At 38.6% G+C, this 72,089-nt stretch overlaps 1 protein-coding gene across 2 annotated transcripts; it reads left to right on the top strand.

The window, feature by feature from the left end:
• Positions 1-14,735: 14,735 nt before the first annotated feature.
• On the top strand, positions 14,736-63,607 carry LOC149780384 (nose resistant to fluoxetine protein 6-like). 2 transcript variants are annotated; one of them, XM_089937289.1, is made up of 14 exons: positions 14,736-15,353; positions 33,166-33,320; positions 38,428-38,570; positions 39,560-39,801; positions 41,163-41,330; positions 42,362-42,458; positions 46,148-46,246; positions 47,389-47,557; positions 54,021-54,100; positions 55,415-55,528; positions 56,930-57,059; positions 58,950-59,136; positions 60,221-60,363; positions 63,107-63,607. In XM_089937289.1, exons 1-14 carry the CDS (start codon positions 14,843-14,845, stop codon positions 63,224-63,226), a joined length of 2,358 nt encoding a protein of 785 aa, XP_089793415.1. In that variant the 5' UTR covers positions 14,736-14,842; the 3' UTR covers positions 63,227-63,607. The 2 variants fall into 2 exon arrangements, 1 of the variants encoding a protein (XP_089793415.1); XR_016415072.1 differs by lacking the exon at positions 58,950-59,136 and having other exon boundaries at positions 63,107-63,244.
• The last annotated feature ends 8,482 nt before the right edge of the window (positions 63,608-72,089 follow it).

Below are 72,089 nucleotides of genomic sequence, written 5' to 3'. Positions count from 1 at the left end.
GCAGGATGACGGCCATGCACTCGTCCAGTGACGCGAAACAATTCGGTCGTCCAGTTAGGTAAGTAACCTTTGTCGAAAGTGCGTTTGGTTTTGCCAATGCACACCCCATCTCCTACGGCCAACTCTCCACTTTTCTTGGGGACAGCCCTCGTCGGGGACGTACCAAACAGGCGCTCAAACACCAACACTTCGTTGTCGGGAGTCACGTCTTGCGGGGCACGTCCGATGCTTCGATGGTAAGATTGGTTGTACGCTTGCACCAGGTGCGATAAGATGTCGATGTACTTCAGAGTGTGGTGATGCGTAAAATATTTCCACATGCGTTCTTTCAAAGTGCGTTGAAAACGTTCCACGATGCTGGCTTTGGTTTCGGGATTCTCGGTGATAAAAAAATGAATGTCACGTTTCTTTAATTCTTTTTGGAAAGCTTGGTTCAGAAATTCGGTGCCTTTGTCCGTTTGCCATCGAAGAGGGTGACGACCGCTTTGTTTCAACACCCGTTGCAGGGCTCGCACTAACTCGCTGCTCGATTTGGAAGTCAAGGGCACGACCCAGGCAAATTTGGAAAAGACGTCGATGACACAAAACAAATATTTGTAGCCACGATTGTAGCTGGCCAAATGAGAGACATCAGCTAAATCGGCTTGCCATTGATGATCGATGCCTTCCACTCGGGTGCGACTTCTGGCAAACTTGCGTCGAATGGGTTTGTGTAAAGTGTAGGTAGCTTGTTCTTGTAACCATCGTTGCACTTGAGGTAAACGGAGACTTTTCAGTCGCGTTTTGGCAGCACGATACAATTTTTGAACTCCTGCGTAACCTGCAGGATGGGAGGGATCGTAGTAAATGCTGGCTAAGACTTTTTCCATTTTTTTGTGTTGGTTGGTGTGTTAATAAGACACCCACTCTTGGAGGAGGCTACTCTTTTTCTCTTGGGGTATTTTCTTGGATTGCAATGCTTTGCGTGTGCGGCCAGCAATAGGTGTCAAAGAGGAGAAGGATGTCTGAGCGGGGGATATCGGTTCTTGTTTCACTTCTGTCTTCACTTCTGTCTTCACTTTCTTTTTCTCTTGTGAGGAAGAAGGGGTGGTCATCATCTTTTTAATCCATCCAATTCTGGAGGTAGGTGGTGTTGTTAACTTGCGTACTTTTTCTGGTGGAGTTTGAAACGCTTCCTCTTCTTCTCCTTTTTCTGTCTTGGTTACGGGTACTGGTGGTACTGGTACTGGTACTGGTACTGGTGATGGTGCTGGACTTTTCATCAAGGTCTTAAAATCTTTCAGAGTGGGTAGAGCTGTTTCGTCTAAAGCTTTCTGGTGAAAGAGTTGCAGTCGTTGCAAGAGTTGACCGTACTTTTGCGATTTTTCTGTTTCGGACAAATCTTGGCGATCCATCAAGGACTGCAATTCGTGTTGTAACTGGAACATCTCGCTCAAATGGGGATTGGGAGGTAAATGCGGGGTGTGTTGTTCTTGCCACCGATGGTATTCCATCCATCGTTTGTAAGGCACTAAAGCTAGTTTTCGTCCTTCCATGGGGTTGTCAGGGGTCGATTCTGAGATCTTGGAACTTCCGAGGCCTTTTTATCTTGCTCCCACCAGTCCTCCCAACATGGTTCCCAAGACTCCTTTCAGTATGGGGCCTAACAAGAGAGGTAAAATACCTCCACGTTGCACTAACATCTTCTTTTTTTGACGAATGGGAATTTTCTTTTGAACCATTTGGCGAAGAACGTGACGATGTTTGCCTAAGAATTGTTTCTGGTGTTTGGACAAAGGGATCGTGCCTTTCAAAACGTTCAAACAACATTCGCACACGGTATCGATGACCTCTTTGGAGGCTGTTTGAATGAGTTTTTGTCGTAGGGGTGGAGAAGCTTTGGACAGGACAGATAACATGTCCCCATGTTTGGCTAAACGTGGTGGCAGTCCTTTCCTTTTCTTTCCTTGGGGTTTTCTGGAAGGTGACATCTTTGAGTCTTCAGGAGCACCAAAAAACACTGATACCCGACTTGGTCACAGGCCTTTTTTATACTGGAACGCGTCGCCACTGATTGTCTTTACGTCGTATCAGTTTGAGGACAGGCATGACACGTCGTGCAGGGGTACGTAACGGACTAAATCGAGCCAGTTCTTGCTTGGACAAATCCAGTAAACTTTGTAACATGCCCGATCTTTCTTGGACTTTGATTTTGGGAGAAGGTACTTTGTGAGCTGCAGCCACTGCCACTAAATTCGAGGGTCCTGCCACTGGGGAAGTTCTTCTTGGGGTCATCAACGGAGATGTTCTTGGTGTGATCAACGTCTCCAAGTACTCTTCAGTTCTGGGTGTCATTAACGGAGAAGTGGACAAACGTGAAGCTGCCGGAGACGCAGTCACCGCCGTGGCAGGTCGTGGTTTGCGAGTGTAAGGTTGCGTCCTGGCCGAAGTGCCTCTCTTGCGACTAGTTTTCTGTGGACTTTTCTTTTTCTGGGGGCTTCTTTTCTTTTTCCGGGGTGGTGGTAGTGTCTGGTCAGAGGAGGGTCCTGCCACTGGAGAAGTTCTCCTTGGGGACCTGGTCTTTTTCTTCTTGGGGCTTCGTTGGACTTTTGTCTTGGGTATAACTTTGGGGGCATTAGGATCCCATTTTAAGAGTGAGCGAATGATGACCCCTCCTAGAGTACCGCTCCCTCCAGGTTTCAAAATGATTTGTTTTTTGGTTTGAGTGTCGATGCGGGGATCGGCCAGTTGGACCAAAGCGACTTTGTTTCGATCAAAAAAGCGTTTGGTTTGATGAGGAATCTGAATGATTCCTTGGAGTAATTGACGTGCCGTCACCGTGAACCATCGTAAGACTTCTTTGAGACTAGCTTCTAAGACACGAGCTCGTGTTTGTGGATTTTTTTCTCGACTGATGCCATACAAGGCACGAATCAATTTGACGGGAAGATGCGACTGAAGGGACGTCATGTTCGCACTGTGTGAGACAGACGAAAAGGGTCTGAGGTTTTTATAGAATTTTTTATGGGGAGTGAAATGAAGTCGAGGACGGAGACGTGTACAGGACAGGCCCTCCGTCTTGGCACCAGTGGTGAAACAAGTGGGTACGAAATCGCAAATCCTCGGGAGTCGTAGGTTTCAAATCGACGAGTAAATAGGCGTGTGGCGTTTGAGTGGCATCGTCGTACGCCTGAGTCAGCCAAGGCGTTCCTAACTGTTTGGCTAAGACTTGCACTTGCGATTTATCTCGAGGGCTTTTAAACAAGACCACGTAATGCGCATTGAGACTGATGGTGCGATGGGCTTTACTTTGTTGAAACAAATTTTGGGTGATGTAAACGACACTGGCATTACGGTGATGCCCTTTGCGCGTGAACCACAGTTTAATTTCTTCTTCGTCTTCTCCTAACATGTCGTCGAAAATGACCAAATGGGTTTGACGGGAGTCAGAGACGATGCCGTCGTCTTCTTTAGGAATGCCTTCCACAAACACGATGGAATCGCCTTGACTTTCTCGCAAGAGGCTGTACGCCGATTGCCACTCTTTGTAACACCACACGATCCGTTGAGGGGGCCGATCGATCAAATGATGTTTATGTTCGATCAAACGTTTGACGAATTCAGTTTTGCCAGAACCGCTAGGTCCAGCAATGAGCATGTTAAAGGGATGGCGAAGATACAAAGCCTCCCAACTGGCACGATCTAAGTGTTCGTCGATGACTTTGACAGTGGAGGAAGAGGGAGCAGAGACAGTAGAGGTAGCCATGGTGTGAGGAATGTCACTTGTGACACGAAAAAACAAACAAGACAAGAGTTTATATACTTTTTCAGAACACGTTTATTGAATGTTTTTTTCAAACATGAATACGAAAGACAAAAATACATAAAAGCCAAAGGCTTGAGTACAAGAATAAAAGGCACATGAACGTGGAATAAAAAACAAGTGTCTGTACAACAACCACATGTTTTGGGTAAAGTTCTAACCAGTTCTATAGTAGGGGGTAAGGTCACACAAGTGTCCTCCCGAAAGGGTCTTTCAGGCCTGTCCACGACAGTCCTGTCCTGGGTGACGGGTTCTTCTGGCACCGTCACTAACACAGGTTGAAAAGTAACTTTTTTCCTTGAATAACTCTCGTGCATACTGGGCCACCTCTTGTGTCCAAGCCTCAAAACCCTGGTCTCGGTGATGTCCAACATTTGACTAATAACCAATCTGGTTTCTTCTTCGTCAACGACATGGTAAGTTACTTCAATGAACAATGAACTATTCGTCTTGGACGTTGTCCCTTTTTATATGCTGACCAATATCGATGTGACCGTACGGCAACGTAAAGTGATTGGGAAGTCTCACTCGCTTCTGGTACACGATTTGATAGATTTTTTCCAGGGGCCGACTGACGATGTGGTGAGTGGGTAAACGTACAATCTTGTTCGGTTGACAAGTGGTCACTTTAAAGTTTCCATCCTCTCCCGATTGCAAGACTTCTTTCAATACCACAAAGTTGACCACTCGACTGGTACGATGATTCAGAGTCAGTCCTTTCACTTTGCACGTCGTTTGCACTTCTCCTTGTTTGTCCCGGTATTCGTAGCCGTAATTATTGGGACCACCACTGACGAAACTTAGAATCTTGTCGTCGGGATGCTCGTCTGTCCAGGCTCCTAAACGGTCTCCTTCGATGTCAGGGTGCTGTTGAATCGGGTGATGGATGTAAATGCAACTGTCCGTGTCAAAGTACAGGACGCGTTCTTCTAACAGTTCTAAAGCTTCGTACAATTTTAAGCGAGCATGAGCTGTCACGTAAGCCGCAATGATGACATTTCCAAAAGGGTCGTCTTGTACAAAGTCCAGATCTTCTTCGTAATTGACCAAGATCAAATCCTCTCGAACGACGTCCACGTGTTTCATGTATTTGGTTTTGTCGTGAATCATCTGGAAGTAGCGAGAAGGTTCTGTCAAATATTCCGTCTTGGGTAAACACGGTCGTTGTGCCATTTTACCCCACAAGCAATTTAACATCACTTTGGCAAACGATCGCCTGCCTTCGTTTTTTTCGATGTGGTCTAAAGAGATGCCTTCTTGTGCGTAGTATTTCTCTTTGAATTGTATTTGGTCTTCGGGAGTGTGACACCAGGAAGGATAGCCGCTATCTTCTTGTTTCAGTTTCAAAAAGGCACCCACGTAGTCGGCGAAAATGCCTTTCTGAGTAGGGTCAATTTCGTACACTTCTAACAGTTGGTATCGCCATGTCCAGAGCTTTGAACAAGTACCACAAGGGCTGACCCAGGTTTCAGCAAGGCACTTTCGCTACGTGGGTGCTTTTTTGAAACTGAAACAAGAAGATAGCGGCTTCCTGGTGTCACATTTCCGGAAGACCAAATCACAAGTACGGCACAAGGGAAACATCAGTTTGCCTTGACAATGGTGAGGTAAGACGGGATGGTATAGGTTCGTGGGAGGCAAAACTTTACACTTGATCAAGCCTTCGTATTGTCGAATGTTTTTCAGGTCGATGTGTTCCGTGAACAATTGCGGGTGCCCTACAGGAAAGCGACAATATTTGCACACGTAGGGATACAGCGAACACACGTCCAAGTATTTGATTTCTTCTCCTTTCTCTTCATCGGCTTGGTACAGCAAACAGGTGGCATTGGTCCTTCCTCCGTACAAACTATCCCTCGGGTTCAGCGGGTCCATGAACTGGTAACTTTCCACGAGGCGTTTAAAGTCGGGATCGGTTTTCAAACGGTGATCGTACTCGTGTTCCCACATTTCCACCACTTGGTATCCTAGCTGTTCTAACTTTAGGCGTCGCTGACAAGTGTCCTGGTACATGTCTTCCATGGTTCGTTGCAAAAACTGATTTTTAGTGTCATGGTCAGGGTAACAGATGGGACATCCGTGAAATAAGCAGCCGTTAAACTCGTACACGATCTTCGGGTTTTCTAAGTCCCAGCCATCTACCGAATACGTTCCGATGGTCTTTTCGCCTCCTCCGTTGCGGGCATGCTGAATCCATTTGTCTTCCTTGTCGCACAAGTAATGTAACCAACGTAGGGCTTTGACCGAGTATTGACGCTTGACATAGTGGGTCGTTTGAGGACTGATGACAGCCACGGTGTTTTCAGGCATGAATCGTTGGCGGTACACTAAGGAACACGCTTTGGCAATGGTGCAAGCTTCTTTCAAAGGATCGACCCCTCCGTGTTCCATGAACAGTTCTCGAAATTTTCCACAGCAACGTCGTAAAATGTCCACGTCGGAACGACAATACTTTAACATTTCTTCCTGAAAGTCGAAAGGGTCCGAGGCGTGAATCTGGTACCAAGCGTAGAAAGCTTCTCGTTGTTCGGTACGCATGTTGTCGGGGTCGTAATAGTGAGCCTCAGGTAAATGGGGTAGAACGGCATGTTGATTGGCTTCCGTATTGAAAAAGTGTGGAAAGTACCCTTTAGCCATTTCTGTCATTCCAAACGTTTTAGGCATTCGACTCAAAGGCATGGCCAAGTAACTCATGGAATCTTTAAACTGTACTTGTCCCACTTGCATGAAAATGATTTTGGCTCCGTTCAAAGTGACTTTAGGACGTTCGGTGCCTTGTTCCGTATAGTATCTGAGAAGAAACTGTCCATCGTATCCGGAGAAATTGTGAGCCATCACCGTGGCATGACGATGACAATCTCCGTAACGTTCGATGTCCTCTTTGCTCCATGTCTTGTCGATGGGGTCTAAGACCCATTGGGCAAAATCGGCTAACGTGTTTGGTCCTCGAAAGATTTTTTCACGTCCTCCAGGAATCTTGCTGCAGTGAGGGCAATGACTGAAGATAGGTTCTTGAATGCACTTCTCGCACGCTCGATGAGCCACGCAGAAATTAGGAATGTGAATGCCGGTCTCTTGCATGCATTCGAAATCGAAAAAGATGAAATTGCCTTTCTTCTTGTGACCGTCCTCTTCCTCTGGTGGGGGTTGGTATTTTTGCACGTAACATTCGTGTTCCAAGTCCACGATGTGGTGACAAATGTGACATTTTTTCTTTCCTCGACATACGTGTGCCTTGGTACTATTGGTACGTATGCCTTGTCCACACGTAGGGCACAATCTCAGGAGTTGACAAGCACATTTCTTCTGTGAACCTTGTGTTTTCAAATGTTGCTGGTAACAGGTAGGGCTGACAAACGTGCACAGACAAGTTGAACAAGGCACTGGTTCTTCGCTCAGACAGGGTGGAGAGGCCAAACATCCTGGGCATTTCCATCCACAAGACTTGTGTTGCTCTCGATTGTTATAACCATAATCACATTTCTCACAATAATAACTGTATCCCAGGAATCCAGTGATACTGGTAATGGTATCGAAATGTTCATCGTGATAATAGACATGAATGTATTTTCCGTCCTTAAAATCTTGGCCTCGAAACAACAGAGTTCCACGCATTTCTTGAGGGTGCACTTTCAAGGTGTAGCGTGGAGCTAGGGCATCTTGCAATTTTTGCATCTCAGGAATGCCACAAGGTGTGTCTTTGGACAGTCCGGCTTGTTGTAACAGGAGTTCTGCTTCATTTCGTTGTTTGGCTCGATCGGATTGTTGAATAGTTTTCCAGGTTCTTTTCCATTCTACCGTGTCGTTCTTGTTGGCATAGGTTCGTCCCACTACGATGGCACGGGCTAAACACATCTGGTCTTGAGGGTTGTGAATTCGGACGAGACTTGTTTTGGCGTTGCGAAGTTTGTCCACCAATAACATCTTTTTGCGTCCTGTCCCTTGAGGAAGAGAGACGTGGGCCATTTTCAGTGTGGCTTTACCATCGGTGATGTCAAACTGGTCATTAGATTGTTGTACGTGTTGAATCTTGTCCATGATTTTGGAAGGGGTTAGTTCTGCGGGTCTGCTAAACTCGATCCAAACAGGGGATTTCAAACCGTCGTGATCTATGGATAGTGTCAAACGATCGTCTTCTTTGGGTTGACATTGTCGCTTGAGTGCGGTGAGCAAAGAATCCCACATCTCGGTGATAAACCCTTCTGCTTTCTCCAAGGGTACGTCGGCCTTGAAATCTTTAAACTTCACCGTGTAGGTGTAAGCCGTGGTTCTAAATTTTCTAGAGGAGCGCTTTTCCGTCTCTCGAATGGAATAGTACTTTTCAGGGTTGACTAAGGGTGGTGAACTTGGTTTAGAGGGTTCGGATTCTGGTTCACTCATGTCCTCTTCAAAATCACTGGCATGAATTTGTGCCAAGATTTCAGCCCTGGTACGAGGCGATAGATCACGTTTCTGCCTCTTACTTTCTTCTTCTTCTTTCTTCTCGAATGAATAGGATCGTTTCATCTTGAGTGCAAAACGTCAAATGACTCAAATTCAAACACCATAGACTAATTTATAGTCATGGCAAACCAGCGTATATAAAAAGGGTGTGTCTTGTCCTTTCACTATTCATTTCACTCTCAAACCGAGGAGAACGATGGAAGAGACTAGCCAAATCGAACGTTTCGTCAGAGCTTTGCGAGGGGTCATTAGAAAATTCTCTTCAGACCAGCCGACAGACTACTCTCCTTCCTTTCGAGATAAGAGTCAGGATACTTGCTATATCTGTCAGAAGAAAAAGCATTGGTCTTCAGAGTGTCCAGACCGTCAAAAAAGAAAAAAAAACAGAGGCTAAAAAAGACAAAAGTCAAGATACCTGTTATTATTGTAAAGAAAAAGGACATTGGTCTCCAGATTGCCCAAAAAAGAAACAAGAGGAGTCAGAAGAAAAGAAGGATTCTTCAGAAGAAGAGAGGGATTCTTCGGAAGAAGAGAGGGATTCTTCGAAAGAAAAGAGGGATTCTTCAGAGGAAGAAAGAAGACAATTCTATTTAAAAGAAGCAAAGAAACAGGAGAAGAAAAGAAGAAGGGAAGAAAATGAGGAAAAAACGGTGAAGAAATTCAAAAAACAGAGAGACTAAACAAGGAGAAAGAAGAAGTCAATGAACTTTTAATTAAAGTGTTGTGCTGTGAATTGGATTGTAAAAAATGGATAAAAGAATACATGAATGATATAAGGTAAGTGTCTTTGAGTTTTGATTTTAAAATAAGAAGCTACACTCACGCACTCATACACAGACACGTACTATAAGGGTAAAATGGGTGGGGTTTATTTTTGAGTTATTGGCAAATTGAAATTGTATTTCTTTTCGAGAAATGTGGGTGGCCCTGAAAAGGGCCTTTTTATTTTGGTGTAGGGGTGAGTTTAACCAATCAACTTTAGCTGCCTTAAGCCTTTGCCACGGCCAAGGCCTACTTCTGATGATTGGGTTGAAATCACTAAGGGTGGTACGATAGGCTTAGTCACAGGGTTGGCGTGTTTAGCTCGGGAAGGTCGTATTCTCTTCGGTCGTGATAAAGAAGTCTGATACATTTGTTTCAGACTTCTTAACTCCGCTAAAATGTCCAACAGTACCGTAGCCGTTTGATTTTCACCCTCTTTTTTCTTTGCTGCTACTTCTTCTTGCTGTTGTTGCTGTTGTTTTTTTCTTACCTCTTCTTGTTGCTGTTGCTGTTGCTGTAGGAGAAAAGCTTGTTCCGCTTCCTTTTGTCGTTGCATAAATTTCTCCAATTCTTCTTTCTGTCTCTGTCTAAAATTCTCCACTTGCGGTAATGAAGAAGGTAACGAAGGTTCCGGAACAAATTCTTGCGAGGTAAGAAAATCCACAAAATCCCAATGTACCTCTTCTGAAAGTAAGTCCGGGTTCCCTTGGGCAGTCTCCCCTGCTGGTGCACCCCAATGGATCGTTTTCTGAGTTTCCGTCATGTTGAATCACTGTCGCATAGATTGACTGCACACAAGCGCTAACGAATCTATATAGACCACGTGACGTCACAGACTGCTCTCTTCGGATTGGATGCGAGCTGACTGAATTTTGTAACGCGTGTTCGGATTGGTGAATGAATTCAATCCGTTTCAATCCTTCCTGTACCTACAAATAAGCGCAGTTCACTGCATTGATTCACCTATTCTCGTCGCTTCAAGATGTGGACCACAGTTGAGTCATCCACCCTTGTGTCTTCCATGATGTTTAGGACGGACATGCTCATGTATGTCAGGTCCAAGTGGACTGTTGTTGATAGGACAGATACTAGTCAATGGATGAGGAGAGTTTACATAGAAAGACAAGGATGTCTCAAGAGGGTACTTGTGTATGGACCGGCAGTTAGAAGGAGTTTAAGAAGAAGAAGAAGAAGATGTGACAGATGCCATCTATGTTAATATTAATATTAACATAAACCCAAAGGCCCTTTTCAGGGCCAGACATTTTTCTCGAAAAGAGATAGCCTTTCATTGCCTACCCCTTTTTTTTAAATTTAAATTTAAATTTAAATTAAAAAAAAAAAAATCCCATATTCAATTCCCCTTGTCCCTAGACAAACCCAAACTCTATTCCCATGTTAATTTCCCCTTGTCGCTAGACAGACCCACACTATAGTTCCATGTTAAATTCCCCTTGTCGCTAGAGTGACCCACGATTTTTCTCCATGTTAATTTTCCCTTGACGCTAAAGTTGCCCAAGGGGTCTTGTAATGCTAATTCCCCTTGACGCTAGGGTGCCCCCATTTACTACTGTCGGGCCTTTCCAAAAATGATCCCAAAAAAACAATTCTTCCACACACTATATTTTCTAATATCTTTTATCCATGTTGGTTTTATCGTAGGGTGTGGCGATTATACCATATATGTAGACGGGAAATGCCATGAATTCTATAAATGCAGAGACGGAGCAAGTTTCTTTCTTATGGTTTGGTTGACCGTTTTCATGCATTCAGTCTTAGTGGCTTATCACGATAATCACAGTTCACTTCAGGGCACTACAGATCCAAGTCTAATCCTACTTTGACGAATCACTCCCTGTCTTCTTTGATTGTAATTTATCGATTTCGATGTGGGTCAGATATAACAGTAACTTTTTTGACATTTGTATCATACAGTCATGCCTACTGTATAAGATTATTTGCTTCTTGTTCCGTTAAAGAACATCTCCGAGTAAAGATATAAACAATACCTTGATTTCGCCAGTTTTATTCGGGTACCAGTTTTAATGCAGTACAATGTTAGTGCGGTTAGCAATTTTAATAGGGTTAAAAATTTCGCGGATTTTGGGGTTATTACTAACCGCTAAGTTATAAATTCGTCTTTGACGTATGTTTGTGTGGCAAAAATCTGAACTCCTCCGATGTTGACGATTTGAAACACCTACAAAACAAATTTTATTTTAGTAAATATATGAGTGCTGCAACTAAGAAAACAATTCTATAAATAGTACAATACGATAAAATATAAAATGAAAGTTGTCACTAAAGACTCAAATTTCCGTGTTTTAAGATCAGAAAAATGAAAATGCATACAGCTCAAGTTATCACGATGACGCAAAACTATTTATGAAAAGGGATATTCAAATTTTATTAGGTAAGTCCCTCCATCTCGGTCACATACGTATATCCTTATGAATGGTACAGAAAAGACAAAGCCATCGCTGCACACAAGAATGTAATTCTAAACCCCGGCATCGTTCGATAAAAACAAGACATCCGGAGGGGTTAAGTATCCAAATATCTATATCGTGCAATATTTACACGGTTTGCAACATTATCTGTTTGCCACTGATGTAATACCTGAAAATAATGAGTCCTCTGTATAATCATAGGTTGTTGTGATCTTCAAGTAAACTTCCAACAGGAATTAATCTCGTGTATATCTGGAATGGATCTCTAACCAGTTCATTTATATAGCAAACTAACCAGCCATATTTGTTTCGTATACACTGTGAATGGCAATGAGAAGTATAGAAACAACTAACTACGGTGTAAACGGGAAAATGGAAATAATAAAATGGTAGATATTTAAATTGTATTGGCCTTATGTGACCACAACATCAAACTCTAATATTGGTCACCGGGTTTGTGTTAGTAGAATACTTATATTTTACACATAGAATGAGTTACTCAAAGCACTGACACATATAAATCAAATAATTCCTCTCGAGTTCCTGCATTATCAACACTATAGTCACAAACGGTAAATCTGCTAAAACTGGATGGCGCTTACTCAGATACAGAAATTCCAGAATATATATATATATATATATATATATATATATATATATATATATATATATTAAAAATAACATGGCATTAAAAGTGTTGGTATAAAGCAAATTGATATATCAGTACTATTGGTATATCAAATTGGGATCCGCCCATGGCGCAATAATACGAATATATAAACATTCTTTCAACCGCAGGCATATAGATCTATGATGAATTTCTACTCATTAATTGATCATAAATGACATATGAAAATAAAGATGCAAAGTATTAATAGTCCCTGTTTTCTAAATGAAATTAAAAAGGTACACAATTTCATCGGAATTCTTTCTTTTTTCTATTCCCCTCTCGTTCGTAAATGACAAAATAAGCACAAATCTGGAGTGAGAGAAATCATATTGTGCTGGACGAAAGCCTTAAAACTGAACTTGTACCAAGTAACCTACATTAGTCTGGTTCGTCGTAACGGTATGTTTACGATTTTCCTAAGGAAATATGTCTCCAGTGTTCGTATTATTAATGATACATAGTTGCAATAGTCATTGACACTAGGCCTATATCTTAAATTAGTCGGTTACGAGGCACACATACTGTGTTGCGTTTTAATCCTTTTTTGCTGTTTCTTAAATTATTATAATGTTCTAAAACTCGATTATTAAGTATTAACTCTAAAACTGTTCAAATGGTCGCCACTCTCCCTTCTCTCTCTCTCTCTCTCTCTCGGGGGCCCAGAGTGGCTGAGTGGTCTAATGCCCTCACCGTTACGGATCACTGCCATCTTACCTCTGTCTGCGTAGGTTCGAGTCTCGGATTCGGCCAATGTAGTTATGTGGGAAAGCTTGCCAGTAGCTTCTCGTGGGTCGGTGGTTCCTTCTGGGATTTTCCCGGGTTCTTCCTCCACCATATCATAACTCCATTAGAAGTGCAAATATGTGCATTTGTATGTGATATAAATAAAATATATGCATAGTATGTACAATGTATCAATGCTATACCATTCGTTGTATAAAATTTTCATGAAAAGGAAACTCAGGCAAGCCTCGTTTCCTATTAATAAAAAATTATACATTTCGTCGTATATCATTGATACAGCTTTTTTGTTGTTGTTGTTGTTGTTGTGGAGTTTAACGCCATTTTTCAGCACATGATATGCTATACATGGCGGCCAGTAAAACTGGTGGAGGAAGAACCCTGGAAAACCCAGGGAAGAACAACCGACCCACCAGAAGTTACTGGCAGGTTTTCCCACGTACCCACGCTAGCCGAGCCTTGGACTCGAACCCACGCAGACAGAGGTGAGGTGGCAGTGATCCGGAACGGTTAGCACTTTAGACCACTCGGCCACTCAGGGCCCCCTTTGATACAGCGTACTTTATATATATATATATATATATATATATATATATATATATATATATATATATATATATATATATATATATATATATATATAGTGCATATTATCTGACTTCCTGGTGTTTTCCACGACCGACTGACTTCGTGGTGTTTTACACGTCATGCTTTTACTGCAGTTGTTCTCGAATTCGACCACTCCACGGCATAGGGATTTCCCTTTATTGAATATGCCAAAATAACAAACTCCTTTCTTTCTACAGTTGCCTAATTTAAACTGTCTTCTGTTACCAGAGTCAACTAATCGTGTCTATTAAAGAAAGAAATGAAGAATTGTGTTTTATATCCTGCGTAAATACCACTTCCTGCGTAGACACCATTTCCTGTGTAGAAACTATTTTTTGCGTACACACTAGTGCCATTTAAATTTGGTATTGACGTTAATAAGGGTATCACTGATTTTAATATGTTGACAGAACATCTTTACCATTTACTCCTTTTGGGTGTTTTTCTTACAGATTAGGCATATCTGCTGAAATATCTCATTCAACATTACGTTTATTTTCAGTCAATTTATATGACATGACAATCAGTCAAAAGAATCACCGACAGTGTACGAAACTAAAGTCCAGTTGCGGAACTATACTGCAATGATTAATAAAATGGATTCTTATCTAGATTTCATAGTAACTTTATTATTTCGAATACAACTATAAGCTTTACAATCACATTCATTCTCTCATACAATTAAAACTGCTTGAAGTTTATTTTGCCAGTTCCATTTCAAACTGTAAATCCAAAAGGTGAAACGTCATTAATTTCTACAGAATATGTTTCCTTAAAACCATTCGTTTACATTATTGCTTGATAATGTGGGAATTAATCGAATTTACAAGCTGCTGAATATTCGAGACAAAAATGACTTGTGCACAACGATTATGTGGTGTTCTATATAGACCTCATTCACTAAAAAAGTTGCAAGTTGTAAATGCTTTATTATTGGATATATAATTTGACCTTCTATGATATATATATATATATATATAGAGAGAGAGAGAGAGAGAGAGAGAGAGAGAGAGAGAGAGAGAGATTACTCTCGTATCTTACCGATGTTTTGTAAATGTGTCATCTTAAGAAATGAATAAGAACGCCCTAAAGTAATAAATTGAACATCGAATTTCACAATCGTTTTATTTAGGCATGACTCACTCGCTGTCGGTCCCGATTTGCAGATGCTCATATGATTGTCTGGGTGACGTGTGTCGTCACAGTGCTATATAATCAGTGTAATCCTGCTATCTCTCTTCACACGGTCTTTCTTCGGCTCTACCCTACCACAAATACACAAGGTAGATATCCGCACCTACCAGTGTAAAAAGACCTTTTAGACAAATTGTCATATAGAAAGGGAGTCTCCGAATTTTATCAGCAATGCCGGATAGCACGTCCGTTGTAGGATGTATTGTGTGCATTATGTTGATGTATGGACCAGTTGCATCTGTGGATTCAAAATCTACCAATCAGAGTAGCAACCAAAATTTCTCAATATCAAAACTTCCTCCGATTCACGAAGGGACCAGCTCTGATTTGAATAATGTTTCGTCCGTTCCAGATTTTCAACAGTTGTTTTCACCATTAGGTAATGGATCTTTGCCGCTTGATATCATGTCAACAATGTTTCACCAGCTGATGGACTCTGTGGGAAATGAAACGTCGTCCACCTCACTTTTAGCCACTCCCGTCGTAGAGCAGATCCTCAAATCCCCACAAATTGCCATGCTTCTCGCCTCACCAATCGGTCAGCAGCTCCAAGGGATACTAACGGATGGCGGGCCAGGAAAATACCTGACCTCTGCATTGAGTAGATTGAGTACTAAATGCCAAAATGATGTCCAATCTTTACTGGGGTCTATTTCCAAAGGGGAAGGATGGGCTTTAAAATGTAAGTAAAGAGAATCATCCATCTCTTTTTTATGGTAATATGAAGTAGTAGATGCTGTACCAATATGTGAATGTTATAATCGGAATTAGAATAATAAATGATGAAAGATGTTTTGGAGAAACTAGTTTAAAATTTTGAGTGCGGTATTAATATTCCCTTCCCCATTGATTCTCGCCTCTGCGGGTACTTGCATGGATGGTGTTGCCGCTCATTTAAAACTTTTCAATTTTTTCAATTGTATAAAAATTATATGTAAATATGTTAACTGTTTTTTTCACTTACTTCAATTTCTTAGTACAAATTAGAGGCAAAATGAGATTAACAACATCATTGACTAATTTTGTATGACAAGTTAGAGGGCGTGAACAATTACAGAATATGCTATATGCATGCCGTTAACAAAAGCGGCTTTATTTTCAGTACCTAATTCTGCAAACGTGGAATCTGTACGCCAATGGCTTAGTGGACATGGGAGTTAATTTCTAATCTGTGTTTATAGACTCCTAACGGTGTCAAAATGTTTTAATATTTTACTATATTGCACGCCGATGCTCATGCAATACATGATAACGTCGACTAGGATAGAAGGGAAACTATTATTGTCACAAATGATTTCGCAATTTTTACAATAACTATGTGAACACGCAAATTGATTTTAACACACTATCCCATACCACCGTCTCCCATACCATCCCTCCCATACCACCGCCTAGCATACCAACATCTCTCATAGAACCCCCTCCCATAATACCCTCTCCCATACCACCCTCTGCCATTCCAACCTTAGATATAACACCCTAATCATACCAACGCCTCCCATACCAACTTCTCCCTAACCACCTTCTCCCATACTACCCTTCCCATAACACCCTCTCCCATTCACCCTTAGACATAACCCACTATCCCATACTGTCGCCTTCCATTCAACCTTCTCCCAAACCACCTTCTCCCATCCTACCCTCTACCGGTACACCCTAGGCATAACACCCTATCCCATACCATCTTATCCCAACCACCTTCTCCCATACTACCCTCTCCTACACCACTCTCTCTCATTCACCCTTAGACATAACACCATATCCCATACCACCTTTCCTAACCACCTTCTCCCATACCACTCTCTCTCTCTCTCTCTCTCTCTCTCTCTCTCTCTCTCTCACCCTTAGTCATAACACCCTATCCCATACCATCTTATCCCAACCACATTTTCCCATACTAAACTCTCAAATACTACTCTCTCTCATTACACCCTTAGACATTACTGCCTCTCCCATGCCACCCTCTACATCAGACGTATAAAGCATTAAAATATGGTTGCGACTTCGGCAACAACTAATTATAGAATTTAGTCTTGCAAAGCCATTTTCAACTGGCTGAAGGTGGAAACGTTAGTATTAAAGGAGGCCACTATAGCCTCAATGGAAATTAGCATTACAAGACCCCCCTGGGCCACTATAGCCTCAATGGAAATTTAACATGGAGAAAAACCCTGGGCCACTATAGCCTCAAGGGAAATTTAACATGGAGAAAAGTCTTGGGCCACTCTAGCCTCAAGGGGATTGAACATGGGGAAAAAAGCATGGGCAACTCTAGCGACAAGGGAAATTGAACATGGGAAATTGTAACAGGGTCCAGACCTGATGGGTCTATGGAAAGGGAACAGGGGGAGAGGGACATAACACACACACACACACACACACACACACACACACACACACTCACACACATACACATATATAAAATAATAATTCGGGGGTAGGCAATTGAAAGTCATTCTCTTTTCGAGAAATAGGAGTGGCCCTGAAAAAGGTCTTTGTGTTTCTTCTTCTTCTATTTCCTCCACTTCTTCCACCAAGATCTCACTTTTTCCATTATTCCTTTCTTCTTCTTCTTCTTCTTCTTCTTCTTCTTCTTCTTCTTCTTCTTCTTCTTCTTCTCCTCCTCTGTTATCCAGTCAGGATGACCCATGGCTCTGAACTTTTCCTGGACTTTGATCCAATTGTTGTTTAGCCGCTCAAACTCTGCCTCTTTCTTTTTGTTTTCCGATCTTTTCTTTCTTTATTCCATCTCTCTTTAATCTTCTTGACATCTACCTCCATCACTTTTCTCATCAACTCCTCTCCTTTCTTCAGTCTGTCCAGATATATCTCCACAAAAGAGCACTCTGTCCCATGTGACATATTTTCAAGAAAGCACCTGACTTTGCTTGCATTGTCAAGTGCTTCCTTTAGGCTTCCCACTCTGACATAGGTGGGATTTATCTAGTCTCTCCACTACATAGATACCATCCATTATCCAATAGTATATATGTACCAAGTTGTTAAACAACTGACTTGCAACCACCATCTTCGTTTTTACTGTTCCGTAGAATGGTTCGAACATCAAACTCTGTGGGTTCTTATACTGAAAGCGCGGAAGTGATGGAAAACATCCCCCTAAGACTTAAAATTGATATTACCTAGATCATCACTTAAAACGCGCGGCCGTGAAGGAAAACATCCCATACTTTTCTCATTTCATATAATATACTATCCACATAAGTTAAATCAGCAATAAACTAACCCCAAATCTACTATATACACACACACACACACATACACACGCAAAGCAATAAAATTAAACCCAAATTTACTATCCCCACAAACGTACTTGAGCGCTTACAAACACACACACACACACACACACACACACACACACACACACACACCCACACACACACAAAGAGTCAGTGTTTATATACACACTACTCTACCTACACACATTGGCAAATCGATGGTTATTTCTTTTCTAGAGTATTGTGTAGCCCTGAAAAGGGCTGTTTGTTTTAGAACTTCAGATGCACCTATCTAATGCTGGCACCTTCCTGGTCTGGCACCACACACACATCTTCGACTCCAGTCTCTTTTTACTTTTTGTCTTGAGAGTGCAGAGGCGGGATGATTCGCTTCAGCACCCCAATCCTCTGTCTCTGGTATCTTGTAAGTCATCCTCTCTCCTATTTTCTTTTCCTCCTCTTCCCTCTTTCTTCTCTCCTCCTCTTCCTTCTTTATTCTTGCTTCTTCTACGATAGCCTCCGCGGACAGTTCATTTACTATGCGCCTGGCATATTCCAGGTGCATCTGGAGTTCTAGCAGTTTCACAATCCTTGTATTCATTGTCTTGCTGTTAACAGGTCGACGATGGGTAGCCCAACTGACGATTAGTTTTTAAGTTATACTAAAAACGCGGACGTGAAGGAAAACATCCCCTAAGACAAAATTGATATTACCTAGATCATAACCCAACAACGCGCGGACCTAAAAGAAACACTCACTCACTTTTTTATACTACCCACCACTATTCTAAAAATGTTCATTAATCACTTCAATATACTATCCGCATACTCAAAGCAATCTAACCCTAAATCTACTCTCCCCACACGTCAAGCAGCAAAAAAAAAAAAAAAACAAAAAAAAGAAAAAAAAAAAAACTTGATCTTAATATACTATCCACACCAACGTACTTGAGCACTTACAAGCACACAATCATACCAACAATCAAACGCTTGGGTAACTGTCCTTGGAACAGATGATCTTCGATCATAGATCGCTGTCCAGCGGGAATGGTGAACGTTTTCACTTCTACGCGTCGTATCGGATACATGGCGGTCGTTCTGCTCAACGTCTGACTGACGTCGTTTCCCACTTTAGGTAACACTTCCACACGACGCACGTAAAGTCGGGCTTCTTGAATGATAGTTTTGTATTCGTTGGCATGGGCCATCAAATGGAAAGCGGCACTGCTACGATTCAGTCTCAGACGGATATCCACCCCGTTCAGCAAATACTTTTCTTGTAACCACATGTCCAAATGCAAACGATCCATCAGTTCTAAACTTCGCCCTTGCAGAATTTTCTTACGACGGTCGTTAAACCCCACATTGTGAGGATTGTCATCTTCTGTCAGGACTGTGTCGCTAAACGTGCCTACACCTGCCGTGTCAGGTTTCCATACCACGCAAGCATTCAGATGAGTATTCTTGGCTTCTTTTCCGTACGTCAAGAGATTTTCCAAGTAGGCACGATATGGGTAAGTATCCATGCTGCTGCTGACCAGTTTGTTATTCAAGTACAAGTCCACTTCGCTGAACAAGGAATGCATGAAATTGTTGACAGGAGCTACTCTAGCATCGCCTCCTGGATTGGTGTTGTCCGTTTTGATCACTTTCACTTTCAAATACAGGTAACTGCTATTCAGGTCGATGTAATCTTCGGGTTGTCCTTTGATTTCAAACTCGATGGGAGCGGAATCCGTCAAAGAGGAGACGGGATGAAAGTCCACCCATTGGGATTCTTGCATCGTCATCATGGTAGGGGGCATGGCAAAGAAATCCAGTTCCGACTTGGAACAAGCGCAAGACTCTCGGTGCATCATTTTTTTGTCTGTTTCTCAATAATCGAAAACGTCTAAGTCTCGAACGGTTCTTCTTTTCTTTGCCTTTCTAGCTTGAAGTCTGGTGAAAGGGTGTTTTCTTCTTCGTCTCTTTCTGCCTTGTCCTTGCTGAATGCCTGACTCGGTAGCGTGCAGGGCATTTATAGGTGTGTCTCGTCGGTCCAAAAGGTCTTTGCCCGTTTGCAGCAAGACATTTTTGCCTGCCCTCAAGAAAGCTTCTTTAGGGTTTTGTTCGTCGATGATGACATTTTGGAGAAATTCTTTGCCTTGTGTCAGTGCCGCATCTTTCAAGGCGTGCAATCCGCGTGTCACCATCGGTTTCAACACCGGGGCCACCGAACGAAAGGCTGATTTCAACATATCTCCTAAACCGTGTCCTCGCTGTCGAGCAGCCCCTCGGTACACTGGATACATGACTTACGAGTCGTGAGAGAACCATTTTCGAAAATGGAGTTTCACTGTGACTTTTCCTTTGGTGAATGGAATATTTTGTCCCAAATCTCCTTTTATAGCAATGTTGACCGTGTCCAAATAAGACTTGCTGACAGGCAAATAGTGAGGATGTACAAATTCGCGGTGGACGTGGTAAGTGTTTCCACCTTCTTCGTCAGTGGCCGTGGCAGAATCCACTTTGAAAGGAATGACACGTAGTAACGGTGCGGAGGTGTGTCCCACCACGTTGTACTCCACCACATCGGAGTACACAAACATCAAATTCAGTCCTTGGTTCAGTTCTACAGGGGCACGAAATAACTTGCTAAAAGACTCGTTGTCGTAAACGATTGGTAATTCGTTTTTCTTGATCATGGCCATTCTCACGTCCATGTCTCCGCCCAACATGTCAAACAATTCAGGACAAAATAAAATGGACAGGATTTTACTCCCGTCAAATTTCATCAAGAAGCGACGAGCTGCTTTGTGGTATTCCATGGTGACACTTTTTTTTGACACTCTCCAAAGCTTTCAGAAACACGACATTAAATCTGGAGGTTATGGTGCTCACCAAATGTTGACCACTAAAATAATAGCCTGGAGGAATGAACAAGTGATAGGTGGTGTACTTTTGATTTTTTGTGCCAGGGGTTTTCTTGTCATATTTGCCATAGGTATCCAAGTACTGTTGCAATTGTTCGTCATGAACTTCTACATCAAAAAAATTTTGATTGGGAAGGACATTGAGGACTTGGGTCGGATGAATGATTTCTACTAAAGCCACTTCCCAATGGGCTTCGTGATCTAAGGGGATGGTCTGAGGTAATTTGGCCGTGTAACAGCACAACGTGTTCTTGGGAAAAACCTCCATGGAACTGTCACTGGGTAAGGTTAAGTAAAACTGGTTTTGGTGAGTCATAATTCCAGAGTTCTGTGGCTGTCCGAGGGGTTGCTGGACGTCAGAGGCGTGTCTCCGCTCAAAATGGTGTTGTTGGAGTAGTGGCTGGCACTGGCACTGGACGCAAGGTTTCCGTGGTTCCCGTTCGAGGTGAATTTCAGGGAGAGATTAGGAAGCAGGTAACCGATGCAACTGCTCAATAAAATGGTCCACAATTGTTTGTCTCCTTGTTGCAAACTCAAATTGGCAATGGCTGCCCCGATGACACAATACACCACGAAGATTTGGCAGAAAAAGACGATTTGCGTTTTAGGCACTCGTTCTCCGCACCACACCCACAAGGGTTGTTTTTGTAAATCTTTCAGAGAAGAACTGGGTGAAGGAGTGGTCGACGTAGCTGCGTCTGTGTGAAAGGGCATGATGGTCACTTCTTTTTATAGTCGATGACTTGCGAAGCGTCGATCCAAGAATCGAAACTGGGTGGATATCCTTTCCAACGTACTTTGACTTCTTTGACACTTCGTTTGCCTACTTTACGGGTTCTGCGTACGAGAATGCGTTCGATGTCGTACACGTCGTCTTCTTTTTTGGTGACACGTTGTAACTCGGGCAAATAAAACGTTCCTTTGAGCACTTCTCCGTTCATGTCTTCCAATTTATAGACGGCAGGATGACGGCCATGCACTCGTCCAGTGACACGAAACAATTCGGTCGTCCAGTTAGGTAAGTAACCTTTGTCGAAAGTGCGTTTGGTTTTGCCAATGCGCACCCAATCTCCTACGGTCAACTCTCCACTTTTCTTGGGGACAGCCCTCGTCGGGGACGTACCAAACAGGCGCTCAAACACCAACACTTCGTTGTCGTGAGTCACTTCTTGCGGGGCACGTCTGATGCTTCGCTGGTAAGTTTGGTTGTACGCTTGCACCAGGTACGGTAAGATGTCGATGTACTTCAGAGTGTGGTGATGCGTAAAATATTTCCACATGCGTTCTTTCAAAGTACGTTGAAAACGTTCCACGATGCTGGCTTTGGTTTCGGGATTCTCGGTGGTAAAAAAATGAATGTCACGTTTCTTTAATTCTTTTTGGAAAGCTTGGTTCAGAAATTCGGTACCTTTGTCCGTTTGCCTTCGAAGAGGGTGACGACCACTTTGTTTCAACACTCGTTGCAGGGCTCGCACTAACTCGCTGCTTGATTTGGAAGTCAAGGGCACGACCCAGGCAAATTTGGAAAAGACGTCGATGACACAAAACAAATATTTGTAGCCACGATTGTAGCTGGCCAAATGAGAGACATCGGCTAAATCGGCTTGTCATTGATGATCGATGCCTTCCACTCGGGTGCGACTTCTGGTAAACTTGCGACGAATGGGTTTGTGTAAAGTGTAGGTAGCTTGTTCTTGTAACCATCGTTGCACTTGAGGTAAACGGAGACTTTTCAATCGAGTTTTGGCAGCACGATACAAGTTTTGAACTCCTGCGTAACCTGCAGGATGAGAGGGATCGTAGTAAATGCTGGCTAAGACATTTTCCATTTTTTTGTGTTTGTGTGTTAATAAGACACCCACTCTTGGAGGATGCTACTCTTTTTCTCTTGGGGTATTTTCTTGGATTGCAATGCTTTGTGTGTGCGACCGGCAATAGTTGTTGAAGAGGAGGATGTCTGAGCGGGGGATATCGGTTCTTGTTTCACTTCTGTCTTCACTTCTGTCTTCACTTTCTTTTTCTCTTGTGATGAAGAAGGGGTGGCCATCACCTTTTTAATCCATCCAATTCTGGAGGTAGGTGGTGTTGTTAACTTGCCTACTTTTTCTGGTGGAGTTTGAAACCCTTCTTCTTCTTCTTCTTCTTCTTCTTCTTCTTCTCCTTTTTCTGTCTTGGTCACTGGTAGTGGTGGTACTGGTACTGGTACTGGTGATGGTGCTGGACTTTTCATCAAGGTCTTAAAATCTTTCAGAGTGGGTAGAGCTGTTTCGTCTAAAGCTTTCTGGTGAAAGAGTTGCAGTCGTTGCAAGAGTTGACCGTACTTTTGCGATTTTTCTGTTTCGGACAAATCTTGGCGATCCATCAAGGACTGCAATTCGTGTTGTGACTGGGACATCTCGCTCAAATGGGGATTGGGAGGTAAATGCGGAGTGGGTTGTTCTTGCCACCGATGGTATTCCATCCATCGTTTGTAAGGCACTAAAGCTAGTTTTCGTCCTTCCATGGGGTTGTCAGGGGTCAATTCTGAGATCTTGGGACTTCCGAGGGCCTTTTTATCTTGCTCCCACCAGTCCTCCCAACATGGTTCCCAAGACTCCTTTCAGTAAGGGACCTAACAAGAGGGGTAAAATGCCTCCACGCTGGACCAACATCTTCTTCTTTTGACGAATGGGAATTTTCTTTTGAACCATTTGGCGAAGAACGTGACGATGTTTACCTAAGCATTGTTTCTCTTGTTTGGACAAAGGGATCGTGCCTTTCAAGACGTTCAAACAACATTCGCACACGGTATCGATGACCTCTTTGGAGGCTGTTTGAATGAGTTTTTTTCGTAGGGGTGGAGAAGCTTTGGACAGGACAGATAACATGTCCCCATGTTTGACTAAACGAGGAGGCAGTCCTTTCCTTTTCTTTCCTTGGGGTTTAGAAGAGGGATGCTTTCTGGAGGGTGACATCTTTGAGTCTTCAGCACCAAAAACACTGATACCCCTACTTAGTCACAGACCTTTTTTATACTGGAACGCGTCGCCACTGATTGTCTTGACGTCGTATCAACTTGAGGACAGGCATGACACGTCGTGGAGGGGTACGCAACGGACTAAATCGAGCCAGTTCTTGCTTGGACAAATCCAGTAAACTTTGTAACATGCTCGATCTTTCTTGGACTTTGACTTTGGGAGCAGGTACTTTGTGAGCCGCAGCCACTGTTGCGAAACTGGAGGGTCCTGCCACGGGGAAGTTCTTGGGGTCTTCAACGGAGAAGTTCTTGGTGTGATCAACGTCTCCAGGTACTGTTCGGTTCTTGGTGACATCAACGGAGAAGTGATGGAACCTGAGGCTACCGGAGACGCAGTCACTGCCGTGGCAGGTCGTGGTTTGCGAGTGTAAGGTTGCGTCCTGGCCGAAGTGCCTCTCTTGCGACTAGTTTTCTTCTGTGGGCTTTTCTTTTTCTGGGGACTTTTTCTCTGTTTCTTTTTCTGAGGGCTTCTTTTCTTTTTCCGGGGAGGTGTCTGGTAAGAGGAGGGTCCCGCAACTGGAGAAGTTCTTGCAGACACGGGTCTTTTTGGGGACCTGGTCTTTTTCTTTTTCTTCTTGGAGCTTCGTTTGACTGCTTTTTTTGTCTTGGGGAAAACTTTGGGAGCATTAGGATCCCATCTTAAGAGAGAGCGAATGATGACCCCTCCTAGAGTACCGCTCCCTCCAGGTTTCAAAATGATTTGTTTTTTGGTTTGAGTGTCAATGCGGTGATCGGCCAGTTGGGTTAAAGCGACTTTGTTTCGATCGAAAAAGCGTTTGGTTTGATGAGGAATCTGAATGATCCCTTGGAGTAATTGACGTACCGTCACCGTGAACCATTGTAAGACTTCTTTGAGACTAGCTTCTAAGACACGAGCTCGTATTTGTGGATTTTTTTCTCGACTGATGCCGTACAAGGCATGAATCAATTTGACGGGAAGATGCGACTGAAGGGACGTCATGTTCACACTGTGTGTGAGACAGACGAAAAGGGTCTGAGGTTTTTATAGATTGTTTGTGGAATGAAGTTAAGACGAGGACGGAGACGTGTACAGGACAGGCCCTCCATCTTGGCACCAGTGGTGAAACAAGTGGGTACGAAATCGCAAATCCTCGGGGGTCGTAGGTTTCAAATCGACGAGTAAATAGGCGTGTGGAGTGTGAGTGGCATCGTCGTACGCCTGAGTCAGCCAAGGCGTTCCTAACTGTTTGGCTAAGACTTGCACTTGCGATTTATCTCGAGGGCTTTTAAACAAGACCACGTAATGCGCATTGAGACTGATGGTGCGATGGGCTTTACTTTGTTGAAACAAATTTTGAGTGATGTAAACGACACTGGCATTACGGTGATGCCCTTTGCGCGTGAACCACAGTTTAATTTCTTCTTCGTCTTCTCCTAACATGTCGTCAAAAATGACCAAATGTGTTTGACGGGAGTCAGAGACGATGCCATCGTCTTCTTTAGGAATGCCTTCCACAAACACGATGGAATCGCCTTGACTTTCTCGCAAGAGGCTGTACGCCGATTGCCACTCTTTGTAACACCACACGATGCGTTGAGGTGGTCGATCGATCAAATGATGTTTATGCTCGATCAAACGTTTGACAAATTCGGTTTTGCCTGAACCGCTAGGTCCAGCAATGAGCATGTTAAAGGGATGACGAAGATACAAAGCCTCTCAACTGGTACGATCTAAGTGTTCGTCGATGACTTTGACAGTGGAGGAAGAGGGAGCAGAGACAGTAGAAGTAGCCATAGTGTTAGGAATGTCACTTGTGACACGAAAAAAACAAGACAAGAGTTTATATACTTTTTTCAGGACACGTTTATTGAATGTTTCAAATATGAACAACACGAAAGAAAAAATACATAAAAGTCAAATAGTGATGTACAGGAATAAAAAACACATCAAAACGATCAAAGTGGAATATAAACAAGTCTCTGTGCAACATGTTCTGGGTAAGCAAGATGTCCTAGGGACAGTGTGTAATGTTCTTACAGTCTCTATATGAGGTACAGTCACACAAGTGTACTCCCGGAATGACCTTTCAGGAATGTCCACGACAGTCCTGTCCTGGGTGACGGCTTCTTCTGGTACTGTCACTAACACAGGTTGAAAAGTTGCAAGGCTCACAAGCGCATTCCACTTCAGAAACCCCACACTTGAATTGTGCCTTTCTAAACTTGTTTTGTGTTTCTCTGAAAGTATTCATCTTGTTCACTTCGTCCTGGTAGTCACAATGAACTATCGATCTTGCCTATGGTTCCGTTTTATATACAGACCAATACGGACGTGTCCATACGGTAAGGTGAAATGATTGGGAAGTCGCACTCGCTTCTGGTACACGATTTGATAGACTTTTTCCAAGGGTCGACTGACGATGTGGTGAGTGGGTAAACGTACAATCTTGTTGGGTTGATAGGTGGTCACTTTAAAGTGTTCGTCCTCTCCAGACTGCAAGGCTTCTTTCAATACCCCAAAGTTCACCACTCGACTGGTACGATAATTCAGAGTCAATCCTTTCACTTTGCACTGCGTGTGCACTTCTCCTTGTTTGTCCCGATATTCGTAACCGTACTTTTTAGGACCACCACTGACGAAACTTAGAATCTTGTCGTCGGGATGCTCGTCTGTCCAGGCTTCTAAACGGTCTCCTTCGATGTCAGGGTGCTGTTGACTCGGGTGATGGATGTAAATGCAACTGTCCGTGTCAAAGTACAGGACGCGTTCCGCTAACAGTTCTAAAGCTTCGTACAGTTTTAAGCGAGCATGAGCTGTCACGTAAGCCGCAATGATGACATTTCCAAAAGGGTCGTCTTGTACAAAGTCCAGATCTTCTTCGTAATTGACCAAGATCAAATCCTCGCGAATGACGTCCACGTGTTTCATGTATTTGGTTTTGTCGTGAATCATCTGAAAGTAGCGGGAACATTCAGTCAAATACTTGGGTAAACACGGACGTTGTGCCATTTTGCCCCACAAACAATTTAACATCACTTTGGCAAACGATCGCCTGCCTTCGTTTTTCTCGATGTGGTCTAAAGAGATGCCTTCTTGTGCATAGTATTTCTCTTTGAATGTCTTTTGGTCTTCGGGAGTGTGACACCAGGACGGATAGCCACTGGCTTCTTGTTTCAGTTTCAAAAAAGCATCCACGTAGTCTGCGAAAATCCCTTTCTGCGTGGGGTCACCCTTGTGGTATTGTTGTGTCTTGGGAAAGTGACAAATTTCGTACACTTCTAACAGTTGGTATCCCATGTCCAGAGCTTTGAACAATTCTACGCTGACCCAGGTCCCCGTCAAGGCCCGTTCTTCCTGGGTGTGCTGACAAGGCTGGTCTTGGTTGCACGTTTCGGCACAAGTACGGCACAAAGGAAACATCAGTTTGCCTTGACAATGGTGAGGTAAGACTGGATGGTACAAGTCCGTGGGAGGCAAAACTTTGCACTTGATCAAGCCTTCGTATTGTCGAATGTTTTTCAGGTCGATGTGTTCCGTGAACAATTGTGGGTGCCCTGCAGGAAAGCGACAATATTTGCACACGTAGGGATACAGCGAACACAAGTCCAAGTATTTCATTTCTTCTCCTTTCTCTTCGTCGGCTTGGTACATCAAACAGGTGGCATTGGTCCTTCCTCGATACAAACTATCTCTCGGGTTCAGGGGGTCCACCAGCTTGTAACTTTCCACCAGACATTTAAACTCGGGATCGGTTTTCAAACGGTGGTCGTACTCGTGTTCCCACATTTCCACCACTTGGTATCCTTTCTGTTCTAACTTTAGGCGTCGCTGACAAGTGGCCTGGTACAAGTCTTCCATGGTTCGTTGTAGAAACTGATTTTTAGTTTTACGGTCAGGGTAACAGACGGGACATCCGTGAAATAAGCAGCCGTTAAACTCGTACACGATCTTGGGGTTTTCTAAGTCCCAGCCATCTACCGAATGCGTTCTAATGGTCTTTTCACCCCCTCCTTTGCGGGCATGCTGAATCCATTTGTCTTCCTTGTCGCACAAGTAATGTAACCAACGTAGGGCTTTGACCGAATATTGACGTTTGACATAGTGGGTCGTTTGAGGACTGATGACCGCCACGGTGTTTTCAGGCATGAATCTTTGTACACTAAGGAACACGCTTTGGCAATGGTGCAAGCTTCTTTCAAAGGATCGACCCCTCCGTGTTCCATGAACAGTTCTCGAAATTTTCCACAGCAACGCCGTAAAATGTCCATGTCGGAACGACAATACTTTAGCATTTCTTCCTGAAAGTCGAAAGGGTCCGAGGCGTGAGCCTGGTACCAAGCGTAGAAAGCTTCTCGTTGTTCGGTACCCATGTTGTCGGGGTCGTAATCTTTAGCCTCAGGCAAATGGGGTAGAACGGCGTGTTGATTGGCTTCCGTATTGAAAAAATGTGGAAAATACCCTTTAGCCATTTCTGTCATTCCAAACGTTTTGGGCATTCGACTCAAAGGCATGGCCAAGTAACTCATGGAATCTTTAAACTGTACTTGTCCCACTTGCATGGAAATGATTTTGGCTCCGTTCAAAGTCACTTTAGGTCGTTCGGTGCCTTGTTCCGTATAGTATCTGAGAAGAAACTGTCCATCGTATCCGGAGAAATTGTGAGCCATCACCGTGGCATGTCGATGACAATCTCCGTAACGTTCGATGTCCTCTTTGCTCCGCGTCTTGTCGATGGGGTCTAAGACCCATTGGGCAAAATCGGCTAGCGTGTTCGGTCCCCGAAAGATTTTTTCACGCCCTCCAGGAATCTTGCTGCAGTGAGGGCAATGACTGAAAATAGGTTCTTGAATGCACTTGTCGCACGCTCGGTGAGCCACACAGAAATTAGGAATGTAAATGCCGGTCTCTTGCATGCATTCGAAATCGAAAAAGATGAAATTGCCTTTTTCATTTTTGTGACCATCCTCTTTCACTGGTTGGTATTTTTGCACGTAGCATTGCTGTTCCAAGTCCACGATGTGGTGACAAATGTGACATTTTTTTCTTTCCTGAACATACGTGTGCCTTGGCATTATTGGTACGTATGCCTTGTCCACACGTAGGGCACAATCTCAGCAGCTGACAAGCACATTTCTGCTGTGAACCTTGCGTCTTCAAATGTTGTTGGTAACAGGTAGGGCTGACAAACGTGCGCAGACAAGTTGAACAAGGCACTGGTCCTTCGCTCAGACAGGGTGGAGAGGCCAAACATCCTGAGCATTTCCATCCGCAATGTTTGTGTTGCTCTCGATTATTATAAGCACGGTCACATTTCTCACTGTAATATCTGTATCCCAGGAATCCAGTGATATTGGTAATGGTATCGAAATGGTCATCGTGATGATAAAGGTGAATGTATTTTCCATCCTTAAAATCTTGGCCTCGAAACAACAGAGGTCCGCGCACTTCTTGAGGGTGCACTTTCAAGGTGTAGCGTGGAGCTAGGACATCTTGCAATGTTTGCATTTCAGGAATGCCACAGGGTGTGTCTTTGGACAGGCCCGCTTGTTGTAACAGGAGTTCTGCTTCGTTTCGTTGTTTGGCTCGGTCCGATTGTCGAATAGTTTTCCAGGCTCTTTTCCATTCTGCCGTTTCGTTCTTGTTGGCATAGGTTCGCCCCACCACGATAGCCCGGACTAAACACATCTGGTCATGAGGGTTGTAAATTTGGACGAGGCTACGCTTAATGCTGCGAAGATCGTTCACCAATAACATCTTTTTGCGTCCTGTCCCTTGAGGAAGAGACGTGAGCCATTTTCAGTGTGGCTTTTCCATCGGTGATGTCAAACTGGTCATTGGATTGTTGCACCTGTTGTATCTTGTCCATGACTTTGGAAGGGGTTAATTCTGCGGGTCTGCTAAACTCGATCCAAACAGGGGATTTCAAGCTGTCGTGTTGTATGGATAGTGTCAAGCGATCGTCTTCTTTGGGTTGACATTGTCGCTTGAGTGCGGTGAGTAAAGAATCCCACATCTCGGTGATGAACCCTTCTGCTTTCTCTAAGGGTACTTCGGACTTGAAATCTTTAAACTTCACCGTGTAGGTGTAAGCCGTGGTTCTAAATTTTCTAGAGGAGCGCTTTTCTGTCTCTCGAATGGAATAGTATTTGTCAGGGTTAACTAAGGGCGGTGAACTTGGTTGAGAGGGCTTGGATTCTGGTTCACTCATGTCGTCTTCAAAATCACTGGCATGAATTTGTGCCAAGACTTCAGCTCTGGTACGAGGCGATAGATCACGTTTCTGCCTCTTACTTTCTTCTTCTTCTTTCTTCTCAAATGAATTAGATCGTTTCATCTTGAAAGCAAAAAGTCAAATAACTCAAGTTTAAACACCATGAGCTACTTTATAGTCCTGGCAGACCAGCGTATATAAAAGTGTACGTGTCTTGTCCTTTCACTATTCATTTCACTCTCTACCTGATCACAACAATGGAAGAGACTAGCCAGATGGAACGTTTCATCAGAACGTTGCGAGGGGTCATTAGAAAATTCTCTTCAGACCAGCCTTCGGACTACTCTTCTTCCTCTCGAGATAAAAGTGAAGATACTTGCTATATCTGTCAAAAGAAAGGGCATTGGTCTTCAGAGTGTCCAGACCGTCAAAAAAGAAAAACAGGAGTTAAAAGAGACAATAGTCAAGATACCTGTTATTATTGTAAAGAAAAAGGTCATTGGTCTCCAGATTGCCCCAAAAAGAAACAAGAGGAGTCAGAAGAAGAGAGGGATTCTTCAGAGAAAGAAGAGGAAGAAGAAGAGGAAGAAAGCAGACAGGTGAAGAAAAAGAAACAGGAGAAGAAAAGAAGAAGGGAAGAAAGTGAGGAGGAAGAAGAGGAAAAGCCTGTGAAGAAATCTAAAAAACAGAGAGAGTAAATAATGACACAAAAGAAGTGAATGAACTTTTTTAAGAGTGTTTATGTTGTGAATTGAATTGTAACTATGGATAACAGAATACATTAATGATAAAAGGTAAGTGACTTTGGGTTATGATTTTAAAATAAGAACCTACACTCACGCACTCATACACAGACACGTACTATAGGGGTAAAATGGGTTGTTATTTTGAGTTAATGGCAATTGAAATGGTATCTCTTTTCGAGAGAAGTGGGTGGCCCTGAAAAGGGCCGTTATTTTCTTGGTGTAGGGGTGAGTTTAAGCAATCAACTTTAACTGTCTTAAGCCTTTGCCACGTCCGAGGCCTACTTTTGATGATGATGATTGGGTTGAAATCACTAAGGGTGGTAAGGTAGGCTTAGTCTCAGGGTTGGCGAGTTTAGTTCGGGAAGGTCGTATTCTCTTCGGTGGTGATAAAGAAGTCTGATACATTTGTTTCAGACTTCTTAACTCCGCTAAAATGTCCAACAGTACCGTGACCGTTTGACTTTCACCCTCTTGTTTCTTTGCTGCTTCTTCTTCTTCTTGCTGTTTTTTTCTTCTTACCTCTTCTTCTTGCTGCTGTTGCTGTAGCAGAAAAGCTTGTTCTGCTTCCTTTTGTCTCTGTATAAATTTCTCCAATTCTTCTTTCTGTCTCTGTCTAAAATTATCCACGTGCGGTAAAGATGGTAACGAAGGTTCTGGAACAAATTCTTGCGAGGTCAGAAAATCCACAAAATCCCAGTTTACGGCTTCTGAAAGTAGGTCCGGGTTCCCTTGGGTAGTATCCACCGTCGGTGCACCCCCATGGATCGTTTTCTGAGTTTCCGTCATGTTGAATCACATCGCATAGATTGACAGCGCTAGCGAATGTATATAGGCCACGTGACGTCACAGACTGCTCTCTTCCGATTGGATGCGGACTGACTGTATTTCGTCACGCGTGTTTGGATTGGTCAACGAACTCAATCCGTTTCAATCCTTCCTCTCCCTATAAATAAGCGCAGTTCAGTGCAATCACTCACTCACCTGTTCTCGTAGCCTCAACATGTGGACTGACGTTGAATCTTCCACCCTCGTGTCTTCAATGATGTTCAGGACGGACATGCTCATGTATGTCCGATCCAAGTGGACCGTTGTCCACAGGACCAGCAGCAGTCTGTGGATACGAAGAGTCTACATAGAGAGACAAGGTTGCCTGAAGAGGACTGTGATGTATGGCCCTGCTGTAAGACGCAGCTTGAGGACAAGAAGATGCCTCAGATGCCCTTTATGTTAAGGGCATATTAACATAAATCCAAAGGCCCTTTTCAGGGCCACTCCTATTTCTCGAACAGAGATTGACTTTCAATTGCCTAACCCCGAATTATTATTTTATGTGTGTGTGTGTGTGTGTCTGTGTGTGTGTGTGTGTGTATGTCTTCGCGCGTACGTTGTGTGTGTGTGTGTGTTATGTCCCTCTCCCCCTGTTCCCTTTCCATAGACCCATCAGGTCTGGACCCTGTTACAATTCCCCATGTTCAATTTCCCTTGTCGCTAGAGTTGCCCATGCTTTTTTCCCCATGTTCAATCCCCTTGAGGCTAGAGTGGCCCAAGACTTTTCTCCATGTTAAATTTCCCTTGAGGCTATAGTGGCCCAGGGTTTTTCTCCATGTTAAATTTCCATTGAGGCTATAGTGGCCCAGGGGGGTCTTGTAATGCTAATTTCCATTGAGGCTATAGGGGCCCCCTTTACTACTAACGTTACTTTAATATTTTGCACGAGCAATTTTTCAATGCATGAGGCACAAAGTATTGGAAACAGTGCAAAGGAATAGTGAATAATACACGGAATACTGTCTTGTGCCAATAAAACAATAAAGAATAATGCTTAGCAAATAAAATATTGTGAATAGTACACTTAGCATCATGGAATATTGGGAATATTGCACATATTGTCATATATTATTGGGGAATATTACACGTAGTATCATGGCATATTGGTAATAGTACACGAAATATCATGGAGTATTGGGAATAGTACACGTAGTATCATGGAATATAGTAAATAGTATATGTAGTATCATGGAATATTTGGGAATAATACAAGTAGTAACATGGAATCTTGAGTTCTAAATAGAGGCATACGGCATATTTATTTTGAAAGTATAAATTGTTCATACCTATACACTTCATTTGTAAAAATGTCAGAACGTTATAACATGCAAACATGAGCTCCCCACCTAATTTATTATAGCATGTAAGAACCTTACTCCTGTCTGGAAAAAAGGGCTATACTATAGATGGTGTTGGTACATGATGATTAACTTGATACACTGTACATTAACTTCATACACTGTACATTAACTTCATACACTGTACATTAGGTTCCATTTTGAAGACAAAAACTGGGTATACAAAGGCTACATTACTAGGTATGTGACTATGAGCCGATTGCAACAACGTTTCTTTCTTGCTAGTTCTGGATGCCATGGGAAAACCTCCTAGTGGGATCTCAGACAATCAGTTCCTTTGGTTAGGCTCCTATGATGAGTGCGTTGATGCCAAGACGTTACATAACGCAACAGAGTTTCGTGGACAGTACTGCTTAGCTGACATTCAGATGACGGGAATTGTAGGTGATAACTCTCTCTCTCTCTCTCTCTCTCTCTCTCTCTCTCTCTCTATATATATATATATATATATATATATATATATATATATATAATTATGTGCAGTATAAAATCTTTTTGGAGCATTATATATATATATATATATATATATATATATATATATATATATATATATATATATATATGTATATATATATATATATATATATATATATATATATATATATATATATACTTATGTGAAGAAAAATAAATCTTATTCATGTAAATAAACACTTTTTAATCTCTATACTTTTACATGTGAAAATAGCTGAGCAATTTACAATTTAACACAGTTATTCTTGTCAGATATATGCATCATTAAAGTTAAATCATTTGGAAATAATGAAAACAATAACACAGACTTCCAATACTTCAGCCGGCCAGTTAAATACTCCTGTCAAACCACGAGTTTTCAGATTTCATATACGGCATTTATTATCCTAAATATATTAATGATAATATTTTCATTTATTAAAGAAAGATAATTTAAGCTTTTGTCAAGATGATCATATGCTTGTTATATCAACAGCAATAACATAAAACCTACCTCTTTGATTCCTAGATAGTTTGAAAGTATTTAGCGTAAATATATTTTATAGAATGACTCAGTTCTGTTGTTTAATAATTCAGATTGTTGTGGTGAGTATTATGTGTTTCGTTTAAATGAATTTCGGTTCAGTGGGCCCCGAGTGGCCGAGTGGTCTAAAGCGCTAACCGTTCCGGATCACTGCCATCTCACCTCTGTCTGCGTGGGTTCGAGTCCAAGGCTCGGCTAGCGTGGGTACGTGGGAAAGCCTGCCAGTAGCTTCTCGTGGGTCGGTGGTTCTTCCCTGGGTTTTTCAGGGTTCTTCCTCCACCAGTAATACTGGCCGCCATGTATAGCCTATCTTCTGCTGAAAAATGGCGTTAAACCCTACAACAACAACAACAACAATTTCGGTTCACACCATAATCTATGTTAAATAGAAAGTGATGGTACCATCTGGTGTCGGTTAATGTTTTCATTTAACTAATTATTTTGGACATTTTGAAAGCCTACAGGAGCAATTTGAATATTTGCTTGAAAATGCTTTTTCAAGTCTTGTCTATCTTCCTTATGTTTCTGCCTAGTGTTTTTTTGTAATATTTTGATGGTGCTTACCCAGACACTATATATATGTCATATTATTATTTATAAGGTTTCTCAGTGCTTAAGTCAGTGATATTTTGTGGTTGTTTGTTCACCAACACCCGATCACTTCATTCATTGATATAATTTTGATCTGTGTTCGTCATTACTGCAGATTCACAAGTACTACCCATGAAAGAATTTGGACTGGAATTGATTAAATTCTATTAATTCTAAGGGTAAAACAAATACAAGACAATGATATTAAAGAATGTAGTCTGCGGTTATTTCAGAGTTATTTCTATACATGCAAAATTTTCAATACCTTTAAAGTCCCCATAGCTACCGTTTTAAATCGTCATTCCAGACAGGCGCCAAAAGTTTGTTAACTCTTGCACTAATGATTAATCTGATTTCTATCCTTGTTAGTCATTCCCCTGTATCTACATCATCGACATAGTCTATAATCCCAATATTATTGTTATTACTTTCATGTATAGTAAAATCCATTTCTGTGGAGTAATCGGAATTGCATTCTCTTCCAAATATAAATGTGGGATTTGGATACATAACTCTGAAATGAGCCTATTCATTTTCTACTATGGTAACACGTCTTCTTCTACGTGTACTGACGAGTGGTAATATGACCTATATACTACTCCAAAACTTCGGTCTTCCCAAAGGTTTGTATATAACGGAATAATTCCAAGCAGAAAATATGTTTCTGGCAAGGAAACAACTTCCTCGTACTAACAAACTGAACAGATAGTAGAGCGAAGGACGTAAGTTCATTGGTAATTCAAAATGTTTCTACTGCACGTGATGTTCTAGGTTGTTTTTCCCGGTGTCCTCTCTATGTATATGGGAGACCAGGCTTACCTGCCAAAATTTTGCGTAGATATATTTTTCTTCATACATTCGATCTTAGAATGTTTAGAAAACTTCATGTCCTAAATACCCTACCGTGAAATGTATTTTTTTCTTTCTTCTGGACATGCATATGAAAGACTGTGCTCAGTTGATTTGAGGTTTTAATTTTAGTTATTTACATCAGAGACGGCTTGCTTGTAAAGAAAAGGTAATAGCTACTCAAATGGCGGTTTCGAAGGCTTGGGGGATCTACGAATCTATATTCTAAACCTAAGTCACAGGAAAGAGATACCACCAACTAGTTTTGAAAAATTCAACAAATAATTTATTCCTTTGAATACAAGGTGAAAATTTAAGAAGTTACAGGATTTTAAAATGAATCCAAAATAGTCATTGCAGTTTTGTCATAATCCCAAACGTATAATGTTCAAACTGAATTCAGTTGCTATTCAAGTTAAGTTCCAAAATTGAATGGGTTGATTTGATTGTTGCCGTGACTTGACTAATATGCCTGTGTGCTATAACGTGGCTATGTGCTAATACTCTTTTGATGTATCATAGTATGATAGTCCACAAATGTTCCTGTTTGTAATCACTATGATTGCAAATTAATGTTCCAGGCCTAGAAAATAAGTTATGAGCACTTTGCATTTCCAATGAATAATGATTGGAATCAATTATTCCAGCCAATAAGATGCTGAGCACAACAATAGGACTGGTTCTGCCTCAGATGTTAAATGCCATAGTGGTAATTTATCATGTAAACATGATTATATAACAATCTAGGACACAAATAGGGTGATGGTAAAATGTTCATTTCTAGAATATTCTACGTTGTCAGCAAGACATGATCTATTACTAAATGTATGCACGGACACTATATATCTGCCTATAAAAAAGGACATAGTAAATATCAGGTAAAGAGTTTTTTCCTATCTTGGAATACCAATGTCATAGACTCAGATTAGGATAAACATGTTTACATGGATCTTAATATATGTTGTTGTTGTTGTTGTTGGGTTTAACGCAATGTTTTAGCATACGATAGGCTATATATGGCGGCCAATATTAATGGTGGAGGAAGAACCCGGGAAAACCCCGGAAAAAACACCGACCCACGAGAATCTACTGGTAAGCTTTCTCACATACCTACATTGGTCGAATCCGAGACTCGAACCCACTCAGACAGAGGTAAGACAGAAGTGATCCGTAACGGAGAGCGCTATAGACCACTCGGCCACTGGGGGCCTCAATCTTAATATTTAACCCACACTCGTACAGAAATATTACCTATTTATTATTTGTTTACAAAAGAAAAGTTACTACTCAAGTACACAATGAGCTTGATTTTGGACAAGGTAAAGTCACAAATACAATTATACATAATATACAGTCATGGAAAAAGAGGTACACCATTTCATTTTTGAAGATTGTAAATATGGTGGTGTTTAGCTTTAGAAAATAGGTTTATAACTTAATACATCATGCATGGGGCTGCCTTTGTCAATATGATATAATACATCAGTTTCGAAACAATTATTCAAGAGTTCAGTCAAAGACGGAACTATTATACATAAAGAAAACATTATTATGTTGACGTTAACGCCGTATGGCCTGATGACGTTTTTCGTTTTCGGGATGAAAAGAATCTTAAAAAGTGCAAAAATAGAAAATCTGAGTATACCAACTTTAGTATCAAAAGGTATCCTTTCTGATAGAAACAAACGCAGACAAGATTACAAACCATGTGGGATTTTACCTTTCTTTTCAAGCGATTGTTAGCTGATTCTAAAACTTAATTCGTCTGACTTGCAATTTGTAGTTTGTTATGTACAATATCACAATGTACAGCACTTTTATGAGGAATATCGTACAAATTCGATAAGCTAAATATATCTGACATGATAACAGATGCATTAGGAGTCCAATATGCAAATTATTAAACAACAAAAATATTTTCTTGTACATCTCCTAATAAGAGCTGTTCTGTTTCCCTAAATTCAATAAATCTGACAATGTTTTTCTGGAAGTGTAAGTTACTCGATTGTACGTCATTGGCATATCATTGTCTTTGTATCAATGTCATCCATGTCAGATCAAATTTGGAATTTAGTAACGTATCTTTATTATAAAGGAAACAACCGCCATACTAAACTTTCAACTCTTTGTTCAGCTCCAGTGACAAGAATGTTGCTTGCTCAAATGCTGAGTATAATTACGAAAATGGAACCAGCAGTTTTCAAAATGAGCGAAATATGTATACATCATCCTTTTCGGACTATTATAGTATGGTTTTATGAACTCACATAGGAACAAATGGTTAAATAATGGTCACGATAGCTTAGCATCTTTAGATTGTGGGTGAGCAGGGAAACATAGCTATCTTATATATTTTCAGTTGCCAAATAAACAAATTGAAACGATACTCAGCTTAGGAAACGTAAACGGTTCCATGTATAACCTTTCTTTTTGAGATTAAAATTAACCCAGTGTCGAAACTCACTGTGGATGGAATCTTGAAAACTGTGTACAACAAAGGTTAGAGTTGAAAAAAACCATCCTACCCCCCCCACACACACACAAACAAAACAAGATACAAAATCAACGTTACTCTGACAAAGACCTAAACAAAATACAGTTTTATATTTTAGGTTTTCCATCCATACTAATGATGTATTTCTTGCTTAAATTGTATGCAAACTGATTTCCAGGAACTCACAGTGATATACGTGATCCACGTCAAGTGTCCATTTAGTCCTCAGAGAAGATTAATTGGATGCATTTCGTTTCGGGGGTGGGGTGGCAATTGCTATTTTATAGATCATTTCACTAGTTTTCTTCTGTAAAACAGATGATATTAATATCGATAGAAGCTTAATAGGCTTTTATTGCATCTAAATCAAGCCGAAATATTTAGAGTTTTTTTTTAAATTGTATATTATTCGTTTTTAAAATTAAAATCAATGATGTCGTTTAAAGGCAAATGTACAACGATACCAGTTGCTAAGGAAATGTAAATTAGTTTCTTACCTGATATTAGTTACCTCTGTAAATTATACAGCCCTATTATTATTATTATTATTATTAAGCTTCCAGGTATGCCAGGAGTACAGGCCAAGATCACCGTCGCCCTCTGCCTACCGGACACTTGCCAGCTAAACGGTCTTGGACTTCCAGTGTTATGCGACAAAAAAGAAAGCTTTTTACACGATCAAAGTGCTGTTGCTATTACGTGCGTATCAAGTATATATATATATATATATATATATATATATATATATATATATATATATATATATATATATATATATGTATGTATATATGTGTGGGTGTGGGTGTATGTGTGTGTGCATTTGTGTGTGTATGTTTGTGTATTATTTCATGACAATTTAATCGATTAAAATAAACAAAATGAATTGAACATGACATTTAAATGATAACCTTTCTTAGAAACAATTACATTGTTTTTAAAACTGCAATTAGGCGTTGTCTTTTATACCATTAAGAAAATTTTCATCATGAAATCGAGTAAACCATCCAACTAAAATTCGCACCATGCCTACATAACCTGGTTGCTTGCTCGTTCCAGATTCATTGTTGGTGATAGATTAGATTCAACGTATACCTTCTCATCGTCTCTCTCTCTCTCTCTCTCTCTCGTTACCCACTGTATGAGTTATTATATAGAGAAATACATTATCCCGTCTCTCGTTACGTGAGACATCGTCATATCAAAATTCAGTAGAACTAAGGCTAATAGCGGTGATATCTGACAATAAACTCTAGTGCATAAGACTAATGCATGCTGTTAACGGCTGTTCAGCATCCCTAACTGAACTATGACATAACAGTAACCTCCTCATGAACGTTTAAGTTCTTCTGTTCTATAAATCGTTAACTGGTATAAACGGCGGCCGGCAGGTGCTCTTAATGCTAATACCACCGATTCTTGGGTAAAAGTATTCACATCGTACTATACAAATGAATTAATGAAATTCACTTCTTCTCTTAACTACAATATTTATTAACTAAAAATCCATCGCGTGAAAAACATACCATTAATATATAGCTCTGCTGTACTATAAATCGTTAACCGGTATAAACGTCAACCGGCAGGTGCTCTTAATGCTAATACCAAATGAATCAATGAAATTCACTTCTAGTCTTAACTACGATAATTGTTAACTAAAAATCCATTTATATATATATCTTATTTTCTAGAGCGGTCGTCTCAGTTCTTGGTACTATTATATTTTTGGCAACGATGTATGATGTCATCAGACAGCACGTGACCAAGAAAACCAAAATGTCTCAGGTTACTGAAATGGATTTCGTGGCTCCGCCACCAGAACAGCACATGAATGGCTTCACTAATCCACCATCTAACTCCGCAACAGCTCTGGACAAACCTTCCTCGAATAAGTACGATGTGAAGCCGGAAAAATGTGAGAAAGGAAAACCTGGTTTGTTATGTATTGGCGATATTATTAATTTTGTTGATCATTTTTTTATTTTATTTATATATTTATTTGTTTATTTATTTATTATACCATATAGTGGTTATATAGGTAATATCTATGCTTAACATGTCGTAGAAAGTTTAAAATTAGTATAATTACTTCGTGCCAAGTATAGTTGGATTGAGTACTTTTATTATTACAACTCTAATTGTTGTTTTACAGTAGTTCAAACAGAAACAGTATTAGTAGTTGTAGCTGTATTAGTGGTAAGATAGTAATGGCAATAGTAGTTGTAATACTACTAACACAGTAACAGTAGTGGTAGTGGTTATAGCAGTAACACAATACTACTAATAGTTATTTTAATAGATATAACACAGTAGTAATAGCTGTTGTTGTTATATTTCTAACGCAGTAATAGTATTATTTTTGTCATAGTTGTTACACAGATATAGTAACAGATATTGTAATGTTTGTAATACAGTAATATTAGTAGTTGTAATAGTATTACCACAGTAATATTAGTAGTATGTGTGCTAGTTGCAGAACAGCAATATTAGTAGTTGTAATAGGAGTAACATGGTATTAGTAGTAGCTGATTAGTAGTAACACAGTAATGGTCATGGCTGTAATAGTAGTAACACAGTAATAGTAGTTAAAGTTGATGACAAGATAATTGTGCTTCATTATTGTTGTAATTAAAGAAACATACTTTAATTTATTTTTGTAAATTCAAATCTTCCATCATATTTTACCAATACACAAATTTGTAAAATTCATTCAGACACGTTTGATCTTATGACTGATTACATCTAGTTATCTTCACACAAAAGAAACATAAAAAGTGTCTTATTTTGCCCCAATCCAAATTGGGATTACAAGATAAAAAGTATAAAAATGGAGGAAAAATCCGTTTGTCTTAAAATATAAAATATTTAGAAACTAAATTGTTCTCATTGTGCGACCGTTATAAGAGGAATAAAATCAAACAAAAAGAGCTATTGTTCCGGCGAAGAGCAAAATAACTAAATTCTGGAAGAAAAGAATAGCTACTTTCAGTTAACAGTTTGCAACTATGCTGTTAATAAAGTTCAGAATTATTACACATTATCATCCTTTTCAGAACTAGATATGGCCGTCTTCTCTGTTAATGTTTAATAGTGTAGCTATCTGGTTTACAACACATGTGCATTAAGAGGGTAGGTAGTGCCCCTTCAAGGCAATGAATGCCGGAAGACCTTTTCTATCTTGCGTCTTTAAAGGGAACGTACACTATTTAACCCGGCAGACAATGAGTTTTCTAGCATTCAAGAAGTTATCTCTAGGTATTATTTTATTTATGTTTCTGTTTTCTCTACCTGCAGGAATCATCGGAAAATTGTTACTTTCATTTTCCATATATTCAAACGGCACAAAGCTTCTGAGCACTCAGCAGACGTCAGAAAGTCTTACTGCAGTGAATGGGATCCGTTTCCTTAGCATGTCCTGGGTCATACTTGGGCATACTTTGACGTTTGCCTATTTCTTTCAAGGTATGCACTATTTTGTTATTGGTTCTTTCAAAAACTAAATGGTAACATCATTGTCATAAGTGAGTGACTCGTAACCATTACAATGGATCTTTACCATAAAAGTTCCATCATATACGTCCCCAGATCTTTAAACACAAAATAATAACATCCCTCTGTACATCTTGCAAATTGGTTTTGAAAATAAATTTGTAAAAAATGCAATTTTTTGTATCAAAGAGAGAATCAGAAGCTCACGATCACATCAAATGTTCTGACAGTATATCAAAATATTTAGGTTATCTTGGACAAATCAGAAAGAGAGATACTTTAATAAATGGTGATATTTTCTTTTCTGTTTTCTTTTATATGTTAACTAATTCAATGTTTACTTTTCATGATGCAATCATCCCTTAACCTTGGCATGATATTGCTTGATTTATTTTTTTGGTTTATTTATTTCTTAGTCTAGATAGATATTTAACTAACTAGTGAAATGATTGCGATCAAATTGTACGGATGTTGAGTGATGTGTAGATTGATAAGTTCTTTGGGATGTTGAGTGATGTGTAGATTGGTAAGTTCTTTGGAGTGTTGAGTGGTGTGTAGATTGGTAAGTTCTTTGGGGTGTTGAGTGATGTGTAGATTGGTAAGTTCTTTGGGGTGTTGAGTGATGTGTAGATTGGTAAGTTCTTTGGGGTGTTGAGTGATGTGTAGATTGGTAAGTTCTTTGGGATGTTGAGTGATGTGTAGATTGGTAAGTTCTTTGGGGTGTTGAGTGATGTGTAGATTGGTAAGTTCTTTGGGATGTTGAGTGATGTGTAGATTGGAAAGTTCTTTGGGGTGTTGAGTGATGTGTAGATTGGTAAGTTCTTTGGTTTATTTATTCATGATCAATATAGAGGATAGATTGAACAATTCCTGACGAGTCACTGTTTTAAACGAACTGCGAAACAAGTAAATATTTCTGCATTTGAGGAATGTACCCTCTCTGCTACTAATATTCCTTTACTTCTTTCATTGCATTAGTTTTCGATAATCATTTATTTTTGCAGCAAACGCGGTATCATTTGTACCAAAAGCATACAATGAGTGGTCATTTATGGCCATATCAAATGCAGCAGTGTCAGTGGATACATTCTTCTCGCTCAGGTAAGTGACAAGTGATGGGGAAAGGGGCAAGAGATATATAAAATTATCCATTAGTATTCATAAAATCCATTGGAATCAATAAATACATTAGCATCCAGAAAATCTATTGGCATCTAAAAATTAATTTGTATCCATAAACTTAAATGGTATCCATAATCCATTGATATCCATACAATCCATTGATATCCATGAAATCCACTTGTATCCATGAACAAATATCCAATAGTATCCATAAAAACCATATTTGTGACTCACGTATGTTGTGTAAACTGTTCTTCACCATCAAATGTAAGTTAGATAGATAGATAGATAGATAGATAGATAGATAGATAGATAGACATATCTTGTATATACCAAAGGAAATTAAATATCAGAATGAAATCACTTATGATACCGTCAAATATGTTTTATAGATTGAAGTTTATGAAATGTATAATGGAAGAAATTTAAATCCATGTACCAGTCAATCTATGCATCTCAGAATATTTAGTGCTCTAATTTTGATACCCCCTCAAATACACTGGTTCTTGAATGTAAATTAATTAGTTATCCGGCATCTCTACATGGGATCAGTTTTGTTCATTTCTGTACATTGAAGACCTTTGACACCATGTACTGATTACATTAGACACCAAGTACTGAAGACTTTGGACACCAAGTATTGACTACCTTTGGACACCAATTATTGATTTCCTTTGGATATCAAATATTTACTACCTTTAGACACCAAATATTGGTTACCTTTGGACACCAAATAATGACTATTTTTGGACACCAAGTATTGTCTACCTTAGATTCGAAGCACTGAAGACCTTCGACACCAAGTATTGACTACCTTTGAACACCAAATATTGACTACCTTTAGACACCAAATATTGGTTACCTTTGGACACCAAATATTGACTATCTTTGGACACCAGGCATTGACTACCTTAGACACAAAGCACTGAAGACCTTGGACACCAAATACTGAATACCTTATACACCAAGTACTGAGGACCTTTGACACCAAGTACTGAAGACATTGCACACCAACTACGGAAGACCTTGGACACAAAGTACTGAAATTCTTGGACACAAAGTACGGAATGCCTCAGACACCAAGTATTGAAGACCTTGGACACCAAGTACTGCGTACCTTTGGACACCAAGCATTGATTATCTTTGGACACCAAATATTGACTACCTTTGGACACCAGATATTGGCTACCCTTGGACACCATGCATTGACTACCCTTGGACATCACGTATTGACTACCTCTAGACACCAAGTATTGACTACCTTCGGACACCAAGCATTGACGACCTTTAACACCAAGTATTGACTGCCTTTGATACCAAGTTTTAACTACGTTGGACACCAGGTATTTACTCCCTTGGACACCATGTACTGACTACCTTTGGACACCAAGTAAGCTAATTTAGGCAGATTTCTAAACACTTAAATGACAAGAACCAGCATTTCAAAGTGATGCCGATAGACAATAACAATGAATATTTCATTTCAAGAAATGTTTGCCATGTATATACCTTACAAATATAGAAAACGGAGTGAACGCATACATTAAATGGTTGGTCACGTGTTTTTCTATCTGTATGTTTACCATACACATACACATGCATGAAATTGTTGTTGGGATTGTGCAATAAGAGGTGTCATTATTACCAAAATAATTGTTCTCATCAATGTCAGGCTTCAAAAATGAATTTTTGAAGCCTGAAATGTCAATCATTAGAGCTTTATCTTTAATGATATATTAAGAGGTGTTTGAGGCAGCGAAAAGGTTCATTATGATTTGCATCGCTTGTCACGCGAGGAACTGAAGAATGTAGGGCTCTGAAACCTAATGCCAAAAGTGCCTCTGTGCAGACTGTCAGCTGACACTATCGCCGCTTCTTGCAAAGTGTCTCTGTCCAGACTGTCAACTGACACTAACGCCGCTTCTTGCAAAGTGCCTCTGTCCAGACTGTCACCTGACAATAACGCCGCTTCTTGCAAATAAATATCGTACACAATATAAAAATGCAGATTGAAATTCAAGCCATACAAAACTGATACTGCATGCACACATTGAAACTGAAATCACTAGCTACATTAATATTACAAATTTTAGAGGAGGATTAAGTTGCTACACTTCTTTCAATATCTCTCATAATAAAGATTAACATATCCGGCAAATACATGGACGAGTGTATGTGTATGTGAATATATGTGTGTATATGTGTGTATATGTGTGTATGAGTTTATATGTGTGTGTGTATATGTGTGTGTGTATGTGTATGTGTGTGTATATGTGTGTATGTGTGTGCTGGATTTTGAACGTAGCTTTAACAATTTGTCAGTCACATCGCTATGATGTCTGCAGTGTAGCAGTTTATAGTGATGTCTATCACTGGGTCATCAATCCGCAGACATGTAGCATGATGTCTCACCCACTCACATTATCCTGACAACTGGCCGACCAATCCTAACACTAACCTCTTAATGCTGAGAGCATAGTGAGTCAGCTGTTAGTAGGATTTTTATAAGTATTTGGTCTGACTTGGCCGGGGTTCGGACCCGCGACATCCACCCGAGGCGAACGCTGTAACCACTAGACCACCGGAGCGGTCGGGAAGGATGTCACAAAACCACAATACAAAAGACTTTGTAAGGGAAAGTACAAAAATTCATGCGACAAAAGCAATGGGTGGGAGCTGCATTTTAATGAAAAACTTTGAAACAGATGGTCATGGGGAGGTAACCTATCCACACCTACCTGGCACATATAAAAATAGCGGCATTTTAAAAGCGTCATTGAACATAAAGTATGATTAACGCTACTGTTTATGTGAAGAAGAGATGATACATCCATATCCTTCACGGCATGCTCAGTGTTAGGAGCACATACAGGAAATTTTGCAGATCAAACAAGAAGAGTGAATATGTTGCAAGATGCTAGAAAAATGTTTTCGAAATTCAATGTAATGATGCTTACAATAACGCAGTAAATTTGTGATTTGGGAAAAACCGCCACTGTTAAATAAGGTAGAATATGTAACTAAAATTAAAGAGGTGATTAATGTGGTGACCAACCCCAACCCCCCCATTGTCGAACTCATCCCTGTCAGCTAGTTTTGAGCTGCGACTGTTAATCGAAATTGGTCACGACAAATCGTGCTTAGTACGGGGTCTATAAGAATTAAACAGTCAATTATCAGATAGTTGTTAAAAAGGTGACAATTGATCAAGAATGAAAAATTATAATATTATATTCAGAATAAAAATGATAACATTGTTTTGATTCGATGGAATAACTTTCCAGTGCAGTGGGAAATCCAATCTGCAAATAATACGTAGATATCATTGCTGTATATGAACACTTAGGGACGTAATTGGGGGCGGGGGCAGTTTGGGGGGGGGGGACATTTGCCACCCAATTCCCGAATTTGCATGTGCTGTAAAATGTAAAATTGCTGTTGCCTATATACGAAAATTAACAAGCTGGTCAAGTTTTTCACCCTTCCAATCAAGTCTCCCCCCCCCCCCCCAAAGTTGAAGTGACGTCCCTGTGAACACTATCAAAGAAAGCAACCTGTTTCGTTTCTGTTATGGTATTTATCGGCACTTGAATGATTATTATGTTACGATTGCAAACGTTTCGTGAATGTTTGGTACTTGAATTATTGTAAGTTTAATTTGTATGCAGTGGTCTCCTTGTGGCGTATCTCAGCTTGCGTGAAATGCAGAAAGTCGGCGGCATCAAGAGATTTAACTGGATCATGTACTACTTCCATAGATTTTGGAGGTAAGTAAATCCCAAACAAGAGTATAACTAGTTATGTTCGATTGTTACATTTATCTCGAGAGTTGCTCACTTTCAGTGAAAGGACAATTTAATCGACTGAGATTTTTTGGATCGATTCTGGTCTGAATTCATTTATGCTCCTTTGCCGTTGTTTCGACATCATTTGAACATTATAACAAAATTAAAAGACAAGCATGTTTGCCAAGACATCTTCAGGTTAAAATAATCAGTCGTGGTACAAATTATTTCTAACATGGCCGCAATGACTATAATAGAAGAAAATCCAATTATCAAAACCTTAAAATGTCATGTGAAGGAACCTTGAGCAAGGTTTATAAATATTTTTCAGTAATTTTTCCGCCACTCAGATTTTGCATTCCAGACTAATCGGTAAGGGCTAGCTCTTGTTGATATCATGCAAACCTAATCCAGATGAATGATTTCAGACCCACTTGAGACTTGTGTTCTTTGCTGTGTGAATGTTCGGCTCCATGCATAACAGTGCACTCCCCTTTGCTTCTATACATATACATATATAAATGAGTCCAAGCATTATGTGCCATATTATCATGTAAAGTGGGCAGCCATAAATAAATATATTTTGTAGAACAAAATCGTTATTCATTAATTAATGTATTGATAATTGATCTGCAACTAAACATTTTTATTCTGATTAAATCTGTATATGTTTACCATTATAAAAATTCTTTTTGCGAAAGTTCATATGTTGAATTTGCTTCATAGTTTCTTTTTATAAGTTTTGTAAATTCATCATCATTATCGTCATCATCATCATCATCAGCAGCAGCAGCACTGTCATCTTCATCTACTTCATCATCATCAGCATCATCTACTTCATCTTCATCAGCGGCATCAGATTTTTTATTATTATTATTATTATTATTATTATTATTATTATTATTATTATTATAACAATGATTGGTATGAGTTGTAGTAATGTGTAGTTAGGTATATTTGCTGTCAGGGTTTTCTGTTTATACGAAAGTTACATGTCCAATATTGATATTGAACAAACTTGAAGCCAGTCATTTGTTAGAAAACAGAATCCAAGACTTATTAACAATCAAGAACGGACCTAATTGACTGTAAAATAAGTCCAGTTCCCATCTGTTTCGTTTCAGACTGACACCGCCCTACATGGTATTCCTCTTTTTCTATTCAATTCTCTATCCGTACTTTGGCAACGGACCCTTCTGGTTTTCTTCAAGCTATAGGGACTGGGAGATGTGTAAGGAATCCTGGTGGACCAACTTACTCTATGTTAACAACCTGGTCAAAACAGACAAAATGGTAAGATACTTGTAATAGTAGTATTAGGACTATAATCTTAAGTAAGTAGTAGAAAGGAGAAAAAGCCAACACGTTTTGTAACTTCAACAAATATTTTTCCCTAGAATCCAATGTATTTAAAAAAAAGAATTTACAGTATTGTGAATTAAATCCCAATTAGCAGTTAAGGTACAAAAATAAATAGTATTCCGATTGGTGTTCCGAATACATTCCAACTTTGAATATGCTTATGTACCACTAACCGTCTTGATGCATCACCAAAAAAATGACACTACTTGAATTCACAGTGTTAATTTTGACCTAAAATCAAAATTACTTCGTAATTCTGATTAAATATACAAATAATCTCAAATATTATATGAAACATAATTAAAACTGACTCCTCTAAAGACTGCTTTTAAGAGTAAATAATTTATGTTTGCTTCACCCTAATGTAAAACCTAAGACAACGTGAGGGTCAGGATGAGGATCATCTTAATGACAATTTACAGCAAATTACAAACAAAATACCTTTCTAGGAAATACGTATGTCAGAATCAAGTCTGTGTCTAGTACGCAGACCTAGTAAACATGTTTATCCTACTACATGACATCAGGCATGAGGCTCAGAACTCCAACCCTCATGTATGGATAAGGGTCAATCACACAGTATAAATTAAATATACATAGATTAGTAGTTGTTGTTGTTTTTGTGTTTGTTGTTGCACAAGCAGCATTATTAGATATTATAGTGTTGTTAATGGTTTTTATTAGAACTGATGATGATTGCGGTGATGATGGTTGTTGTTGTGGGTCTTATGCAATTTTGTAGCATTGGATAGGCTATACATGGCGGCCAATATAAATGGTGAATGAAGAACCCGGAAAAACCCGGGAAGAAGCACCCACCTACGGGAAGCAACCGGCAAGCATTCAAACCATATCCACATAGGCCCAGCATGAGACTCAAACCAACGAGGACAAAGTTGAGATGGCAGTGAACAGTAATGGCGCTTAAGACCACTTGGCCACCCCAGTATTAGCAACAGCAGCAGTAGTAGTAATATACCTGAACTATTTGTTGCTTATTGTGGTAGTAACAGTGTTTGTTGTTGCTATTTATTTTAGTATTAGTTGTAGTTGTTGTTTTTATTAGTTTCACGTCATTGTTAACAGGCTGTACAAAGCATCCACCTGAACAAAATGACATACTTAAGTAATCTGTAAACAAAGCACCTTACAACACTCAACAGCCCGGAACTCGTAGCAGCAGTAGTAGTAGTTATAGTAGTGCAGCTGCAATTGTTGCCTTATAGTGTAGTAGTAGTGGTAGTAGTAGTAGAAATAGTGCAACTTCAGTTCTTGCTTTATATTGTAGTAGCAGTAGTAGTAGTAGCTGTAGCAGTAGTAGAAGCAGTTGCAGTTTATACTGTAGTGGCAAAGCTAGTAGTAGTATTATTCGTGGTAGTAGTAGTTTAGTAGTGTACTAGTAGTAGTAATAGTAGTAGTTGTAGTAGAAATAGTCCAGCTGCAGTTGTTGCTTTATATTGTAGCAGGAATAGTAGTAGGGACACTAGTAGTTATGTTAGTAGTAGTAGAAATAATGCAGCTGCAGTTGCTGCTTTATATTGTAGTAGCAGTAGTGGTAGCAGTAAGAGCAGAAATAGTGCAGATATATATATATATATATATATATATATATATATATATATATATATATATATATATATATATATATATATATATATATTGTGTGTGCGTGTGTGTGTGCGATGAGGATTTTTAACGTAGCTTCAACACTTTTTCAGTCACAACGCTTCAATGTCTGCAGTGTAACAGTTTGCAGTGATGTCTAGCACTGGGGCATCATGCCGCTGACATGTAGCATAATGTCACACCCAGTCACATTATCATGACACCAGGCCGACCAGTCCTAACACGAACCTCTTAACGCTGAGTGCCAAGCGAGGCAGCTGTCAGTACAATTTTTGTAAGTGTTTGGTATGACTCGGCCGGGGATCGAACCTACGATCTCCAGCATCAGAGGCAGACTCTCTAACCTCTAGGCCACCGGATCGATCGCTTTGTATTATAGTAGCAGTACTATTAGTAGAAGTACATACAGTGCAGCTGCAGTTGATGCTTTATATTGTAGTAGTAGTAGTAGGAGTAGTAAAAGTAGTATAAATAGTACAGCTGCAGTTGATGCATCATATTGTAGTAGTAGTAGTAGTAACAGTAGTAGTAGAAAAAGTGCAGCTTAAATTGTTGCTTTATATTGCATTAGCAGTACTAGTAGTTGTAGCAGTATTATTTGCAATAATATTATTGGAAGTAAGTAGTAGCAGTAGAAATAGTGCAATTGCAGATTTTGTTTTATATTGCAGTAGCAGTAGCAGTAGTAGTAGTAGTAGTAGAAATAGTGCAAACGCAGTTGTTGCTTTATATTGTAACAGTAGTAGTCATATTAGAAATAGAGCAGTTGCAGTTGCTGCTTTACATTGTAGGAGCAGTAGTAGTAGCAGCAGTAGTAGTAGCGGTAGTAGTGGTAGTGGTAGTAGTAGTAGTAGAAATAGTGCAGCTGCAGTTGCTCTTTTATATTGTAATAGTAGTAGTAGTATAAATAGTGCAGATGCAGTTGTTGCTTTATATTGTAATAACAGTAGTAGTAGTATAAATAGTGCAGATGCAGTTGTTGCTTTATATTGTAATAACAGTAGTAGTAGTATAAATAGTGCAGATGCAGTTGTTGCTTTATATTGTAATAACAGTAGTAGTAGTATAAATAGTGCAGATGCAGTTGTTGCTTTATATTGTAATAACAGTAGTAGTAGTATAAATAGTGCAGATGCAGTTGTTGCTTTATATTGTAATAACAGTAGTAGTAGTATAAATAGCGCAGATGCAGTTGTTGCTTTATATTGTAATAACAGTAGTAGTAGTAGTATAAATAGTGCAGATGCAGTTGTTGCTTTATATTGTAATAACAGTAGTAGTAGTAGTATAAATAGTGCAGATGCAGTTGTTGCTTTATATTGTAGTATATGTAGCAGTATTAGTAGCTGTAGTAGTAGTAGTGTTGGTGTTAGTAGTAGAAATAGTGCAGCTGCAGTTGCTGCTTTATATTGTAATAACAGTAGTAGTAGTATAAATAGTGCAGATGCAGTTGTTGCTTTATATTGTAATAACAGTAGTAGTAGTATAAATAGTGCAGATGCAGTTGTTGCTTTATATTGTAATAACAGTAGTAGTAGTAGTAGTATAAATAGTGCAGCTGCAGTTGCTGCTTTATATTGTAATAACAGTAGTAGTAGTAGTATAAATAGTGCAGATGCAGTTGTTGCTTTATATTGTAATAACAGTAGTAGTAGTAGTATAAATAGTGCAGCTGCAGTTGCTGCTTTATATTGTAATAACAGTAGTAGTAGTAGTATAAATAGTGCAGATGCAGTTGCTGCTTTATATTGTAATAACAGTAGTAGTAGTAGTAGTATAAATAGTGCAGATGCAGTTGCTGCTTTATATTGTAATAACAGTAGTAGTAGTAGTATAAATAGTGCAGCTGCAGTTGCTGCTTTATATTGTAATGACAGTAGTAGTAGTAGTATAAATAGTGCAGCTGCAGTTGCTGCTTTATATTGTAATGACAGTAGTAGTAGTAGTATAAATAGTGCAGATGCAGTTGTTGCTTTATATTGTAATAACAGTAGTAGTAGTAGTATAAATAGTGCAGATGCAGTTGTTGCTTTATATTGTAATAACAGTAGTAGTAGTAGTATAAATAGTGCAGATGCAGTTGTTGCTTTATATTGTAATAACAATAGTAGTATAAGTATAAATAGTGCAGATGCAGTTATTGCTTTATATTGTAATAACAGTAGTAGTAGTAGTATAAATAGTGCAGCTGCAGTTGCTGCTTTATATTGTAATAACATTAGTAGTAGTAGTAGTATAGTAGTAGTAGTATAAATAGTGCAGATGCAGTTGTTGCTTTATATTGTAGTAGTAGTAGCAGTATATGTAGCAGTATTAGTAGCTGTAGTAGTAGTAGTGTTGGTGTTAGTAGTAGAAATAGTGCAGCTGCAGTTGCTGCTTTATATTGTAGTAGCATTATTATTATTTTTATTGTTATTATTATTATTATTAGTAGTAGTAGTAGTAGTAGTAGAAATTATGCAGCTGCAATTGTTGCTTTGTATTGTATAACAGTAGTATTATTATTTTCATTAGTAGTAGTAGTAGTTGTAGTAGTATATCATCTGATGTTGCTGCTTGTTGTTGCGTTTATAATGATCGCCTTCATTACAGGTTTTGTTTTGTGTTGTCAAACTAAGCATGACGGAAATAACACAATGGTTCCTCTAAACATCTCTTGCAATTTCGGACTCAGACTAACACCGTTTTTTTATTTTATGACCAGTTAGTATATATATATATATATATATATATATATATATATATATATATATATATATATATATATATATATATACTTACACATATATAAGTTTGTGTCAGAATAATTTTAGATTAGCAAGCCTCCGGGGTGTTGGGTGTTGGAAGAGACCCAAGGTTAAATACTAGCTACTAAAGTGACTCGATATTTGCATGCAGTATAAGTGCATTTAGAATTTAAGTACTGGAATAGATGTTATCCACGTTAAAATCCAAAGCGGGCCCAAATATGTAAAGTCACGTTCATGCAATGATGCTGATTGCATAAGCTAAACTACCCATGGTCACGTAAAGTAATTCTACGTCTTCCATTTGGTTGTTTATAATCTGTTTTTATGCTAAAACACAGTGGCTATCTTCGAGGGTCAGCATGTGCAGGGCTTGGTAACACTGGGATCGTCAATAAAGTATGTACGCAATAGATTGACCAGTTTTTACCCACTCCCCTTCACATTGCACAGCGTATAATTTTGTAAATTCCTCGCCACGTACGTACCCTAGAGTGTCACTCCCTTCCATCAACAGCGGGGACAACTTTGAAAGACGAAGTTTAATACATTCATTAAAAATAAACATTTTTAACTTTTAGTGCTATGTAACGGGTCCATAATGATTTTTCATGCCTGAAAATTAGGTTGAGACCCAAATCGGGGCCAAAGTAAGTAAGGTCACGTTCAGAAAGTAATGCTGATTGCATAAGTTAACTTTCCTATGGGGTTATATCAAGTAAGTGTATGTCTAAAGTCAGGGTTGTGGTAAAAACTGTTTCTGAGTTAAGACCCAGAGGCCTATCTCCTACTAACAATACGTACAGGGCTAGAAACCGTTTGTACAATTTGACCCAGGGAAAATGCCCTAGGGACAGAGATAAAACCATGTTGGCAATGTTGTTTTAATGTATGACTTTGCCTTTTCATGGGGAGAATGTACATTGTTGATTCAAGGGGGAGATCTGTAACGTTGCGAAATTATTACCGAGGGTAAAGACAGACACACAGACGCGAACTGGAGTACTGCTAGTTTCTGAACAGATCTATTTGTCTTCTTATGTAATAATTTAAAGATCTCAACATATTTTATAGCAAAGGTGCATGGCATTCTATCAAACTATGAAGAGATTACAGAATGAAATTTGACCTCATCGGGGGATGGGGAAATTCACTTGTTTAAGTGTTTCGTTAGAAAACATCCCAGCTAACGAAACATGAGACTAGTTTCATTAAATTTATAGAAGTACTTGTGGAGTGTTAACTTTGGACAAAAGCGTAAATATTGAGCTAATGTCGTTTTTTCCATTGCCACTACAAACATCGGTATCACTCTATTTGGCAATGTCTTCTTTGAGACGTTCTGATAATGGTAGTGGTTGTGGCATTAGTGGTGTTCATATTTAAGCATATAAAGAAAGATGGAACAGTATAAAGGCCTGCCATAATCTTTGTTTCTCATTCATTTCATCCATGGAGAGACCCTTCATCTCAAAGGAAAAATTTACAAGCTATATATATCTAAAGCAAAAGCAAAATACTTTAAAATAGGTGGAAGTCAGGCACACACACACACACACGTATATATATGGGATGGAGTTGTTACCTTGCAAACGATATGCAACTGTTGTTTAATTTTAAAGAGTATTTGATAGGTGTCATACTTTGCAAATTAAATTCATGTGATCTTTATCAGTTTATGACATGGAGTTACTGCCTTGCAAATAATAGGCGATTATTTGTGTGTGTGTGCGCGCGCGCGCCTGACTTCCAACTATTCTTAAGAATTGTGTGTGTGTGTGTGTGTGTGTGGCATGGAGCTGTTAATTTGTAAATGATACTTAATAATTGTTCTTTTCTGTGTGTATGGGATGAAGGTGATACCTTGCAGCTGACATGCAGTTGATGTGGGTTTTTTTCAGTGCATGGGATGGATTTGATATGTATAAAATGAAATGCATGTGATCTTTATGGGATCTTTTCTCTGTGTTTGTAATGGATGTAATACCATGCAAATGACATGCATTTTTGTTCTTTTTTAGTGTATGGGATGGACATGGTACCTTGCAAATGACATGCAGTTCTATATCCTAAGTCCTCTGATACTGATTCCATTCTTTATGTAAGTGTAACGTTCTTTCCTTTTTCTTTCTTTCTTTCATTATTCGTCTTGTCTTTCTAGTCTTATTTGGATTTGTTGTCTACCTTTTTCTGCAAATAATTTCTCTCTCTCTCTCTCTCTCTCTCTCTCTAATACAAATAATACTAGCATACAGGTTAGATAATTTTTGCCTAGTTCTGCCTACTATTATCAATCATTCTTCTATAGATTCCAGTGATAACATTTTCCGTTCTGTTTCGTGTATTTTTATAATTCTCTATAATTAATCTTGTATACCATTTTTTTCTTTTATAGGAATCCGGAATGACTGTGTAGATAAATGAGAATTAATTACTAGGTTGTCATGCGAGTGCGTCTGCTACACACGAGTGCATATAAAACCGATTACGTTGCATCATTGTTTGGTGATGTGTGCTTGGTCGTGATGGAACATGGGATCGTGTGTGCATGCAAGACGATGGGTGCCGTTTATATATATATATATATATATATATATATATATATATATATATATATATATATATATATATTCTGACTCAAATCGAACAGAAGTTCAATTATTGTCTTGCAGTCGGGCCGCAGGTGGCTGAGTGATCAAAGGCCCTTGCCTTTATAGATCACTCACATATCTCAACTCTGCGTTAGTTCGTTTCGTGGCTTCACCAACGTGTGTATGTGAAAAAGATTGCTGGCATTTTCCCACGTATAGACGGTTCTCGCGTCGTCTTCCTGGGTTCTTCCTCCGCCAAATATTGTAACAGCCATTCAGTTGCTGTTGTTGATCTCAGCGTATGGGATTGTGTTTCTCGCCGCCATGCAGTTGTGGTTGTTGTTTTTCTCAGAGTATGGGATGGTGTTCTAACCGTCATTAAGTCCTTGCTTTTCTCGGTGTATTGCATTGCGCTGTTACCTTGCAATTGATTTGGAGTTACACCAGAAATCAAGTGCTAAAAATGGCGCTAAATACTACAAAACCAAACCAAGCATCGCATACCTTGATCTTGGACAAGATAACGTCCATTAAAATAATATTACCGTATTAATCTTAAATTATATTATGGCGATAATCCGACACTACCGTGATAACCGAAGAACTTGAACAAAACGATTATGCAAATGTACATTGATCGTTTCCTGATCTATATGGATTGTCTCGTAATGTGTGTTGGTGGTTTCGTGCAAATGTTGATTGCTCGTGATTGATTATTGATGTCAGGTTTAAGGCGACTGTGAGAATGTGAGATATGATTTTGGTGCATTATTATCTATTACATAACTTTGTAAATGTTGTATGTTGTATATTGATTGTTTCAGGTCGCCTGTAGTCGGTGGGATTATGTCCTTGATATTTCTGATCATCACGACAGTTGTACCTGGTGTACTTGCTGCTCAGAAACATTACAGCGTCACTTACCCTGATATTATCATGTAAGATTGATGTAACCAGTATTTTACCTGGTGCATTATAATCATCGAGTGAAGCATAGAGCCACATATGTTGCTCAAATGTGTGATTTTAAAACAGTGTAGGTTGTGTGTGTGATTTGGATTTTTAACGTTGCTTTAACATTTGTATCTCAAATCGTTACGAAATCTACAGTGTGGCAGTTTGTAGTGATGTCTGGGACATCACGCCGTAGACATATAGCATCATACCCCACCGAGTCACATTATCCTTACACCATAACGACCAGTCTTAACACTGACCTCCTAATCCTGAGCGCAAAGCTAGATAACGGTTAGTACCAGTTTTTTGTCTTTGCTATGCCTAGGCCACGGTTTAAACATGCAATCTGCTGTTTTAAAATAATATCATAAAATAACCTTTATTGGCATTAGGCCAGACAAACCTGAAATCATAGTAAATAAGTCATTCTTATGCCCTGGTTGTATACAATCAAAGTAAATTAGTCACTTTCAATGGGGGTTGTATACTATCAAAGTAACTTAGTCACTCTTAGATGAGGGTTGAATACAATGTAAGTAAATTAGTCATTCTTAGATGGTGGTGGTATAAAAACAGAGCAGATAGGTTTATTTATAAATTTTGGTGCACTACATGAAATATTGTAAATTAAATAGTCGAAATGCACCTTGAACAGGATGTATACTGAAGTATTTCAAAATACAATATTCATATATAGAAAATATTACCTACATACAAAAAAAGGTTAACATTGAATGTACAAGAATTCCTCTTCAACAAAATGAAATCTTTGCAAACTGATACCAAATGTATTGATTATATCCATAATTTAGGTTTTTGAAAGGCATATAAAAGTCATTAAGTCATATCATAGATAAGGTAAGTAAATTCAGTGTATGGTCTTTGAGTGTTATGAAATTAGTGCGAAAGACAGAATGATAAATTACCGAGACCGAATTGTAAATTACCGAGACCGAATGATAAATTACCGAGATAAACAATGTGAAATTTGCCTACTGACGATTTTGATAAAGTCAAATATGTTTTTATATTTACGGTTAATTTTGCTGTTATTGTTTTCATTGACAATTATACATAATGGGATAGATCAGATAGTCCCTCCATCCATAATTATAAAGTCTATCCATTTAACTCTGTAACATGATCTCTGCCAAGATTGAATGGAAGAGGATAGAGGATGATAATAATAATAATAATAACAACAACAATTATAATAAGTTTATTTTCGTTTAAATATTGAGCTACGGACTCTTCTCACATAGTGTCTAATTGTACAATATTCAAACATTGACTATTAAAGAAATGTGTGTATATATATATATATATATATATATATATATATATATATATATATATATATATATATATTCATTCTATGACAGAAACCCAGCAATGGTGGATTATTTTGACAAAGTCTATATTAAGCCGTACTGCAGAATGGGTCCTTATCTTATCGGATTAATTACCGGTTACCTTCTTTACCGAACCAAACGTCAAGTCAACATACCCAAGGTAAATATAAAGCCAGATATTGGATTAATTACCGGTTACCTTCTTTACCGAACCAAGCGTCAAGTCAACATACCCAAGGTAAATATAAACCAGATATTGGATTAATTACCGCTTACGTTCTTTACCGAACCAAACGTCAAGTCAACATACCCAAGGTGAGTATAGAACAGAAAGAACAAATATGTCAATAAGATAATTAAACAAAGTATGCGCACGTCGGGTTAATGGATGCAGAAAGTCCAGATAACTTCTTTACCTGCTCCATCAGTTTTGAATCCGATAAAGATATGTGACTAACACACGGCGGAAGGAGTTCCCGGATCATCTAAGGAAACGCGGTTTGTATATTGACCCTGTATGAGTACATACAAACATAACCTGTGATATAAAATCTTGAGTAATTTTTCTTATGCTAGTAATGATATATCACGCTCTTAATAATAATGACTTCGTATTATTGGGGATTGAGTTACAACCCTTTTTTAAAATTTTGTAACTTTTAAAGAGATTTTACATACTTCTCATGATCATTTCTTTCAACGGATTAAGTATGTAGGCTAATTTGGAGGGGTTTTCCATTTTATAAAAAACAAAAACTTCTATTCGAATTTTAGAGGTTGATTTTAATCGGCATTGTAAAGCCAAATTTGTGCAAATGTGCTCATAAACACTATCCGTCTATTCATCCATCCATACATTGCCGATCGTTTTGTAGAGACAGGTCCTCTTGCCATGGTATCAGGTTCGAGAATATTTTAGTTGAAATCTTTCAGTTATGTGGAGTACCGTTTTAACAGTAGGTACATCCATTCTTAGCATCACTTTTTATCTTGGACTGTCGTATTCTAATTCCGTATTTTCTTCTCTCAAGCAATACTGAAACTACATTTTCCTCAAGATTTCTTGGTTACATCTGAAATAACATGAATAACATAGCCTCAATTAAAACATAACTGGAATCGAGGATATCTGTATCATCATGTTCCAACAATCTGTTAAGTCCTAAACAATTTTCGAAATCATGCTGTTATCCCCGTGCCAAGGTTACAATAGAGACTCTAATAATGGCAGGCCAGAAATAGTTTAAACGCTATCGGCCTCGGATATACACTTTTAAACTCATACAGCTTGTGATACCTTCCACGATGCAAAATGTGACAACTGTACCATAGCTGTAGATCACTTCAATGAGCTTGCAGTCCTCACGTTTCGATGTACTCGTCTTATTAACAGTTATATAAGTATAAGTGAGTGTTGTTATAGCTATTTCATTTATATACCGATATTCATTTGAAAATGAGTTGCAAAAAAAAAAAAAATTGTCTATGAGTTAAGGTGAAGATCGTGTCAGAAAGGGTGAAATCTTAAGCATTTTCGTTTTTCAAGTTACGTTTAGGGACTTTTATTATTTTATCTGAAAATTGATAGGTATAACACAAACTATCATTATCATAGTAATTCGATCTTAATTGATAGATCACGTCTTGTTTTCTGCATGAGAAAATCCGAACCATGATTACACGTTTAAGGTCTACTAATCGGTTGGTTTTTCTGTTGCACACAACTCGACGTCATCTATAAATCAAAATCGCACTACTCTGATAATAGAAAATATTTAGCATGCCATCCCTGGGGTGTTTTGGTATGTCAATTGCATTACTTATATGCCAATTGGTAAATTAACTAAACCTTCTAAAAGTAATCTGTCCTGATCACTGTACTTTGGCTTTTCTTCTTTATTCTGCTTTGTTCCTTTGGTCATCACGTTCCACATGAGCGTAACCTGATACTGCGTAGTCGAACATGTGCATGTCAAGTTTCTATCTCGATCAGACATTACCATGCTCTGCCTCTTTATTATTATTATTATTATTATTATTATTATTAAAGGCCCTAAACCTGCTGGGGTGGCTAGTGGCGGCCTGCATGAACATTGCAGTTCTGTATGGACTGTATAACCCTGACAATAAACATGTACTGAACGAACCGGAATCGGCGGCCTACATTGCCCTTGCGCGCACAGCCTGGGCAATTGGCGTATGCTGGGTCGTCTTCTCATGTGCAACAGGAAATGGAGGTAGCGGTGTTATCTGCTTCATATTGTGTGTGTGTGTGTGTGTGTGTGTGTGTGTGTGTCTGTGTGAGTGTGTGTGTGTGTCAATGTGAGAGAGAGAGTGTTTGTGTGTGATTTGGATTTTTAACGTAGCTTTAACAATTTTTCAGTCATATCGCTACGATGTCTGCAGTGTGACAGTTTATAGTGATGTCTAGTACTGGGACATTATCCAACAGACATGTAGCATGATGTCCCACCCAGTTACATTATCCTGACACCAGGTCGACCAGTCCTAACATTAACCTGTATAATGCTGAGCGCAAAGCGAGCCAACTGTTAGTTCCATTTTTGTAAGTCTTTAGTATGACTCGACCGGGGATTGAACCCACGACCTCCCTCATTCGAGGTGGACGCTCTAACCACTACGCCACCGGAGCGGTCCGCTTCATACTGCAACACCTAGACCAATCCCTACAACATTTTTAGATCGATTTTTTCATTCATTCGTTCGTTCGTTCATTCAAAAATAAGTTCTAAAAGTGTTATTTAGTGTCGGGGCAATGGGAAATTAAGTGCTTGCCCAGAAGAACACCGCAAAGTTTGGCATGGCCTAGTCTTGTAGAAATCAAACCCAAACTCTATTGATTCCAGTTCCGCATAAGGCCTGAATGTAGGACGTGTGATCCATGAATATCAATAAGCGTGTGACCCCTGACATCCGAAGTGTCATGTCAAAAGGTAACGCCAAGTTGCTGTCGCAAAATGTATATCTCTGTGGGCCGTAATTTTCCCATGAGCTGTTGTTTTTGTTTTCTTAAAGGGAAGACAGTATATAATAAACTTACACCTTTTCTCTGAAGACTATGCATGATCTGTATTATTATATGCATGCAAGCATAATTCATATTTGATACAGATGAGACTTTCCTTCTTACTCAGGTAAAAAAAAATTACAATGAAATTTTACTAAGAATCAGAGCGAAGAAGGTAGGGAGAGTTTTTCGAGCATTCAATTAGAACAAATATGATCAGAATTGAGGATGTTTAAAAATTCATATCTCTCTTACATAAAATGATTTTATTTTATTTCATTCTGATCTTTCAGGCCCTATCAACACTCTTTTGTCATGGGCCCCGTTCGTCCCTTTGAGCCGACTGACCTACTGTGCTTATCTGGTGCATCCCGTGATAATGCTATATATATTTAGCATGCGGCGTACAACAATATATTTCGCATATCCTGAGATGGTAAGATGGCTGTCTGTCTGTTTGTTTGTTTGTCTTTATCTTTATGTTGTTATGCATACCTATATGACGAATGTTAATGTTCGTGATTATCGATTGAAAGGGTAATGCACTAATTAACAAATTAAATACCAATATTCTTTATGACCGTGAACCTTTACTTTAAGATCAGGTCAATCTTAAGCACGGTACATACTTCCAGGGTAGTGAACTGTGTTTTTGATAGAATTAAACGTGTTGATGAGGTCCTGGCAGATAAGTGGATACTCCACTGAAAATCAAGATTAATTAATTCCATACTGGCTGACTGCATAAGTACATGACCATGTTGATAAGAGTGGTATCGAAATAATTCTTTTGAGCCTCATTCTGCATTGTGCATTGTTTGTCAGTTTTGGATATATTGGATGACTTACTGGAGATGAGTTTCCTTGCATTAACACCAGTATGAAAAGAGTCAAAGAAATGTGATCATTTGAGTGGATTTTTTTATTTATTTTATTTATTCATTGGAATTACAAAGAGATGTGACTTTTCGGATTTAACAGCTGTATTGAATTTCTTGAATGCATTTAAATACATTTTGAAACATGTTATTGTGATACAGCAAGACTTTAGGCACATCAGCATAATATAGTGAACTTCATTTGGACTAACACTGAAACTCGTTCGGCTTACTCAATAGTTTTAGACTTGGGATATAACATTTGTGACTATTAAGAACTTTTCTATCCATGCTCTAAGTTATTTTAATTTTACACTTTCGTTTTTACGGAACTAAATCATACTTCGATTTGTACAAAACTTGCTGATTTCACTGCTTCTAGTTACTTAGTATTAAGACGATGGAGTCGTACCATTAGCTGCTTGTACACCTTCATCAGCTGCATTAACATAGAAGAAATTGCATACATTTGTCTTGTTTTGTATGTTTATCGTCCCTCTCTTTCTCTCTCTCTCTCTATCATTTTATTTTATTGAATTTTTTAACACGGCAACACGATAAATACGATCTGCGTGATAATGATATAATTTACGAACACATGCTGGATAAATACTAAATACTTTTTCATTTGTGACTTTCATATAACATCGTTTATATTGTCCAGTGTGTAACTATTTTTCAAACACAAAACAAAACTAAACAATGGAAAAAATGGTAAATTAACCAAAATACTTGTTATAATGATAAGGGAGGGATGTAATAGAAATACTACGACACTTTGAATGATTGCACATTATTCATGTTTAGAATGACATATACGCATGCAGACTTATGCACTTTCAACGTGTGTACCTACCAATTTATGGAATGTTACCTAATAATCTTGATAATGTTTGCCGCTATTAACGGACCTACACTATTGATGATGTGTGTGCAATGTACGTACCTGCCATAGTGTACCTATCAACACACATATAATATTGATTGTGTTTGTATTTGCCAACAATATTTATTGCATATGTACCTACCAGCTGACGGACAATATCCATAAACTTAGTACCTATGAACCTAACGACAAAAGTGATAACGTTCGTACCTAAGAACGTATAAATATTGATTACGGTTCAACAACATTTGTAACATACGTACGTACCAAATTACCGACAGTATCCATAAAGTTCGTACCCTTCAGCTTACCGACAATAATGATACCAAGTGTACCTACAAATGTTCAATTATTATTTCATAACGGTCATATCTAACAACATACTAGATATATAGGTAACGCAAATACCTGCCTACTTACCGACAATAATGATAATATTCGTACCTACCAACATGATAACAATAACGATACTCTTCGTCCCGAGCAAAGTACGGTGATATTAATCAACGTACCTATAATGCGCCAACAATATATATATATATATATATATATATATATATATATATATATATATATATATATATATATATAGTAGTGAGTAGCCACGTACTGACAGTAAGGTACGTACCAGCTAGCGTATCAAAACGTTCGTAATTTTTTGTACCAACCAGGCAAAGTACCAATAGTATTGCTAGCGTTCCCACTAGATATTAATTACCTTTCAATCCACCAACTTATGAGCATACCTCCCTAAATTTCAACAACGTACGTGCATACCTCCCTAAATTTCAACAACGTACGTGCATACCTCCCTAAATTTCTACAACGTACGTGCATACCTCCCTAAATTTCAACAACGTACATACCTCCCTAAATTTCTACAACGTACGTGCATACCTCTCTAAATTTCAACAACGTACGTGCACACCTCCCTAAATTTCAACAACGTACGTGAATACCTCTCTAAATTTCAACAACGTACGTGCATACCTCTATAAATTTCAACAACGTACGTGCATACTTCCCTAAATTTCAACAACGTACGTGCATAAATCCCTAAATTTCATCAACGCTGCCTGTATCTGCATAATTAGCAAAGTGCTAACTATATTTACCTTGGTTCACTTAAATCGCTTGTATTTATATATACCAACTGGCTCTCTACTTATCGACCTACCTACCTACGTACCTACATACATACATACATCCAGATACATGCATACATACATACATACATACATACATACATACATACGTACGAACACTTCCAGCCACAAACCTACCGAGCCATCTATCTACGTGGCTACCTACCCAACTACATACATGTACTCATCTACCTTCTAACATACCCTCCTACCGTCCATTCTTCAATAACCGCTTAGTACGTGACTAAATGAATGTTTATCTTTTTACAGGTATGTACTTTTCTAGGCTTTTTAGTTATCGCCTATCTCGTGGCATTTGTCATATCCATGGCGGTTGAATCCCCAATGATGGGTCTAGAGAAAGTTCTCTTCAGACAGCGTCGGAAGTAATAATCGTCGTTGTAATTAGGACCTTTCAACGCATATCAATTATGCAAAAGAGGAAACTTTTAAAGTATTCGTGAAGTGGAATTTAACGCAAAACTAAAACCAGAAGATTCTTGACGGAATATATCATTCTAACCTGTCATCTTTGATATAAAGTTGATGGGTTCGGACGGAGTAACGAATTTTTAGGGTTTAATTCTACAATATCTATCATTATTATTTTTAACATGGTACCACTGTAAGACTAACTGTTAATGAGCAAGTGCATACACTTAACTGTTTGACATTCTCAAGAAGGAGTTGGCCATAATAAAGATAAATATATGTATTGCCAATCTACAACCAGCTTTTAAGTTTCCCGTTTATGTCAAACATGCATATTAATAAAACGTACATTAATCTAAGAGGCATTGTTATACTTGGATGTATTCTAACGTTTACATTGTAGAACACATGGATACAAACTTGTATCTCCTTTTCTGAGTACATATAATTGTCTCTATCTCTCTATTGGTTTCTTATATATCGATGCAATCATTTCTTATCTATCTAGCTATCAGTCCGTCTGTCTATCTATCTATCTATCGATCGATCCATCCATCCATCCATCCATCAAAACGTTCCTTGGTGTGGTTTCTGACTGTATTATTACTATTGTAAGGGCAACACTATAATAAACTCTCTATGAAGAACGCGGTCAAACTGATGTAAGAGTTACACACACACGCTGTCAAACTGATGTGAGAGTTACACACACACGCTGTCAAACTGATGCGCGAGTTACACACACACTCTGTCAAACTGATGTGAGAGTTACACACACACGCTGTCAAACTGATGTGAGAGTTACACGCACACACACACACACACATGCACACTGTTTAGTACAGTCTTAAGCATTTGTATATAAAAGTATTCCAGAATGACTTTGATTTATTTGATATTGAATTTTAATCTTCGCAAATGATTTTATCTTACATTGGAAATATTTTTGTATAAAAGATGTGTGAGAATATATATATATATATATATATATATATATATATATATATATATATATATATATATATAGAAACGTTCTGTTTTTATTCGCATCTACCGTGTCATTGAAACAATCTGAAAAAGCAAATGTACTTTATCGGAGATGTCTCTACAAAGATATAGTATGCCATTTGTATAGTTGCCATTATTCTCAAATTGATAACTGCTGCTACATTTTTGCCATTCCTGTCATTTATAGTCATGTCACTACGTAGAGTACTGACATGATCAAATCATTATGTCTTTAATTAGGCCTATGTCTCATTAAATACAAAGAAGGATGTTCTTAACAAATTATGTTACATCATTTATTTGTTATCCAGTGCAAAAGGTTTAAATCGCACCCAAGCTGATGCACCCATGGCCTGACAATCCTATAGAGAGAACTGTTTTAGTTTCGTGAAAGGTTGAAATGTAAGGATTGTATTTGGAGAAACTGAAGAAATTTAAATTACTACCGCCACCCTATAAAGGCGATCCATGCGTTACTGTACCACACAATATCAGCTGAACATGGTTATTATTCAAACAAAGACAAATTAAATTCTACAAAAATATCCATTTTGTCAAATCTTTTATGTCTTTCTGGATATCCTGCGTAAACGGATAAAGTAACGACGTACAAAACTTGTAAACATAAATGTAACGTAATACACGTCTTTCAGTTACTGTTTGATTTGTTCAAATTAATTAGTTATATTTGCCACCAGTATATATCTTTCTAGTTATTTAGGACACAAGAAATACAATTGTAAAAGGCGCTTTTAATTTTACTTCTTGATTATTTTGGACTGGTGTAACTTGTTTTTTTTACCTCTATATTTTTCTTCGTACTTTTGTTTCCTTTTTCAACTTTCAAGCTCCACGATAACATCTTAAAATAATTCTGATTTCAGTTGTTGTCTCAGTCTATGTCTGAATATCTTCTCAATATGTACAAGTATTTATAAAGAGGTAAAGTAGAATAACACTTATCTACATATCTCCTGTTTCTTTAATGTTGTTATTATTATTATTATTACTGGCTGTTCCGCAAACCAAAGCTGTTAGAGCGTAAACTTAGGGTGCGGGAGGTCGCGGGTTCAGTATCGGCGCCACTAAGGGTACGCAAATATGCTCCGACCATGAAACATTCCTAAAAAGTTCTCAAGAGCTATCTAAACATTTAATTTACTGCGGCTACTATAAATACCTGATTACGGCGGCATGCCAAAGGGCTAAACAAGCAAACCACAATGACCTACTAAAATATGGAAAGAAGGAAAAGGCTGATATGATACCATTTATCCTGACCTACCACCCAGACAACCCCAACTTAGGTAAAATCATCAGGAAACACTGGTCCATCTTGGAATCGTCGGATGTACTACAGTTAATCCTCCCTAACAAACCTGTAGTTGCCCACTGGAGACCAAAAAACCTCAATGACATCCTAGTCAGGTTGAAGCTAACGCCAATCACTAATGAAGACCACCCTAGTCTATCTCGCCCCTGTGGCATTACAACGCGCAAAACCTGTCAACATATGATAGAGACCAGGACATTTCTAGCACAGTGGCTAGAGAAAAACTAAATATTCATGGTTCGAACAAAACGTGCGAAACTGAATGTCATTTATCTCATCACAGGTAAAATATGTAATCTTCAGTATGTCGGAGAAAGGATCAACCTTCATAGATCTAATTAGATGACAAAGAAGCTGTGCAGAAGCCCGGTCGCAGAACACATGTCCTCCCCTGGCCACACTTTCTGTAAATTAACTCTTATTGCAATTGCTCACAATCCCAACTGGAGTTCCCAAACCAGGAAAGAAATGGAATCTTACTGGATACGCCGCCTTAGAACATTGAAACCAAGCGGTTTAATCCAAGAGAATTAGAAAAAGACAAGCATGCACAAATAAACTTATATTTTGCAGCCCACGCATTTTCTTTAAAATAATTCTATAAATTTGCTTAACAGCCTATCACTACTTTAATAATGGAATATCCGGGATATAATTTGGGCTTACATAAATTTACATAAATTAACAGATGTCGCTATGACTTATCAATTTCTAGGTCATTATAAACATTTTCCAATATCAGCAACAACCTGGAATAAAGTAGTTGAAACATAATACAGTTAAAAGTTTTAATTCCTTTATAAACAGCCATGTAAAGTTTCGCAAATGTGACCGATTTACTGTTGTATTTGTAGGGTTGTCTATGTTTTGTAATTGCCTTTGAAAAAGACGCATTAAAGAGTCGAAAGCGATCAGGCTAGTTAGATAACTAGTTTTGCATTGTACTTTGTCAGTTGATTGCATATATATATATATATATATATATGTATCGCATCATGTACACGTATACCTGCCCTTATGTGCATACTTATACTCATACTTACATTTAAACTCAATCATGTTTATAATGCAACCGCACACATGAATACATATATGCATGTTAAACAATACCAATACAAACACATAAAACATTCATATGTATACGTACATCGATAATTACATACACACATAGACACACACATGCACACTTGAGAAAAATAGTAACAGACACAAAAATAGTGAAATTCATGATCTATGGATGCAAATGAAAGTCTACAGACGAGATAAGAGGACACGTTTGTCTTTCTTTGTATTCACAACATCCTGGCCATACTGGACTTTACAGCTGCTAATGTTAAGCGAAGCCAACTAAACTTTTCTTTCTAACGATATTATTTGCTTTACAAAGTTTAAGGGTCGTTTTATGAATTGGTTAGAAATGTTTTCAGATATATTTATTTTAAAAAATTCTGGAATGCATATGAATCAATATGCTCTTTTGCAAAATGTATGTCGACTGCATTTATTATTGAAATCCAAAATCCATTCATGCTACATTCAATATAAATGTTTGTTTACCACCAGGATCTGAATACGGAAAGGTGAACTCTGTGTTCAAAGCGTTGTACTATATCTTAGTAAATCAAGTTAAATATTGTCCATACCCTGGGTATTTTCCAACTCCAAAAATTTCACATCAGGAAAGCTAACTAGTGAACATTGTGTGATCGAATAGCCATTAAGGACACCTCCTTGAGTACAAGCTTTTACATACGTTATATATTTATAACGAAGTTAAGCCTATAATAAACATATACACTAACCCTCTTGTATTGTTTCAAAGAGCACGATATATCTTCAGGTTCCAAAATATTGCAAGCCAAGAAACGAATACAAGGGGAGTTAATGACATAAAACACATATCCTCTGTAGACCTTTTTTTGCATCCATTAATGGCAACACAAGTGAAGCCATACACACACACATTCACGTACGTCTGTCCTTCTGTATGTATTTATATATTTCAAATACGTGCATGTTCCATTAAAACTGCTACGTCATTGGTTTCGTACAAGGCTTATAACAAGAAAGAACTTAAAAGGTTTTAAAAGAAATAACTCTAGTTTTGTCTAAATTAAACAGTAAACACACACACACATTTCCTTATATTTAATTTAATTTATATTTTTTAAATTTAATTGTATGTTTTAAAATCTTTTTAATTTTAATTTTTATTACATGTCGAAATAATATAGTTTTATGTACTAGGAACTCGATATTATTTCAGAAAATAGCATGACATTGATTCTTAAGTTGTAAACACCTAACGCTGACATAGTTCCCGCCTTGCTTTAGAGGTCAGTGAGAGAAGTAAACAACTTATATTCTCGGAGTAAAATGATTGGTTTTTATCAAGGTCATACTGGGGATATGTGATTTTTGTAAATGTAAACAGCCTCATTTTCACAATTCTGGGCTTTCCGAAATTGAGCATTAGTTAGTTTTAATAGTGATGCTTAGAGAGAGATCTCTCAGTTAGGCATATTGTTCTACACTGGAAAGTGCATTTGTGACCAGTTTGGGCATTACATTATAAGCTTTATTCGAATTATTTGGATTTTAAAAGATTAATTTTTTCCCCTGGAAATATTTGAGTGCTCAAACATAATTATTCGACAAAGACATTTATTTAAATTTTATTCGGAATTCAAACACTGGAACATTGTTTTCTGTAGTTCACAAAGGACTGTACACATCAGCTCTATACTTACTACAGTATACATCATCGCCTTCATTAGAACATTTCATTATTAGGACTTCTAAAATTTCATTTATGTATTATTTTTTGGATTTGGATATAACACAGAATGTCTTATTTTTTCATTTTTAGAGCGTTTTTCCAACGAAATAAGTTATTTGTTAAATTTGTCTTAGGTTGTTGTCTTCACTCTATTTTTTTTTTGTTAATGTTTATTCGAGCCTAACCAAGTAACAAACGAATTGGGTTGCTGGCCTCGATGTTTGAATGTTGGATAGAATATTTCAGAAAACTTTGATGAAGTTTAAAATTGCATAGTCATTAAATGTATCGACAGGTTCAAAGAAACTCTAAAGTTATATCAGAGTAGTCAGAACATTTTCAAAAAAACTTGTATGGAAGTTAGCTTGATATTTTATTGAGTTTTCATGCAGATATTGTATTAGTTTCTCAGGTTATGTATTTGTTTCACAAGCTTCCTTAAAGACCATGATTATCTTGTAAATGAAGCAATGTCCTTGGAATTATTAGGCAGTATTCATTGAAGATCTCTTAATGCCCTGACAGGTAGTGTATAATACTGTATGTTGCATGCTATTAATTATTCCCACGTGTTCCTGTAACAAGGAACTTGTACATTTTGAATTTGCAAATCCCTAACTTACATTGATTTATTAAAACACAAAATCCATGATTTTTTTAATAAAGGGAATTATCTCTGTGTTACATACAAGAACATAACCATCTAATACACTGACAATACCTTCACTTTTTCATTTATATTTATATCATGGATGTGTTATATGCATTGTTGCAATCAATTAGAATTTACTTAAGTTGCCTTTATGCATGTTGAATTTAATGTTCTATATCATATCACTCCAAGTCATACAATGTATAACGAAAAGGAAGTGAAACCAGCCATCAACACATGATGTGTTTACGTAGAACACAACATGAAAATCTAAGAAACACTTCCAGTATTGTGAATAAAATCCCAAATAATTCAAGATGTCCTATCTCAAGTCCAAAAGTAGAGAATGTCTTGGAATGGTTTATTCCTAAAAGTTAATGAGCACTTTGTAATTCCAACAAAGCCCACTAACACGTACACAAGGTCAAATCATTAACTCAGATTCAAGTAAACATCTTGTTAACTTCTTAGAAATATGACAAACGTCAGGTAGAAAAAAACACACTTCATAGATATAAATATAACTGTTCTATGTCGACATTAATCTATTTGATTAGCTGTAAGTATATTTTAATGCAGTATTTATGTTTATTGATACTTTAGCATACAAATTATGAAAATGATGAGAAGTGCATTGTTTTTTTTTGGGGGGGGGTGCAGGGATCCTTTTGTGAGATCAAAATAACCCAGGGACATAATACATATAATGAATTAATCATATTTAGTGCCCAACTCATTCTACTAGTCATATCATTTGATGCCCAAAATTGATTAAATTCATGTAGTCAAATATTAGTTTGAAAATTATTTTTAAAGCAGCAATGTAAGAAATGAAGGAGGCATAGATCACCAACACTTACAGTTCAGCCAAGTAAAAAAGTGTAAATTTCATTTTATGAAAAATAAAGGCTTTATAAGTTAGTCACACTCTGCTTGGAGCTGTGTTTCAATAAACCATTTAAACACAAAAATAATATTTTGGCACTTTGTCTTGATTTACTTTGTTGAAGCCTAATGTGATGACTGGGCCATCCTCTTGACTGGAAACATCACCATACTGCCTCATTACATAAATCTCTTGTAACATCCAATGTTACATAATCTTATAAACTGATTCATTTCATTTTTTTCAGGCAAGCTATATTACACTTATTTAGATATTTCTATGCATGTCAGCTAGACGTATTAATTAGATCGGTGTATGAATACCAGGTATGAACAGATCAGTGGTATTTCCAGCAGAACCTATGGCATAACCTTATGACCAGTTTGTATGCCTTGATGCATTTGCATTAGGTGCACTGAATGTGTAACATTTGACAAGCCACAAAGTGATGTGATGATGGACTGAAGCAGTTTGTGGTACTACGTGTATACACAGCCACTAACTGCTTCAATCCATCATACCTGTGACCAAGTTGACCCCACAGTTAAGGAAGCATGGCGATGGTTTCCGGTTTAGCAGTATAGATATTCTTGAGATCAAACTTTGTGCACAATTTAATTTGAATATATTCAACATTGCAGAAGTTACTTAGAGGTGATGATAGTTTGAATTAAGTAAAGAGCCATAACTCCATCGAACATGAAGTGATTTCAGTTATAATTCCAGTTAACCAAGGCATTTTGCATCATCTTTTTTATACAGTTTTTAAACCCATATTTCCAAAGTAAATGAGTGGAAATACATGTTTATTACTTGCATAACATCAACGTTAACCTTTAAATACCCATTAGGGTTCTGTTTCATTGGTGAAGCTATGGTATAAACAATGATACAGACCTTAATAGTTCGCCCTTTTTCCATCCAAAATTAACAGATTTGTAATGTAATTAGGTACTTTGGTAGGTAATCAGCTGCAATGCAATGCAGTTGATTAGTTGTAGAAAACATGATGAAAAGTTCTTGATTTCAAATATCTAATTCACAGTGACGCCATAAATCGTCTTCATACCAATCAGTTATCTACACAAGTATTATTTCTGCCATGGATACATTTACTTTCATCCAAGACACTACCTACTTGCCTATGTCCACTCTCATCCAAACTGCCTGCATAACTATTTATCCACTATTTGAAGCCTACACATTGCCAAAATTATTAATATCAGAAATAAACTGAAATGGCCTATTCTTCGTCATCAATTATTTTCTACAGTTATTAAATTTACTACATCCTTAGCGGCTACTACCTGATGAGTATAAATAATTCTTGATATACTATGAGTTTCTTATACTTTGCATGCCTACCTTTGACAAACTTCAAGAGGTTCCTCAGCCAGTCTTCAGAAAGACCTTTAATATACTTCTTCAGGTACTGTTCAGTTTCCGTCCGCCACTGGACAAATCATCTGAAACATCCAGTATCTGCAGCACAATCGTTGTTGTGGGAGCCAGACATAAAAATGATTCACTAAGGTCTCCTGGTAGCAATAGTTGAAGATCCAAGCATAAAATATGCCAAGATTCAGCAACAAAGGCAGGTTCCTGGATGAGCTCCTTGTGGCTAACCTGCTTCAGTATTGTACTAATGTTATCTTTGGTTGGTATGTGATGCACAACACGAGATTCACCAACTTCGAGTATATCGTCAAAGTTTACAGATTTAAAATCGGTTGATTCATTCACTAATACATCCCTTTCCATGTCATGAACATACTCCATAAATGTACTGACAAGACGGTCACTGTAGGTATGTTTGTTGCCTGGACCAAACACTGCATTTGACACAAAGGTAAAGCAAGCTGAATAAGGAAATATCTCTCTTGTTTGAACAATTATTCTGGCACAATCTTTCCGTTGTTAGTCATGATGTGAGAATCGCTGCAATTTTAATATGATTGTCAACTGTGCTTGTTTTATAGAATGTATGCCAAAATTATGATAGTGCATTGCATAAAATACCACCACTTTCCTCCCCAGCCTAGCTTTAGACCATTGGGGAATATCATTTCTACTTTATTGTTTGTGCCCTTTAAATCATAACATCTATTTTTCAAAACGAACTCAGTAAAGTGTTTGAAAATATGTCCTCTGTGTAGCTGAATT

The sequence above is a fragment of the Sinohyriopsis cumingii genome, chromosome 16, assembly GCF_028554795.1.
Source record: "Sinohyriopsis cumingii isolate HCF-2022 chromosome 16, ASM2855479v2, whole genome shotgun sequence".
NCBI classification, from domain to species: domain Eukaryota; kingdom Metazoa; phylum Mollusca; class Bivalvia; order Unionida; family Unionidae; genus Sinohyriopsis; species Sinohyriopsis cumingii.
The sequence above is the reverse complement of the archived record's forward strand: the minus strand, read 5'-3'. Positions and strand labels throughout refer to the sequence as shown.

Bases quoted from the DNA above. Each gene is read 5' to 3' on its own strand.
- LOC149780384 (XM_089937289.1), top strand. From the start codon at position 14,843: ATGCCGGATAGCACGTCCGTTGTAGGATGTATTGTGTGCATTATGTTG. The intron at 41,331-42,361 runs GTATGCACTATT...TTATTTTTGCAG, and splicing joins GTTTGCCTATTTCTTTCAAG to CAAACGCGGTATCATTTGTA. The intron at 60,364-63,106 runs GTAAGATGGCTG...ATCTTTTTACAG, and splicing joins ATTTCGCATATCCTGAGATG to GTATGTACTTTTCTAGGCTT.